At 32.8% G+C, this 72,089-nt stretch overlaps 5 protein-coding genes across 13 annotated transcripts in view; 2 read left to right on the forward strand and 3 right to left on the reverse strand.

The window, feature by feature from the left end:
- Window positions 1–2,081: 2,081 nt before the first annotated feature.
- LOC114185939 (uncharacterized) lies at window positions 2,082–4,732 on the reverse strand. Of its 2 annotated transcripts, XR_014995138.1 has the most exons (4): window positions 4,125–4,730; window positions 2,984–3,765; window positions 2,389–2,897; window positions 2,082–2,305 (listed from the first exon to the last, which is right to left on the reverse strand). XR_014995138.1 is itself a non-coding variant. In XM_028073906.2 (3 exons), exons 2-3 carry the CDS (start codon window positions 3,752–3,754, stop codon window positions 2,448–2,450), a joined length of 1,221 nt encoding a protein of 406 aa, XP_027929707.1. In that variant the 5' UTR covers window positions 3,755–3,765; window positions 4,125–4,732; the 3' UTR covers window positions 2,082–2,447. The 2 variants fall into 2 exon arrangements, 1 of the variants encoding a protein (XP_027929707.1); XM_028073906.2 differs by having other exon boundaries at window positions 2,082–2,897; window positions 4,125–4,732.
- A 12,472-nt stretch (window positions 4,733–17,204) lies between these two features.
- LOC114184960 (serine/threonine-protein kinase EDR1-like) lies at window positions 17,205–41,903 on the forward strand. 8 transcript variants are annotated; one of them, XM_028072389.2, is made up of 17 exons: window positions 17,205–17,587; window positions 19,648–20,044; window positions 21,106–21,309; window positions 21,796–21,984; window positions 22,245–22,489; window positions 25,472–25,579; window positions 25,798–25,887; window positions 27,444–27,596; window positions 28,332–28,433; window positions 36,845–36,953; window positions 38,371–38,602; window positions 39,910–40,033; window positions 40,134–40,153; window positions 40,430–40,586; window positions 41,027–41,315; window positions 41,418–41,490; window positions 41,584–41,903. In XM_028072389.2, the coding sequence occupies exons 2-17, from the start codon at window positions 19,796–19,798 to the stop codon at window positions 41,664–41,666; spliced, it is 2,427 nt and encodes an 808-aa protein (XP_027928190.1). In that variant the 5' UTR covers window positions 17,205–17,587; window positions 19,648–19,795; the 3' UTR covers window positions 41,667–41,903. The 8 variants fall into 8 exon arrangements, with proteins under 8 accessions (XP_027928190.1, XP_027928192.1, XP_027928189.1 ...); XM_028072388.2 differs by having other exon boundaries at window positions 17,207–17,587; window positions 38,323–38,602; XM_028072392.2 differs by having other exon boundaries at window positions 17,207–17,587; window positions 27,444–27,539.
- A 4,000-nt stretch (window positions 41,904–45,903) lies between these two features.
- Window positions 45,904–46,973, reverse strand: LOC114184705 (putative ubiquitin-like-specific protease 1B). The gene is made up of 5 exons (XM_028072016.2): window positions 46,694–46,973; window positions 46,459–46,587; window positions 46,278–46,381; window positions 46,102–46,192; window positions 45,904–46,014 (listed from the first exon to the last, which is right to left on the reverse strand). Exons 1-5 carry the CDS (start codon window positions 46,820–46,822, stop codon window positions 45,904–45,906), a joined length of 564 nt encoding a protein of 187 aa, XP_027927817.2. The 5' UTR covers window positions 46,823–46,973.
- A 7,119-nt stretch (window positions 46,974–54,092) lies between these two features.
- Window positions 54,093–57,815, forward strand: LOC114183582 (sequence-specific DNA binding transcription factor). Its single transcript, XM_028070655.2, has 2 exons — window positions 54,093–55,111; window positions 57,537–57,815. Exons 1-2 carry the CDS (start codon window positions 54,223–54,225, stop codon window positions 57,548–57,550), a joined length of 903 nt encoding a protein of 300 aa, XP_027926456.1. The 5' UTR covers window positions 54,093–54,222; the 3' UTR covers window positions 57,551–57,815.
- Window positions 57,816–71,404: 13,589 nt separating this feature from the next.
- The window catches only part of LOC114183865 (protein LIGHT-DEPENDENT SHORT HYPOCOTYLS 10-like), a 3,395-nt gene continuing 2,710 nt past the window's right edge, over window positions 71,405–72,089 (reverse strand). The window contains exon 2 of the mRNA XM_028071025.2: window positions 71,405–71,679. The gene's annotated coding sequence lies outside the window, so the exon portion shown is untranslated. The remainder of the gene's footprint in view (window positions 71,680–72,089) is intronic.

Below are 72,089 nucleotides of genomic sequence, written 5' to 3' on the forward strand. Positions count from 1 at the left end.
TGAACTACCTCGGGCTGACAAGGAATGTGCGACATATATATCTACTTTTTCATTCCTATCCTCCGCATACTTAGCCAACGCTAATGCCTTCTTATCGTCACTCAACAATCTTAGATTGTTTAACAACGTCTCTTTTGAGGACCAATTCCATTAGATTTAAAACGTGGATGAATGAATTGAGCAAACGTTAGATGGGGGACTAAAACCAAAAATTACCCATACTTGAGGGACGAAAAATATAATTAACCCTATTTATTTATTCTTTGCTAATAAAAAAATCAAAGTATTACACCTTCGAAAAAGAGGAATTATTAAGAAATGCACTTTTAAGCCTAATTTAATTTATAAAATATATGATTTTCAATTTAATAAATTTTGTTACGGCTAATTCAAATTTTTTATGTAATATTTACATTCAGTTACATACAATCAATCAGTCATATCTAGATGTGTCAATTTGGCCTAGCCCATAGGGCTTGGCCATAGCCCATGTGGGTTAAGGCCAAAAAAGCTCACATCGAAAAAAAGTCCACATCAAAGAAGCCCACAAGGCCAAAAGCCCCACAAAATCCTTGTAAGTCAGGGTCAATCCATGGGCTTTCATCTTCAACATGAAAAATATATTATTATCTGTGGGACAGACCCAACGACTCGGATAAGCACAACGACCCAAAGTTGCCCAACAAGCACGACGACCTAGACGAGCTCGATGACCCAAACGGGTCCGATGACCCAAACGATTCCGACAATCCGAATGGGCCAAACAACCTGAACCTACACGATAGCACGGACAGCCCGACAATCCAGACAGGCCCGACGATTCAGACAGACCAAACAAACCGGACAAGCACAACGACCCGGATGGTCCCCACCAGCCGGACGGGCCCGACAAACTAGACGGCCTAACGACCCGGACAAGTGTGAAGATCGGACGGGCCCGACAAAATGGACGGGGTCCAACAAACCAAACTGACCCGATGACCAAGATGAATCTGACGACCATAACGGGTCCAACGAGTCAGAAGATTCGGACGGGCACAACGAACTTGACAGGCCAAATGACCTGGATGGGCCTGTCTGGTCGAGCTTAATGACATGTACAAGCATAACCACTTGGACGGACCCGACAATCTGAACGGGTCCAATGACCAAGATGAGTCTGACGACCAGAACGGGCCCAATGAGTCGGACGGGTCAAACGATCCGGACGGGCCCAACAAACTTGGCCGGCCAAATGACCTAGACGGAGCCGTCCAAACCATTGGGCCCGTCTGGATAGTCGAGGTCATTCAACTCGTCGGGCTCGTCCGTATTTTTGGACTTGTCGGGTTATGGAGCTTGTTCAGGTCGTTAGACCCGTCTGGATTGAGTAATCGATCCCGTCGGGGTCGTCCGGTCCATCCAGATCATTGTGCTTGTCCGGGTCGTCGGGCTCATACAGATCATCGAGTCGTCAAACCCGTCCGAATCTTCGTGTCCGTCTAGATCATCGGGCCCATTCAAGTCATTGGGTCCGTTCGGGTTTTCAGGCTCATTTGTGTCGTTGGGCCCTTCTGGATAGTTGGGCTCGTCCAAGTCGTTAGGCTCGTTCGGATCGTCAGGCTTGTTTGGGTCATCATGAACGTTAGGTCTTCAGACCCGTCAAGTTTGTTGGATCGGTTTGGGTCTTCGAGCCTGTTCGGGCCTTAGGGCCCGTCTAGGTCGTTGGATTCAAACTTGTCCGTATGATCAGACCTGTTTTGCTCGTCGGGCCTGTCTGGGTCTTCGAACCCATCCAGGTCGCTCAGCTTGATCTTTGACTCTGACTTGTAGTATTATTTATGGAGTCTAACCCACCTTAGCCCTAGTCCTAACCCATTAGAGAGGGATATTTGAGGGCTAGAACTTTTTTTTGACCCTCTCATTTGGAACCTCTCTGAAAGGGACTTTACGAAGAGTAAGCCGAGCCCGCCCATGAGCCAAATTCACATCTCTTCTCTTCAATTATTTTTTATAAATAGGTTCCAGATCTGAATGTATGAACGTTAATTACAGGAACAGATCGCGTTAAAGATTCCTATAAAGGACATGTACAATTTCCATTGAATTTGAACCGACCTATATATTCTTACATTATTTAAAAGATACAAAGGCCAATAGTGATTTACAGAGTCAATTATATACAGCTCATCATGGGTATAGAAGCAAAAGGGAACTTAGAAAACTGATGCAAAAATTACATCACCAAAATTCTTGTATACATGTCAAATTCTCAGAGGCCCTGTGTCCATAAAGTAAAAGCTTCTGATATAGGTGTTCGTATTTCCTGAAAAATCGAGGGATTTTATACTTTGATTTCCTACATAACAGTTACACAAAACATGCACAAACAAAGAGTTATCAGATTACCTCAGGAAGCTGCAGATGACGATGTATGTACATTGTCAGATTCAACAATCGTTTCCCACTTAAGGTACAATGATGTTGTCTGGGGAGTGACACTGTGCATGAAGTTTTGCAATAAAGCTAGACCGTGAAGTCACGTTCTTTTTGGAAATGGTAGGTAAAGTGCGCTTAAGCCAAGACTCTGATGGAGCTTTTAGTGAAGGTAGGACCAAAGGAAGTCCAAAGCAGCTTGCACCAGATGTTTCTTGGTGGCCAGATTTTGTAAAACGTCGATTGATATCCAAAGAACACTCTTTATCACCCCCTCTGCTATTGGTCTGAGAGGTAACCTTATTTACAGAATCTACATACATTGTTTTCTCACGAACATGATTTTCATAATCATGTTGAGTGCTCTCATAGGATACTATTTTTCTGCAAACTCTTTGATGTGGATGAGTGCCATGTCTAGATTTTACAAGAACATCCAAAATCTCTTTTTCTTCTGTAAAGCCACAGGTAGTTCTAACTTGCTGCAGAATAAGAAAATAATAACAATTAACCGCACCTAAAGTGAAACAATGGCAAAAGAAAAAAGTAGATAGAGTCAAATTAATACCCCTTTTGTAGATCCAATGTGAGAAGCACCTGATTTATCATGCATTCGATGAGCTGCATTTCTTTGATCCTTATCCATTCTTAATCCAGGCATTGGATTCAAAATGCAGAACCGAGGAAACAGCCCACAACTAGTAGTGTTGGATTTTTCGTATTCATTGCATTCATCACTTTCTACGTTCACTTCTCTCTTTTTCTGTTTTTGCTGTTCTTGTCCAACGAGTTCCTTCTTGGACACATAACCAATCATGAAATCACGAGCTTGTAGATGATCACTTGAGAAACTCCCATACGATTGAGCCTCTTGTTCCTCCCAACCACTCAAACCAGAGAAACTACAGCTCGTGAAGAATGACTCACTCCTGGAAAGAGTGTCAAAAGCATCTTTATAGGATTCATCTCCATCATCTGAATAAGAACTTTCCTTCTCCATATTTCCATCTTTTGAATATTTTGGTACTCTTTTATCCAGAGATGCAACCCTCTGAGAGTTGGAAGAAAAGGAGCTTCCGGTTCTCGACTCAGTAACTGATTGTGTCTGTAACTTGGTTTCATCTTTGGGTTTTCCTGGGACTTTCTCCCATACAAAAGGAACAGTTCCAGCATTCCTCACTGGAACCGACTTTAACTCTGATTGGTAATGAGTTAATGAGTCATCAGTTTTGCTTCTGCGGTCTGCTTCATTGGCCACTGTTGATGAGAAACGCCTCACTGATAAAAGTGGCTGGTTAAAATTCAACTGCTTTTCTTCCATTAGGTCTTTCAGTATCATGGAATTAGCTTCTGCGATAAAAATGATAAAACTAAAGAATCGTAGATTAAAGAGAAAAATATGTTCCAGTTTTATTGCGATCCTTGATATGACAGAAAATTTGTCACAGTTGTAATTTTGTCATGGTTCTTGATATTGCAAGAAATCGCAGACAAATATAGCTGAGCATTCATCAAAAGCAGTCACGTCATTCAAGAACTAGGACCAAGAAAGCTTTGATGCTTCTTGCATTAGAGTATAACAAAGAAACACATTTTTATTTTCTAAACAACATTCACTGTGTCATTCATCATAATGTACAGAAACCAAGAAACGCCAACAAATACACATACACACACGAACACGGAGAGAAAGAGTTCAGGAAAAGAACCTTGGAAAGAAAAAATGAGTCGGCCCAGGAATCAACCTACTTTCTTCGTTTGGAAAGCTAGTGAATAAAACCTGCAAAGCAATTTCGTGTCTTGCACAAGGACATGAGATAAAGAAGACAAAGAAAGAAAGGAATTGCTTTCAGAATAACACATAAACTATGTTGTACGCTTGTGTTCGTTGCTTTGCAGCAGAGGCGAGTAAATCCTTCTCTAATCTCTATCTAGTGTAGCATTTTACTTTGTATGAAAAAGAAAAGATAAAATGTAAATTTTATATTAGGGAAAACATGTGTGGGATCATGTGACAGAGAAGCCAGAGCAGGGATAACCATGAGTCTGGTGCATATCAATCAGTACACAAAAAATGATACTGTGCATGAAAAGAGTTGAAAATCACAAAAAGGCTTCGATTGTTGAGGGAAGAATAATGTTTGGTACAAACCTTGGTGAGAGTAACACAGATAGAAGATAGAGCAATATTAATGAGTGATGTGATTCAATACGATGAGAGAAGAAAATATATGAAACGTGTCAATTAACTGTTTTCTTCTTCTTCCTTCTGTTTTATTTTCTTGCTAAATGAAATTAGGAATATGCTAAATCCAAATCTGCGGGATAAGTTTTTGTTATGCCAATGATGATAAGAAAAGAAGAGAAACCCACGCACAAAGTAAATAACATATGCTAAAAATATGATTCTTTCATCCGCGTATTATATTTAAATTTTCCTTAATTAAACTAACCAACTAATAATTTATGTAGACAATACAGAAAATTTGGCGTTATAGCTATTGTTGTTTTAAAAACCGAACATAGATTTTCATCATGAATTGTTGAATTATAGATATGCCTCTTCATCCGGTTCCTGAAACTATTGAACGGTAGATTCCTTCTATATACTAAGAAAATAAATATACAGTTAGAAAATTAATTTCATTAGAAAACAATATGTGAGTAAAGAAATATAATATTTACTTCATGAATTTGCTAGAGCTCGCATGTGTAGCTGCAAAATGATGTCACTTGTTACAGGTGTCAACACGATAGAGCACGTTTCCTCACTTGGAACTTTAGAACTATAAATAATCATACTTTCTAATTATTTAAAAAATTATTTACAAATGACTGGCCCAGTAAAAGGATTTGGGTTTGTTACTTTTTGCACCTGTTACTTGGGCTGTTTCTTACCAAATAGAGAAATAGTTCAAATGTTATCTTAGAAGTTAAAAGTTATTATTTTATCGTTTGACAAAATTATTAATCAATATAGTGATAAATACAAAGTTATAAGGAGTTTAATATTATTATGTCGATAGCATATATTTCCGATAATTGTAATATTAGCTTTCTAATTGATTTAAACTCTTGCCATTTTTTATTACAGTTTTTTGTTTTAATCTTTGAAATTGCATTCTTATTAATCATGATTTATGTTTTAAAATATTGTTAATCAAATTTGAAATAAAATAAATCAACACACTTTTAAGTAGATGCTATTGAGAAATTAATTTTAAGATATTTTTTATGAAGTTTTTGACTTTACACAACATTTATTGCACCTAACATTTATTCTAGTTGAATTTTGTATATTTGGATTTAATTGAGCTTTAACTGATGTCAGTTAATTCTAAAAGTTGGATGTGGTTTGATATAGTACATTAAAAACTCAATTTGAAATTTGAAGAGCAAAATTTAGCAATTACAAAGTGTAATTAAATATTGTATTTATAAAAATATTGTTTTACACATTTTTCTAACTTCATTTTCGTTAAATTTTCTTTAAAATTAAAAGATAACTAAGGAATTATATATTGAGAGAATACAAGTTTAAGGAGTGGCCAATGAAAATTAAGTCAAACAACCTATTATTTGGTAACCCTATTAAATGGATCGTTTTAGTGTATGCTAATATAAAAATTATTGGTGTTCAACTTTGAGAGAACTAATTAGAATTTGTTAATTATTCGGTTAATTAAAATTTAATTCTCAGTCATACCTATAAAAAAGTTGCCAGCTCGGAATGCTCTTCCAAAAGAAAGAAAGTAAAACTCTACTCCTAAGATATTATGTTGAATACTTAAATATTCTCTCTCTACATGTATTGATTCACTTATCATTGATCAAATTGCAAACTTGTGTAAGAAATTTCCAACCTACCTTAATACTTTAAAATTTACTTTCTCATCATTTCACATTTGACATTTGTTCAACAACCAATGTATGAACACCGACAAACTTAGTCTAAAAGTTTATCATCGTAGTAATAAGCTTGGAAAAGCAAAATAAAAATGTTTTCATCGCGCGACATGCGTTTGAATGGAATATTTTTTTGCCTCGTTTTGCATTTTATTAGATCGGTTTCATATTGATTCTCACTATTTTAATAGTTAAAATCTGATATATTCACTTTAAAAAATAAATAATTATATTCATTTGGTGTTGGTGTAAGCAAAGTACAATTAACGTAGAAAATGAAATATGAATTATTCAAGTTTCTGCTTGAGTTGGTTTGCTAATTTGACTTGATAACCAAGCCATAAAATTTAATTAATTTAGAATTACTTTGTCAAAATCAGAAGGGACTACCAATTAATTGATTAATTAATTAATTAATTAATATATGACTTATATCACACTTTTGGCATAATTAGAAGTGACAACCGACGTTGGTTGAACATGGTTTGAACTACGATTTTAACTCACCCAAAACATGTTCACATTTAACAACTAATTATCTTTAAATAAAATTATCATTAATAAAAAATATTCATGTATAAAAAGTAAACGAAGTACCCAACTTTCTTTTTCAAAAGAGTGATTGTGATATTTTTGCAACACACATCTTATTTTTTCAATTTTTCCCGTTATTTGTGTATTGGAATTGAAAACTTATGAGAGACAAGGTTCTATATTGTCGTGTTTTTAATTTTAATAATTTTTCAAAATCAGAACCCAGAAAATAACCTAAATGCCTCCTTCAACCTAGAAATGAAAATACATAGATGTTAACAACGATTTTTCTGACACGCTTTTAAACATACTGTCGAACAATTATTCTTAAAATCTATTGAAAACTACAAAAACATAAGAAAAAAATGTGACCCCAAAATATATATATTTTTCAATAATTTTTATTCCGGCAGTAAATAATGTACACAGAGTGTATCAAGGATATATAAAAGAGAATGTATTTAAACGTTTTTCTTACAAAATAAATTAATAAATTTTTTGAAATTTGAGAAAATGTGTTTTAAATATAAAGGAACGTTGATAAAAGTTTAATGATAAAATATTATCGCTGTAACATTGATTCACTTTCATCTAATTATAAATTATCATTAATTAGTATTAGGTAGGTTTAACATACGGAAGGTTTCCGTTACAAAATCTCAACTGAGTCCTCAATTTCTAAGTTATTCCAATTGGGTTTTATTTTTTAAAAATTATTTTAATTTGGTCATTTTTGTTAGGGTATCATTGACGACGTTAACTGTGTGTCATGTGTCACTGATTTTTTTATTTTATTTTTTTTTACTTTTTTTCTTGAGAAAATAGCTTACATGTGTCAAATTAGGATTTTGTCACGTGTCAGCTTGTGATTTTTTAAAATTTTTAAATTTAAAATTTTTTTAATTTTTAAATTTAAAAAAAAACTGTCTTGTGTCAAAATATGTTTCTGTCACGTGTCAATCATTTATGTGAAAAATTTCAATTTGATCACTGTATTTGTCATTTTGTCTTAATTTAGTCCTAATTTCTTTTTAAAGTTGAGTGAGTAATTTCATTCCTTCCAAACTGAGACCAAGTTTATCTTTTATATTAATATTATAGTTATATTTTTATTATAATAGATATTTTTTAACTAAATTAAGTTTATTTAAATTTAAATTTTACATTGAATTTTGTAACTTATATAAAACTATTTTAAAATTTTACATTTGAATTTATAAAGTTGTTTAAAAATTATTAAAACAATTTTTTTAAATAAAGTTAAATGCAAAATTTAAATTTAAATAAAATTAATTTGGTTAAAAATATCTATTATAATAAAAATATCATTATAATATTGATATAAAAGTTAAATTTGATCTCAATTTGAAATAGATGAAATTACTTTAGTTTACAAAGAGATTATGACTAAATTGAGACAAAATAACAAATACATGGAACAAATCTAGATTTTTCACATAAATAATTGACATATGACATAATCATATTTTGACACGTGACAGTCTTTTTTTATTCAAAAATTAAAAAAATTAAAAAAATCACAAGCTGACACGTGACAAAACCCTAATTTGACACGTGTCAACTGTTTTTTCACGAAAAAAAAGTAGACAAATAATAAAATATTTTAAAAATATTAAAAATATTTTAAAATAATTTATGAGTTGGCACATGACACACAATTAATGTCGTTAATGATGCCCTAATGGAAAGGACCAAATTGGAACAAATTTTTAAAAAATAGGACCCAATTGGGATAACTTACAAGTTAAGGACCCAATTGAAATTTTGTAACCAAAACGGGGACCTTCCGTGTGATTAAACCTTAGTATTACAAATTTTTAAGATAATTATTGTAAACTTTAAATATACTTATTATATGGAATAATAGTATAAATTATGTATTGTGTAAGGATCCTAAATAAATTTACTAACTACTAGCTTAAATCGATACTAAAATAATAATCAGAAGTACATAAGTGTAAATTTATATACTAAGTATTTAAAATCCTTCAAAATTACGAGTATACTTTTTTTAAAAAATTATAAAATTTTATGGCTGTGAAAGGAATTGTCAAATACATGAGTATAAAATGTATTCAAACGTTCATTCCTATTCAGTAACTCACAATTTCATTGTTGATCTTAATACTACTTGTGTGATTCTCTACCCTGATATAATATACGATTATTGTAGGTAGAAATCACATCCAAAAAAATAAAAGGGTAAGCTAATAAAATTATAACCATCACTAGCATAATTCAAACTATAATTTATACAAACATATCTTACAGAAACATTCATAATGCATGTTTTCCCACTCAACAATTCAAAACATATCATCACCAAAAAACCCTCACATCTCAACCATCATGCATAGCCTCCATGGCTCAATCAATAATAATAACAAAAATCAAATGTCTATCATACAAGCATATCTTACACGACCATTCTCATTCATCATTCATAATAGGGTTAAATATGTTTTTGGTCGCTCAAGTTTCAGTGAATTTTGAAATTAGTCCATCTTCGAAACTTTATACCAATTTAGTCTTCATCTTTAGAAATACGTGGATTTAGTCTTTCTTACCAAATTTTGTTAGCTTTATTTGACATTTTAAACGTATTTTATGATAATATTTTGGTTAACATTGAAGCGAAAATATGTCAAACGGTGTAAACAATTTAAATGCTATCATAAAATGTGCTTGAAATGTCAGATAAACTTAACAAAATTTAGTTAAAAGGACTAAATTCACGCATTTTAAAGATGAAAGACTAAATTGGTCAAAAATGTTGAAGAGAGACTAATTCCAAATTTTACTAAAACTTGAGGAACAAAAACATATTTAACCCTTCATAATATAACAACACGCATATTGTACATTCAATATCACTCTCATTCATCATGCACGGTATATCCACATACCCCTATCTTACATTTCATGTCACTCTCCTCCATCGTTCACAAATTATAATTATATACTATTTTAATCAAAAGACAAAGCAAAACCACAATTAACCCATCTTTGAATAGAAACCGAGCCTAATAATAAATAGATTACGATCATCATAATAAGTGATTATAAAATGTTATTTATGCACTACTAATCACTTTTTAGAGTTCAAAAGAATACAAAATAAATTTTAATATTTTATAACGTAAAATATGAAGAAAATGTAAAATGATATTGATATGTTAATTTAACATATTAAATGAGATTATGTAAGATTTTGAAATTAACACTTTTATCATTTATTTGTGGATTCACAAATGTTAGTTGTCAATGTTTTATTACTAGGGATAATGATATTTTAACCCATTTTTCTTTGACTCACTTTTAAATCACCATTCTCGTCACTCTTATATCATTTATTTTGGTTTTTTCTAGTGATGTGATGATTTAAGAATGATTAAAGTAGTGAGTTAAAAATTGGTCAAAAAAAATAAATTAAAATATCATTATCCTATTACTAACTTTATTTTTTTCAAATTGTTAGCAAGAGATCGAACATACCTTTATCTCATTTTCCTTCTATTTAACCATTAAATTACCTTATCACTGTTCACCCAAATTAATCGTCAGTTTCACTATTATTAATTATCATGCACAACTTTTCTTTTATAGTATAGTCATATAATGTTTTTAGTTTATTGCTATTACTCAATTAAAAGCAAGTTATATATATATATATATATATATATATATATATATATATTGTCTTACTAACATGATTATGCATAACTTTTTGGCTATAATATTTTTTTTTTTGAACAAAATTTTACATATAGTGAAACTGGTTTATTTGGTTCGAATAAATTTTTTTTTTTAACATTGCTTTAGCTAAAGTTATAAAAAAATAGTTACAAATTCTTAATCAATAAAACCTTATTGATCTTAAACCTATCAGTAAACACTCAAACTTCCACATTTTTTTTCTTTATCACTTGTTACAATATATACATGCATATAAAGAGAACCAAAAACCTTGATGAAACTAGAATTCAAATAAGCATTACTCTGTTTAGGTACACCCAGAAGAAACACTGTATTTGGGTAGTTTTTTTAGTATTGCTGCTTCAACTTTTCCAAAAAGGAGAAGTGTGGAAGAACTTTTATTCACATCGAACTTTCCATGTGTAAAATGGCTTTGAGAATCACACCCCACAAATGGATATACTTATTATTTGCGGCAGTTTGTTGCCCAAAGCATTAGCACAACAAAACAATTTCCATTGCCACCTATGCTTAGGACTCCAATTATTACGTCCTAAAGTGCTTCCATGACCCTTTGTATCAATCAATATGAGTCCCAAGTCAATGCTACATATTCAAAATTTAAAAGGGCAAAAAGAAAAAAAAAATAATCAAAAGTTAATAGTATGTGTCCTCAGCAAAGATGATCATTCTTTTCCACACACATGCTTTGGAATTTATTCCCTTTCAAAAGTTACGACTAGACAACGGTAAAGCTAAAAAAGCAAAATTTCCACACAAAAGTATAATAATGGGTTTTGGAAAAGAAAAAAATTGACTGGACAAAACCTCTCCCCATGCATGTTTTAGTTTCATTCGATTCAATTCAACAATCCGTTTAGAACAAGTTGACAGGTTATATTCAACTATAATTAGTCCTAATCAAACACTTTTTCTGTTCCTGTTCGACCAGAAGTGTATCTCTTGAGAAAAGCATAAGTATGTATTTATTTAGTTTAATGTTATTTTTCATTTAATTTTATAATTTTAACATATTTTTGGTTTTTTTTTTAATTTTTTTAAATGACTAGTTTATTGTGTTATTATTTATTCTCTTTTCTGCTCATTTGATACTATACCTTATTTAACTGGATTTTTTATGTTTTATTTTTATATTTAAGACAATGATTGTTACTTGTAAATTTTGTGTGGACGGGCTCGAGTTTTGTATCCGCTGCTGTCTGTTACCCAAAATCGGTTTTTTAAATACGAACAACACTAATAGTATAATTTTCGTGGAGATATTCAATAAATAATAATAATAATAATTATTATTATTATTATTATTACTAGTGTAAACACAGGCGCTATCGCGCCTGTGTGTACGCATTTTTTGAATTATATTAATAATTGATGATATTGTAATGTTATTAATTTAATAAACAAAATAACAAAATAAAAGTATATTTATAAAAAATAAAATAAAATGTACGGAGAAAATAAGAGAAAAATAACTGTTGATGAATAGTAAGAGAAAAAAAGAAAAAGGAGATAAGTAAATAATTTTATAAAAACTTGTAAAAGTAACCGTTAATTTTTAAAAATTTAATATATAATTAAATTATAAAGGGTAAAGTTGGAATTATGAAATGTGGACACAAAAGAGGGAATCCCCTTTATATATAGTTATAGATTATTATTATTATTATTATGCAGTACATAATTTATATTAAATCTCAACTCACAATAAATATATTATGTTTTTTTTTTTAAATGTTGGTGAGAAATAAAATTGTTAATTTGGTTTAGCCTAATGTTTGGTTCTGAAATGCATGGGTCATAGGTAAAAAAGTCTATAGCATAAAAAAAACTCACTTAAAAAAACAGATAAGACTAAAATAGTAATAAAAGTTCAATTGGACATCGTCAACCCATGAATCAATCAATGCATGTCGGTCTTAGGGTTGGATAGGCAAAGGTGGGTTGGGATCAAATCAAGTAAGTTCTTTAGGTAAGACTGTGTATAGGTCAAACAAAGATTGATAAAGTTCAAGTCGAGTCAAATACACCTCATGCTAAGTTGAGTCGACCTCGATTAAAGGTCGAGACAAGTCCATCCAAGTTGAAGAATAGAGACAAGTCGACCTGGTTGAAGGTTGATCTACGTTGACTCAGGCCAAAGATCAAGTTGAGTTGATCTGTCGAAGATCGAGCCTAGCAAGCCTAAGTCGAGGAATCGAGTTGAGCTAACACGAGTTGAACAATTGAGTTGAGTTGACTAATTGGGTTGAGCTAACATCGATCAAAGGTCAAACCGCACTTGCCTAGGTGCCTTGGTCGAAGGTCGAGGCAAGCAAAGCCAACTTGGGCCTAAGGTCCAGCCGAGTCAGCCTAGACTAAAGGTTGAGTCAACCCGGCCCAGGTCAAAGGTTTAGCTAAGTCGACTAGATAGAAGAATCTTGTTAAATCAATCCGATTAAACGACCCACATCGAAACTAGAGTCATGTCAGCTCAACTCGAAGCTCGAGATGAAGTGACTTGGGTTAAAGGTCAAGGTGGCTTGCCTTTAATCGAAGGTTAAGTCAAATCAGTATGAGCAAATGTTAAAGGGAGACATGGTTGCTCAGGTTAAAATTTGACCCATTGTTGGAATCTTTCCTTACCTTTAGGAAGTGTACTAAGCAATTGTAATACCACACACATGTCATATACTTATGCAAAACGTCAAGTAACTTAAATTTGTTATGACTTGTTATGAAACAATATTGAAGTTTTTGTTGTAATTGATTTAAACAAAGCAATACAAGATTGAAAATAACTAAAATGTGAATGTGTATTGAGATTGAGTTTCACCTATCTTCTCCAATTATACTTTTACTAATTTAATATATAACAATGCAATCAATCCAGTGTCATTGAAAGTCCATATTTAGATTTAAATAAATTACTTGAGTTTATAACCTAAGGATCTCAAGCACAACGTTGATTCCTCAATCACTAAATAATGATTCATTGCTCTAAGTGCAAGACTTTTAACTCAACTAAAACATTTAAATTTATTCATAGCATTCAAATGCATTAGATGACTTGGTTGGACCTTAGATTCAATATTAATTTCTCAACTCAATTCAAAAAGTTACGTAAGATGAGTTATTAGTTCATCCCAACATTAAAGAACAAAACCAAATTATTAACATATGAATAACAATAATAATATATATAAAACAATAGTAGTACAAATAATTACAGTAAATTATATCAAACCTCAATACAAGAAAGTTTAACTACTCATGTTGATGATTCTTACCACGAGCATATGGAGTTGTTCACCCTCTCTAATAGTCTTTTAAAATGATACAACGAGTAAAAAGAGAAATCATAAGAAAATGGTCTAAGAGAAAAGCTTCCTAAAATAGAGTAGCACTTTGTTTTTAGAAAAATTAAGATTGACGCTCAACTCTATTCTTCTATACTCAACAACATAGGTTTCCTTCTGTGCAAAGTTTTGTTGTGGCTCAAACTTTTGCTTTGGTGATCCAACCTTGAGGTTTCCTTCCTAAAAAGGTTTCCTTTAGGCTTAACTTTGGGATGCTTAAGCTCTCCATATTCAACCACTTTAGGTTTCTTTCACTAAAAAGTTTCCTTCTTGGTTTAACGTTTTGCTTTGATGCTAAGTTGTGCAAGCCATATTTGAATTTTCTCTCAATAGTCTTTCAGAGCTCAGCCTCAATCTTGGAGCTCAACAACACAACTCTTGTATTCTTGCAAAAAGTGTTGCATTTCAATAAAAAAAACACATTAATTTCATACTAAATTGATTTCCCATACAACATTCTATATTTTAAGTTGAAGAGGCTGATTTAGTCAAAGACATATCAAATTCATGCAACTTTAGTGTAGAAAACATGTATAAGATTAAGTACTATTTTAAACACTTATCGCCCACATTGGCTAAGACCGAAAGTCGAACTGAGTCTACCCGTGTTGAGTTTAGTCAACATGGGCGAAAGGCCGATCCTAATTGACCATGTTGAAAAATTGAGTCGAGTTGACTCAAACTAAAAAATCGGTTAGGTTGAAGGTCGAGGCGAGTCGCCCTGAGTTGAAGGACTCAGACGATGGTCCAGTCAAGTTGATTAGGCTAAAGGTGAAGGAGAGTTGGTTCGACCGAAGGTAGATCTGAGTAATCCTTGATTAGGGGTGGCAATGCAGGCGGGCCCGACTCGTTTAGGCCCGACCCGCATAAGGCCTGCACAACGCGGGCTGGCCCGCCCTGCCCCGCATACTTTATGCGGGCCGAAAACACTGGCCCGCCCCGCATACCACTTGGCCCGCGGACCCTCGGGTCGACCCGTTTTTTTTAATTATTATTTTTTTAAAATTTTTATGATAAAACTTTCAATGTTTAAAAATTGGGAAACTTTAAGAAGTTCACAAAATTAAGTAAATACTTTGGGGAATTAAATGATTAATTGATAATTCAACATTTTCATCATATTCATACTATGACATACACAATGTATTCTTTAAATTATAGCACATTAAAAATTACACAATACTTGTCTTCTCTAGTTATACAAGAACTTGAAACGTTAATGCAATAGTCCATATAAGAAGTAATTAATATACACAAGTGCAAGTTTTTTTTTTTAATTTTATGCGGGCTAGCGGGCCGGCCCGCGCGGGCCGCTGAGCTATGCGGGCCTACAGGCTCACTGCCCTGGCCTGCCCCATGTTTTTTCTGCGGGCCTAGGGGCCAGCCTGACGGGCCAGACCCTAATTGCCACCCCTATCCTTGATTAAAGACTTATCCCTTGACTCAAGTTGACTTGGCTCACCTTTGATTTGAGTTGATTCGTCTTGACCTAGGCCAATGTAATTTGACCTTTGACATGAGTTGACTTAGCTCGACTTTCGATAGGATGAACATGTATTTAAGAGTTAATTAAAGTTTTATTGTGAAACCAAATCCATTTAACCTACATTCTACCTCATTTAAGAAAATACTTTGGAAGTTGAAACTTTTTAGAATCTCTCATTTAATAAAACAATAAAATAGAAATTTTTTTAGAAGTGAATAAAACCGACCTATGATAAGTCAAATTAATACCTTTAATAAAAATGAGAAAAAATAACCAATATTCTACTTCATTAATTTTTTTGAAAGACACGTGTTTTATTTGTCATTGTTTACCAATGTTAAATTACATATCTTCTATCGTAACTTATTCAATGTTCACTCAAAATTTTAAGTTCAAAATAATAGCATAAAGAATGAAAAATAAGAGATAAACATTGTAAAAACCTGTAACTAAGAAAACTAAATTAAGAAGAAGATGTGACAAGAGAAAAAAAATCAAACATGAATAATATTTTTAATATTTTAATAACTAGTTGGCAAATTTGCATTAAAAATATCATTGATACAGTTCCATCATAAATCTTAATAAATTTTATTTAACTAAAATATCAAGACATCAATTAATAAAAAAAGTCAGATATGATAACCAATAACTTGATATGTTAAGTCCCCACGTGTGTGGCAGCTTGATCAAGGTTTGAATTGGTTGGAGTCCATTGACCTTAGGGTCCACCAAGATTTCACCTACTAGTAGTACCAAAAGACTATTCTCATACGTATTCCAAGTCTTTGGTAGTTTGTTTAGTTATTTATTCATTTTTTAGACAAAAGAAACAAAGCCACATCACCCATAAATTATTTACTTTTTATAGCAAGAATGTTTCTATTTTTTAATATCAAAATTAAACACTTTCAATAGGTTCAAGTCAAGTATTCTAACTGCTTCTATACTAGGGCAACCATTATTTTAGTGTTAATATCATAATTTACCGTTTAGGATATTTTCATTAATAGTTGTTTTAAATTCTACAGAAATTAAATTCTATAAATAATTATAAACGAGAATATGATGGAGTGGCAATTGTCTTTTATACCAAGGTATCACATGTTTCTTGTGACTCAATTCTACTTTAATTGGTTAGGAATATTACGAGTAACAAATATTTAAAACTCAAATTTTGAAATTATTAATCTAATTAAAAAAAAAATTGTGCAAATTGACTTGGACTGTTGATGTAGAAGTAACTCTCTTGAACATAAACTCTATATTATTAGTTTATATATATATATATATATATATATATATATATATATATATATTAGAAAGTTAAAATTTATGAAAAAAACATAAATTTCAAGAGGTGTGATTCTCATTTATTGACCTCGTTATTTGATTTAATAATAATAATAATAATAATATTATTATTATTATTAATATGTATGATTAATATTAATGTAAATTTTATAATAGTAATTTGTTTTGTAATTAACATGAATATTTATTAATTTTTCTTATGCGTAACCATTGTTAAAGAGATTAAGTGAACTTATCAATTTGAAAGAAAATTGAGTGAAGTTATGAATAATGGAATAATTAATTATTTAGTATGTATATTTATTAATGTAAATATAAAATAGATAATAAAAATGAAGAAGGGTGAAGGAAGGTGATGATTGTTGTTGAATAGCAATAAACCAAGAATAATGAATACTGAATGAGAAAAGATTTGATTGAGGAGGGAAAAGCTATAGCTAGAGTAGAGGGCTAGAGGGGAATAGCATAATAGCTTTGACGCGTAAGAAGTTGTGGATGTTGGTGAGCCAACCCTTTTGCTAGCTGGCTGTCGGGGAGAGGTCCCCAGATCCCTCTCGCACTGCACGTGACTAACCCCCTCCCTCTCCCTTCCCTTCTCCTCTCTCTCTCTCTGTCTCACTCTCTCCTTGGCAGCTCTGAAACAAAAAGCACATCATCGCTTCTTCTTCCATCAATCCAAAACTCAAATCTCTCTCTCTCTCTCTGTCTCTCATTTCTTGGTCTCTCTCACTTTCTTCTCTCTCTCTCTGCTTTTTGGTTTGTATCGTTAAGACGATTCCGCGCTATTAACGGCTGAATCAGATTCAAATGCTATTGGATGCCAATCCAGATTCAGACTGAATGCTCGGATCTGCTGCCGGTGAATTCGCCTTTCCTTTTATCTCGCTCATAACTTTCTTCCTGCTTTATTCGCGTTCTTGCAACGGAATTCAATCCGTTTGTGTTTGATTCATGTTTCCGATGGCGTTGCATTCTCAGTTCAGGCATTAGGCATTGTTTTGGCTCTGGCATTGGTGGTTTCGTACGGATTTGTTTAAGGAGTTTACTTATTTCATTTTTGTGATTTACTGTGAATGGAGTTGAGTCTGTGCGTGATGTAAGTAGGTTCTCTGTGTGATCTAATGTGCATTGGTATCGCGAAACTATTTGTTTTTGAAAATTTGAATTGGAATCGATGATTTGGCTGAACTGTTTTGCACTGTTAGGGTTGAAATTTGAATTGAACTGTGCTCGCATTCCTTTAGCGAGGTTATAGTGTTTTTTTTTTCATCCAGACTATTAGTGCTGTTGTGATTTTTCTTGGGGATTTATGAGAGCAATACTCTGTATTAGGAAGTTTCTGGCTGTCTTTTTGTTTTCTGCCTTTGCGGCATACTGTATTTTATTGACTTATTGTTATGTTTTTTTCTCTGTAGTACTTGTCAAAATTTGGAAATACATAAATAAACTAATACATGGAAATGATTTAAAACAAGACAAAATATTCCTGACCTCTCCCTTTGTTTGTTTAAAACAAATGTAGAAACCATAGAAAGGGACAAGAATAAATGGAAAAGTGAAAACAAAGTTTACTACGGAAGGAGAATAGACCTGTCATCGAGTTGAGATGATCAGTTTAGCTGGAACCTAATAGTACAGTTTGAAATAAACAATCTTGAAAGAAGCAAGAATCGGAGAGATTCTTTAGTATGCAAAATAGGGTAATTAGAAATACTTTTGCGATTTTATTTGGTTTTGTGCTTGGAGTTTTCCTTTGGATGTGCAATGAATGGTTACGGCAACCGATTGTGAAAGTGGCAATGGTATTAATGGCATGTCTTATGTATATGTCCTGATCTTTATTGACGAAGTGAAAGATTCTTTCTTGCTTCAGTGGGTCTGATCTTGATGATTGACCTTTATCATTCCGTATAAAGACGATTTTTAGTTAAATATAAGGTGATCGAGTTGCTATTTGCCTTGGCACTCTATAGGATTTTAGTATGAGCCAGTGAACAACAACACAACATCAAAAAGCTTCACCACGCTAGCTGAGGATATTATGAATTAGTAAACAGTAAGAATATTTAAAACTAGTTAATATTAGAATTTCAGTGTGGATGCAATAGCGTTTGGAGTTACATTTGTAAGTAATGAATATATGGGAGTGGGCATTTCTGTCGTCAGCACATTATACAGTTGTGAGTGGATGCTATTTGTCTTTCACAAGAATGGTTTGGTTATATGAATATTCTACAGTAGCACAGTATACTTTGTCCACATGTCCAATACTTAAGATTTAAGATATGCTTGCACTTTAATCTAGATATTTGATATTTCTTATGTGTCTTTGTCATTATCTGCTTCAATAATTTAGGGAATGTATAGTGGTGAATACTTTGTATTCATTTTAAATAACGGGAAAGTGCTGAATTGGAAATGGTCAGAAGATCTTAGTAAGTTAACTTCTAGTCTTGCATGATGTATTTTCTGTTTCCTTTGGAGAATGGATATAGGTTACATTATTACAGGTTCAATATATATGATGTTTATGGGTCTCACATCACATGACTGATGATTTGTTGGAATCGTTGTAACTTGCACAAATAGGCTTACTCTTGTATTTTGAATGATTTGGACTTGAGATAATCATTACTTCCTGGTGTCCTTAGCTCACCAGTGATAATATCAGTTCTGAAAGTTTAACTTCTACGGTTAATTTGGGAATCATCTAATTATTGTCATGGGATTCATGAGTGGTGGAGCTTGGTCAATGCTTACAATTTTTCTATATATTTTTTTTTTTGTGCGAAGATTTTTTTTTTTGGCTCATTGTTGTAATGCTTCAGTTTCATGTGTAATGATTTTGAAAATTCGTTTCTTTCTTTTATCAGATATTTTTTTTTAATATGCCATATCCTTGTTATTTGGTTCCTGCAGGTTACATGATCTCCTGCCTGAAGCAGTTGGGTCACTGAAATATTTATATCAATGATTCTATATAATCAGAACTACCTTTAGCCTGGATATCTCTCTTATGGGTTAATAATTGTGGCGAAATGGTTTTTCATTCCAAATATATAAGAACATGGAGGAGACACGAGAAGATGCAGGGCCGACAGAGCAAGGGCCATCTAATGTATCGTGGTGGCCTTCAGATTTTGTTGAAAATTTTGGATCTGTTTCTTTGGATTCTAATGATGAGGCACTAAATAATAAAGAATCTCCTGTACATGTTGTCAAAGATGTTTTGTCTTCTCAGAAAGCATCACAAACTCTCTGGCGCACTGGAATGCTTTCAGAACCCATACCAAATGGTTTTTACTCAGTTGTTCCGGTGAGGATTGATTTCTATGTTACCTTTTCAGGGCTGCAGATGTCTATTTTCTCATGCTAGAGTTGCTTTTTCTTTGTTGCATTGCATACTCCAAAAGCTGCATCCAAATTTTGATTTATTCCCTAAAGAGGGGGTAGCAATATTAGGAATTCTACATTGAGTAGAATAAACTACTTGATGTGGTATTTAAGCATTGAGACTCTCCCATCTAATGGACTAGTATTTTGGGTGGGAGACTCTTCTCGTGTTAAGTTCTAACAATTGCCTGCACTAGCTTCTTTCTGGTTTCTAATATCTTAAAATTTCTGGTCAAGGATCTCTCTTGAAAGCTTAACCTATTAGATGGAGTGCAGGTTTGAATATTGATTTTATATAACAATTTTTTTAATCCAAAACTGAATGAAGGTTTGTGTGTTGAGAGAGAGAGAGGTTTGTGTAGAAATGTGAATTTATTTTTCATACAAGTGCTCAGGCTATATAGATTGTAGGAATAGCATTAACAATCTTCTGCTGCTACTTGTTAAGGATTTTGTGTTGCATTATACAGATGTAGGTGGTGCTTGACGCAGGTTTTGTACTTAGTAGCGGAGCTGAAGTTACAATCTGCATATTATTGTTTAACTGAACATTTACCTGTGGTGCTTACAGAGAATCAATGGTGTCTCTTTAGCTGGTGTAAACTGCATAGTTGTTTTCTTATACTATCATTAATGACGAGCGGAAGTAGTTTGGAGCACCACATATTTAGTTTTGCATGAAAAGGGGAATTCAGTATAATCTGGAAGTTGACATTGGTGACAATAAATATACATTATTTTATTTCCAAGTGTTATTCTTTAAGTCTTCAGAACGTGTACCCAATTAGATGAAATTTCTTGCAGGGAGCTGATCCTGCTTAGCTGTACCAGATAATTTTTACTTAGTGATAGAGCTTTTACAACGTGTTTCAATAACTTCTACTCATTATGGATCATGACATTGTTGTTTGAGTTTGTTGATGGTACCCTGGTTATTGGTGTGTGACTAAAATGATTTTTCTCACTATTTTTGATAACATGCAGGAAACAAGACTAAAGGAACTTTTTGATAATATTCCTTCCTTGGACGAGCTTCATGCTTTGAGTGGAGAGGGTTTTAAGGCTGATGTCATTCTCGTGGATTCAGAGAAAGATAAAAAGTTATCCATGTTAAAGCAATTAATTGTGGCATTAGTTAAAGGATTAAACTCAAATCCGGCTGCCATAATTAAGAAGATAGCTGGATTGGTATGTATTTTGCCACATCTTGTCGCGTTACCCTTTTATTGTGCATAATAATATCCTAGCATGTTATTGTTGCTTTAATGTCATTATTGTAACTTGGGATTGATTTTTTTCCTTCTACATAAATGTGCTTTACAATTTTGATTCATATTGTTTCAAATAATGCATATGATTATATCCCCAAACAATTTAGAAAATAGAAATTTCCGCATCACATGGTATTAACTTTTCAAGAAACATATTTATTTTAAACTCAATTTGGCTGGGCTGTGTTAATTTTTTTCGGATATTAGTCATGACCGTTACAACTTTGTTTGGAAGAAATAATTTCACTAGAATTGTTATTTACAAGGCTGTTAATGGGTATTATAGGGATTAGATCAATTATGTGTGGAAGGCTTTTTTTTTTTTCTTTACTGTTATTTAGTTTATTTTTCTAAGCACCGTTAAAGATTTTTTATGCTTATTTTGACCTCTATTTCTAAGCAGGTTTCTGATTTTTATAAGCGTCCCAATATTGAAAGTCCAGCAAAAACTGTGCTAGATGAAACCACTCACATGTTAGAGAATCGAGGAGTCCAGATGCTGGGGCAAATAAAGCATGGTTCTTGCCGTCCTCGAGCTATCTTATTTAAAGTATTAGCTGATACTGTCGGTCTTGAAAGTAGGCTCGTAGTGGTAAGTTCTGTTGGTGGGCTCAATGGCTCTTATGTACACTGTCTGCACTTGATTGCCAGTTTACTCATGTCAAATATACACAAAATTTTACAATGCATTTAGTAGAAAAATTAATGATGGAAACTCAATGTTATATATTAGTTTTGCTACTCTGTTCTTGCCTAGTGGGATGAGGGTTTGGTTTGTTTTTGTTTTCATTTCGTTCTTTATTATATCCCATTTTATAAAGATATATCTTGTACTACCATTTTCTTTATCAGGGCTTGCCAAATGATGGAGTTACTGAATGTCAAGACTCGTACAAGCATATATCTCTGATAGTTGTATTAAATTCTGTGGAAATGCTGGTTGATCTTATGCGTTTTCCAGGCCAATTGTTACCACGATCAACCAAGGCAGTTTTTATGACTCACATTTCTGGTGCAGGAGAGAGTGATTCAGCAGAAAATGATTCTTGTGATTCACCATTAGAACCGAACAGCCCTTTATTTGGGGTTTCAGAGAGGTTAGGTCCTAACAAGCTTAAGAACTGTTATTATTGCTTGGGCTTGATTGCACTTTTGTCCTTTTAAATATGATTATGTTCCCCCTAATTTTAGTTGCAACAATATTACGCCGTAGTTATTAAAAATTGCTGCAATATTGTTGCAACACTTTTCCCCTTATGTAGTATTATCGCATTGTCATCTCGAAGTCAGTTAATTCGATAACTAAAAGGAGTATTCTCTTACTTGAATTTAGAGATGAGTAAAATCAATGGGTGTATGAAAATATGAGAAGACTAAAGCACAAGGAATAGCTACAGCCTATGACACTTGATCCTTAAATTAGGTACACCAAAAAAGCAGCTGTATAAAAGCTGTAGAACAAAATAATGATTAGCTATTTTAACACTTCCTCTCAAGTTAGAACATATAAATTGTATATACCAAACCTAGATCATATAAACTGAATTCTTGGCCCAACTTGGTTAGAATGTCTGCAAGCTGATAACTATAGCTAATAAATGTAGTACTAACCATCGATGTCTATGTGTTTGGTTTTCCGTTCGGGGTAACTTAATTTCTTGGAAGAGCAAGAAACAAAGTGTTGTGGCAAGATCTAATGCAGAAACAAAATATAGAGCTATGACCTCAAACCACTTGTGAACTTGTTTGACATAAATAATTACTTAAAGAGATGCAATTTGGAGATGTCACACAAATGACACTTTTATAAAGGAAAATTGGACTGCCCTTCATATTAGCTCTAATATTTTTTTTTTTCATGAAATGACCAAACACATTGAGATCGACTGTCATTTTATTCGAGAAAAGATTGTATTTGGAGACATTAAGACTGGGTTTGTTAAATCAAGTGGTCAATTAGCAGATATTTTTACTAAGTCTTTACATTGACCTAGAATTGATTATATTTGTAACAAGCTTGGTACATACGATTTAGATGCACCAGTTTGAAGGGGAGTGTTAGATATTGTTAAAATATCGTTAGTTACAATATCTTATGTTAATTACAATATTATGTGTATTTGGGCTTAACCCAAATTATCTTTTATTATTTTTCATTATAAATATATTACCTTGTGTGTATTTTCTACACTAGGGCTATTTATACCTAGGTTTCACTTTTTTTCACAGTTTCAATGAGATGTTTATTCTTCATCACTTCCATGCTATTTTGTTGTGATGTATAGGGACATGTGAGTTGTTGTAGAATACCCTATGAGGATAAAATAGAACGAAAGCTAATAGAGAAATATTCTTTAGCATTTTCATTTTAGAAGATTTTAATTATTTTTCCAATTTGGTTCTTAATCTCATTAAATATTCTTGGTACTCTTCATTAGAAAATTTGGTTTCTTCATTTAAACACATGGACTTTGTTTTGTTGAAAATTGTGCAAGAAATAACAACTTTCTTGGGCATTATGTGCATTGAGTGAGTGCGTCCACTCTGGCTACCACATCATTCTTGGTTGCTATGACCTCCTCTTGCATGGGGTGCTACCTTTGTTGGAGTTTCAATAACTTTAGTTGAATTTTCATCATTAACCAAATTATATATTTGAAGAAGTCTAGTGATTAAGTTGTCCATTGAAGGGGTCTTAGAACAACCAGAATTTGATCACTTGCATGATCAAAATCTGAATTTGAACTTCTCGAAATCAAGGCTATATATAATAAAGTATTTTGTTGATATCCTTTAAAGATTAGTTACAAGGAACCTCTTTAGTTCTTCTACTGCTGCCAAAACATTTGTTGTATGTGAGATCATATCATGGTTGGTCTCTTTGAGGGAGACTATTCCGAGTTGCTTCAAAGAGTCATTAGCAAAATGTCTTGGACCTTCTTCCAAAAAAACATGTCTTGAAGGATCTAAGTGTATCTAAGATGTCTTGTTCAACTGACTATCATATAACAACACATGGTAGGAACTCAAGCTTTTGCTGCATTTTCAACGGGAATAGCACAACCTTCCTTCTTTGAATGGTTATGGTATTCTTGACCAAGGAACCACAACTCCACTAAAGCGGACTGTGCAAGTACTTATTCTAGTTGAATTTGTAGTTGCAATTTAGGAGTACCAAAGAAAGGAAAGAAGGCACTTGTGGTGGCCATTACAAGTGTAGAGACCCGTTGGTATAGGGAGGACCGAGATGAAGATAAAAAAACTGTTGCTTATAAGTGTGATGTGATCCACACTTCAAGTTGGTTGAAACCAAGAACCAACGGCAAAGTTGTTCCAAAAGAAGTGGACAAGTCTAATGGTGTTGGTTTGGCGAGATTTCTGATAGATGACGAGTGGTGTGTGCGCACAATAGGTTGTTGACGCATGAGAGCGAGTGGTTGCGGTTCGGGCCACACAACTTCTTAAGTTGGGTTGCCCTCATTGAGGCGCACCATACACTAAGATTGCTGGTGGACAGCGGTCAAATAGGCAACTAAGAGGTCAAAGCAAGATTTTATTGCTCTGATACCAACCTGAATTTAGGCATGAGTAAAATCAATGAGTTTTTCTCTCAACGGATTTGTTTTGTTATATATGTGAAAAGATGAGAAGAGTACAAAACAAAGAATAGCTAGAGCCTACCAATCTTAATCCCTAGACAAGATGCATCCAAAAAGCAGCTTTATAAAAGCTGTACAACAAAATAATAATTAACCATTTTAACTGTCTTTAAGTTTTATGCCATGTTGGAAAAGGGAGAACTATCAACTAGGATGACATGTTGCAATTCAAAATATAGGGGACCAAATAGGATGACACGTTGCAATTAAAAATTGTCACAGCTGTCAACTTTTACTTTTTCCAAAATTATAAAGTTGATCTTGCGTTTTCAAATACAATTCTCGATATTGGGTCAATAATAAATGAATTGTGAGGTTATAGGCACAAAAACTTTGGAGCTTCATCTTTAATGTTTATATATTTTCTTCCAGTTACAAGGAGTAGCCAATTGATTGGTTTTTCTTTGTCTCCTCTTTCAGTGTTGAGAAGGAGGAAAGCCTCCAATTCCATAGAAAATTTGAACCATCTTCAAATGCATTGGGCCTTTCCTTGAGAAATGTGATGTTAAGATCAAATAGCAGTTTGAGGTAACACGTTCCATTCCTTTTCAACTGTTTTTCATGGTGGCTTTTTCCCATTGTTTTCATTTAGGATGCAGATGGTTCACTTTTTCCTTGCTCTGGATTTTGTTATATTTTAGTTTTTTGGTGTATACCTAGGGAATTTATTTTACTAGAACCTGTAATAATGCACACTACTATATACCAACTGTTTCTTGTTTGAACTGTCTTGTCAATTATCTCAGCTTGTCTCATAGTGAACCCAACGTTGGCACTACATTAGGTCGGCGTAGTCGGAGAAAGATCATTGCTGAACAGAGGACGGCTAGTTCAAGGTTATTCATTATTTGTTTTTGTATCGAAATGATGTGGGTATACATAAGCTTGGTTTAGGTTCAGAACATTAGGTTTAAAACACAAGATCTATATTATTAATGATAATTGTTTTACTTTGTTGATCATGGTGCTTAGAAACTTTTCTCTCTTTGATTAGGTTGATAATGCTGTTAAATTATCTTTGATGGCATTACAAGTGTTTTTTTTTGCTCTGGTTACTCCCTCTTCTCTTGGTCTGTCAGTATGAGAAGGTTTAGAGTCTTGATGGCTAGAGCCTGGAGTGTGATACTACAACGTATGGCTGTTGATATTGTTCTCAAGATAAAAAGGGAATGCGGAACTTATCCTGAACCATATCGGATAGGATAGACTGGTCGCTCTTTCCAAATTGGAATATCATATATATTTTCACAATAGTAATGGATGTGGTCCTTGTGAAATTCATCATTGCTCTATCATAGTTTTCATCTTTACCTTTATTTTGGAATTGACATTGGTTGGATTTTTACACTACACAATGATTTTTCAACGCTGTATAGGTAAATGTAGTTGACATTTAATTACAGATTACCCAGGGCACCCTTTGGCTGGTTTCAGACTGTAAAACTCAGTAGAAGTGTATTATGGTGGATAGGAAGAAGATTAAGAAAAGAATCATATAAGGAGAAATTGGTGATGATAAATTGCACATGGTTATTTGTGGTGAAACATTTTATTGTCATTAGTATTGGCAGTTTAGGGGTAGGGTCTTCATCGAGTATTTTTGACTTACAAAAGCTATGCATTTATGACTAAAGGCATTGATGGTTAAATGGTTTAGGTGTGGCACAGGATTATGTCTTTAATTATATGCATACACTAGCACTGCATGATGATGATTGGAGCAAACATACTCGTCAAAATGAAATTTCAATTTGCTGGTTGTTTTGTGGTGCAAAGTGTTTAAAAATAATGCCATGAAGACCTAAGTTCTGTGGAAAGTGGAAACCAATTTTATTTTCAAATTTAAAACAATCATAGGAGAATATCTTAATTATGTCATGGAGTATTGGATATGCTTTTCTTGCATATCATTTTGCTTTTTGTCTTTTATATTAGGATATTAGGATGCCCTTGTCATATGCCGACTCCTTTTGGTCTTGTATAACATGTCGGAAATAGACTTGTAGGGTTATTGTACTATCATTCAATGTTCAAATATTTGAACTTTGATTTGATTCTTGATTTATTGATGCCTAATTTTTCTAAAATTCAGCTTCTATAATCCACGTAATCTGTCATTTGTGTTAGTATATTATTAAGTTGTTCTTTGTGGTGTTTGTGCACATGCTTCCTTATTTCTCTGTACTTATTTTTTATTTCCTGCGTTCTTTCTTAAGATGCATCTATACATTGAAATTTTTGTGGATTTATCAGTAACTAATTTAAGGTCCGATACACCCTTACCTGGTTACTTTAGGGGAGATTTTTCATTAAAAAGTTTTCTTAGGACTTGTGACATTCTTTTAATGACATATTCTCATCCTTTGCGTTTGAAATATTTCTGGTTTTGCAGTCCAGAACATCCCTCATTTCGAGCACGTGGGCGATCCATGCTTAGTGGTGATAGGACAGCATTTAGAGATTTTACTGATGATCAGGCTACATCAAGGTTCTCATCATTTATATCTGCTTTTTCACTGTTATGTCTATGGCCCCTCTTGTTTTTGTAAGTATATTGTGTCATTAGTTATTACTAACTTTATTTATTTATTTGTTTAGGGTTTTCCTTACTTTAGTATGGTAATTATTTGCCTTTTTACTAGATTCCACATAGTATTGTTATGTTTGCAAAACTTTCAACGGGCATGCATTTTAATCTTTAATATCTTAGCATTCTGTCTGTCATTTAATGTTCCCGAAACCAAAATAAGAAAAAAAAAAGTTAATCACCTTAATTATCTAGTCTAGATGCAGGATTTGACTAGGGACTGTAGAAATGATCTGCCCTTCGCTCAATAATTTGTTGTGGTTTGTTGCTTTTGAAGTACTGTTTTCTAACATATCCATTGTTAGAGATATCTTGGATATCTTATCTTTTATCTTCTATTTATCAGTTATTATTTTTTTTTCCTATCATTGTTTATATTTTGGGCTTACTCCATATGTTCTTTATTATAAATACAGTACGTGTATTTTCTACACAAGGGAGATTCATCCTATACCTACTTTTTACCATGTTCAATACCCATCATAAAAATATATCTTTCCCCTACTTTTAGGTTTGTTGACTTGAATGTGATTAAGTAGGATGAGATTGTGTGGGCCAGCATTTACTTTCTCATTGCATGCAATAGTTATATGTGGAATAATGCAGAATGTTGATTATTTGTCCTTGTTCTTTTTAATCTCATGATTTCTTCTTATAGATATGGTTTATAAGAGAAGTTTGTCCATTTCTCAGATCTAGCTATAGGTCAGATGGCGCATCCTCCTCGTCAGAAGCCCGTAGGATAAGAAGAAGAAGCGTCAGCATTACACCTGAGATTGGAGATGATATCGTAAGGTTGATTGTTGTTCTAAGATGCTTCTGGGTTTATACTTGCTTCATTGTTTTCTTTTATCAGCAAAACACTTGCTTCATTGTGAAGGGTGTTTTTCTTGGCATGTTGTGTTATCTGTTTGAAATGTTTGACTGAAAAGCTGAAATTCCATTTTTTAGTATTTTTTGTTTCTTCTTTGTGATTCATTCCTTTTAGACATATGCATACTCGCATGTATTCTTGGATTTGTTAAAGAGGATAGCTTCCCTGGATCATTCTATTCACGGAACATATTTGTTTTTGTAGGTGTCTAGTTGATACACTTTTTTTATCTTAATTTTTTGTCAAAGGTTTTCCTTTCATTACCTTTTGCATTTGTGTTGGTGTAGAGAGTTTGATTTTTGTTTTTCTCTTTAGTTCTTTGGCTTTTCTGTTGTGCTAACAGACCATTAGTAGAATGTAGAAAATGGTGTTACCATGGCAACCAAACTGATCAAGTAAGGGTCCTTTTTATTTTATTTAAAATCTCATCAAGGATTACAGATGCCCAGTGCAGAGCTGGTAATTTGTATTTATTGAGGTTCACAAAACTAGGTCCAGTTGGGGCAAACATAACATACTTTGGCCTTTGAAGCTGGAAGTGATTTATTTGTGGATCAAAGATAATATCTTTTGCTACTGGATGTTGTTCTCTTGATTTGTGGCTTCGTTAGTTCGTTTTTCTGTACTTGATATTACTCAATTCCAGGTAAATGAAGTGTGTGATTTATCTTTAAAAGGATTAAGCTATATGAGAAAAGATCTTTATTGAATTGAATAACCTGAGACAGCACGTTAGGATATACATGGAGAACTTTATCCCTAAAGTAATGATTGCAAAAGATCTCTATATTTGTGATGGTTCCAGTATCTTGTAATTTGACAAAATATTTTCTCCTAACTCAACACTCCCTCAAGTTGGTGAATGAATATTTATCATTACTGGCTTCCTAGTGAAATCATGAAATCGTTATGTGGGAAACCCTTTGTAAAAGGATTTGTTAACTGATGCCTATACGGGGACATAAGAAGTAGTGAGAAGGCCACTAACTAGTTTTTCTTTAATGAATTGTTGATCCATTTCTACATGTTTGGTCCTACCATGCTAGTTTTATCATCACAACATAGAGAATAGGCACTTAACATTTCACTTTAAGATCATTCAAAATCATTCTCAACCATAACGATTCACACAATGTGCCATAGTTCAAAATTTAGCTTCTACTCTAGACCTTGCAACAACATTTTTATTTTCACTTCTCCAAATAACAAAGTTTTCACCTAAGAACACGCAATATCTTGAGGTGAACCTCCTATATGTAACAAAGCCTACACAATTTGCATCAATATACACTTCCATAATTAATTTTTCATTCTTTTTGCATAGTAATCCCCTTCCTAGTCTTGTCTTTGAATATTGAAGGACTTTCTGTATAGCTTGAAAATGCCACTACCTCGGATCATGCATGAATTGACGGACTATATTCACAACACAAGCTATGTCAAGTCTAGTGTGGGCTAAGTAAATGAGCTTCCCCAAAAGTCTCTGATATCGGTCCTTATTCATCGTAGAACTACCTCCATCACTCTCAATTATATGGTTTTGTTTTATGGGAACTTCAATGGTCTAGCAATTAATCTTAACCTGTTTCTTTGAGAATATCAAGAACATACTTTCTTTGGGAAATAAAATCCATTTCTTCAGATAAGCAACTTTTGTCCAACGAAGTACTTTAATTTTCTTAGATCCTTCATCTTGATCTGAGCAACAAGCTTTTTTTTCAACTTATGTTCATCATCGCCTGCAGAAATCATATCATCCACATGTAGACCAGAAGTAGAATAAGTTTCTGTTCTATGGAATGCTTGATGAACAAGTGATAATATTGTTCACTTGTATAGGGTATTGTAACCTTGACTCTATTGATACCCATGGATATCACAAGCTAAGTGAGTTTACCAAACCAAAGAAATGGTGACGGCATGAGTTCATACAAGGTTTTTCTCAACTTGCACACTTTATTCCTTTTTTAATAGACCTAAAATCATGAGGAATCTTCATGTAGACTTCTTTCTCCCGATGTTCATGCAAGAAAGCAGTTCTGACATCAAATTGTTCCAACTCCCTACCAAAAAGCTACCAATGAGAGAATGATTTTGACAGTATTCATCTTTGTCATAGGAGTGATTGTTTCCTTATAATCGACACCATAAATCTGAGCATACCCTTTAGTTACTAACCTCGCTTTGTAATAATCCAATGTGCCATCATATCCATACTATGTTTGGTTCTTTCCTAATATACTCATCTCTTCACTCATGGCTTGAACCCAATTGTTATCCTTCAATGCCTCTTGAATTGATGTAGGGATTATTGCATCAATTGCAGAGAGGAAACTGTGGTGTTGTCTTGCATAAAAAGGTGTTTAGTGGACACAAAAATGAGAAATAGGATTGGTACTCGACTATGCTCCTTTTTTCAGATCATTATTAGGAAGGTCAACATTGTTAGGTTCATAACAATTATCTAAGGTATTTGCTAAAGGTTCTCGTGTGTTAGAAGAATGAACACATACCCCTTGCTGAGATAATTGGAACTAGTTCATGGATCAATTTGGGTTGCTTCTATCTTTGATATTGTATACGGAAGGAACCATTTGAATGTCTAATTTTGAGAGTTGATCTAGATTTAGGAATGAAGTTACCTTTGTTAGGAGTAGCTTTAGAAGCATCCATGAGAGATGTGCTAGGAGTGTCTAGTAGTATCAAGATGATATGGTTTCTGTAGCAAAGGGACAAAGGATGACTAAAGAGACTGAAAAAACTCAGCTTCTATAGAGTCCTCCCCCTGAATCGGAGACACACATAAAAAGATTCAATTATTGAAAAATGACATTCATTGAGGTAAAAAAAACTTTTGACTTAGAGATGGTAACTAAGATGTCTTTTTATCAAAGGCATAATCAATAAACATACATATAACAACTCTAGGATCTAACTTCCCATGAAGTTGACTGTGAACATGGACAAACACAACACATCCAAAAACATGACTTTGAAGGCTATAGGGTAATTGGTTGATAAGATAAGCAACAATGAGGACAAGCTGATAAGGTTCAACTTATGTTTTAGCTTAAATTAGAACTTGTTTTGGATTTTGATTCGATTTGTATCACAAACAACAATGAATAAAGAAAATCAAGGAAGCTTACCACTAAATACAAATTTAGTCCAAGAGGATTATTTAAGTGTGAACGTTTCAAGAGATAAACAAAGATTGAATCAACAACACAAAACATTATAGAAGACAAATAGCTGGCAAAAATGAATAGAGATATAAACTAGACAACTACACGAAACAAATAAACTAGATAAAGAAAAGAATGGAAACCTATTGGAGTGGAACGAGAGTTCTACTAGAAGATGGAGGAAACTTTATCTTCTTGATAAGCTCCATGAAGTTTCGTCACTTGACTCCTAAGAGTTCAAGGTAAGACTCCAAGTTGATGATCACTCTCGCAAGAGTTTTCTCTCAATTATCAATTCTCATAAATTCCAAAGTAAAGGTTCAATTAGAAGTGATGGCTATTTTTATAGCCAAGCCAACGCAAAATGCCTACTTAAATACAATGCCTAATGCTTAATGAATGAAATGCAAATGTGGCTTCTAAAGCACACATGCGGTGGTTGAAAGTGTCAAATACAAGTAGAATTCAAAATTCAAATTTCAAATTTAAAAAAATAAAATCAAAGAATATCTATAATTGGTTGGATTTGGAGGGTGTGTGAACCATGTCTTGGTCATTATTTTCATGCCTATTGTGCAATTGCTTCTCGTGCTTTTTGTTGATTCCTTGGTTGGTTGAAGTTCACTCAAGACAATTTGCTTCTCGTCATTTTACTTCAAAAAATTTCAAATTCTCCAAATAAATGAATTACTCTATTAAATTGTCTCATCCAAACACAACATTAGGCAATGGATCCAAAGTTACTTTTCAAGAAGTTGGTCGAATTTGTCTTTCTTTGTCATTGAACCTAAAACATGCTTTTTTTGTCCCTAATTAACCTTTTAGTCTAATTTCCTTAAATCAATTTATTAAATCTTTAAATTGTTCTATAACCTTTGGTGCAAATTCTTTTGTTATACAAGAGCACAATAGAGGTCCTTATTGGTGAAGGACATGAATATAAGGGACTCCACTATCTAAGCACCAAACCGTCAATGTCTTGTTTAGCATCCCCATCTCCCAAGCTTTTGCATGTCCGCCTGGGTCATCCACATTTACAAAAACTAAAAAGTATGATTCCTAAATTTAGCAAATTCCAATTGTGTTTTCTCTATAATTCATTTTGATATTTGGGGTTCAAGTCGAGTCTTATCTTTTTGGTTTCATTATTTTTTCACTTTTGTCAGTGAAAAGTATGAAAAGTACTATTGTACGAATTTACTTAGTGAAAGATGGATCCAAACTTTTGAATATATTCGTGTCATTCTTTAATGAAATCAAGAACCAATTTGGCCAAGTGATAAATATTTTAATGAGTGACAATGGAAAATAATACTTTTCTCCTAGTTTTTCCACTCTTTTAAAATACATGGCATTTTACACTAGTCTACATGTCTTCATATACCTTAGCAAAGTGAAAAAATATACACTTAGTTGAAACTGCTTGTTAGAAGTGGGCTTTAAGCCTAACTCAACCCCACAAAACTGGTTTGTAAGGTGAGGTTTGCACCTCACTTATATACTATGAAATTGCCTTATCTCTAGTCGATGTAGGACTTCCAACACTGCTCGTGCCTTGTTGCTTGGTGCCAATGTTGTTGTCCATCAATGGGGTGATGCCATTCTTATTGTATGTTATTTTGTAAATAGAATGCCCTCTTCTTTGGACAATGAAGTTCCTTATTCTATTGTGTCTCCAAATGAACATCGGTTTCACATTTCTCCCCAAGTCTTAGGTTGTGTGTTTTGTACATCATGTGACTCCAGTTTTGGATAGGCTTTCAGCCCAAGCTATCAAATGTGTCTTTTTAGGATATTTCGTCTTGAAAAAGGGTATCTCGATCTTATTCACCTAACACTAAAAGATATATTACATGTTTGCAAGTGTCACCTTTTTTGAAGAAACTCCTTTCTATTTCTTCACACAAGATCTTCTTGTCCAATAGGTCTTGCCTATGTGTTTAGTTGAGCCATTTGTGTATCATACTCCTAACACTATTCCAATGTCCTAATAATTCAAATTCTTCTCACTAGCCCAATTCAATAGGACCATCTCCTCCTCCTCCTCTTATCACCCCACTTGGAAAATGTGTTTTTTTAATTGTGTATGTTGATGACATAGTTATTACAAGAAATGATGCTACTAGAAGCTCACAACTAAAGGAACACTTAATTAATTCTTTTTAGACCAAAAATCTTAAGTCTCAAATGTTTATGGGCATTGAAGTGACTCAATCAAATGAAGGCAATGTACTTTCTCAAAGCAAATATGCTTTAGATCTCTTGGAAGATACATGAATGACTGACTACAGAACAATAAAGATAGCCCTTTGGATCCTAATAAAAAATTAATGGCAAATCAAGGTGAACTTCTCTCCGACGAGAGATATAGAAGATTGTTGGGAAACTTGTTTATCTCACTATTCATACCTAATCCATCTTCTGCAATGGGTGTTGTTAGTCATTTTTTGCAAAATCCTTGTATTAATCATTGGATTGCTATCATCCAAATCTTAAGATACTTAAAAGTGGCTCAAGGTAAGGTTTGTTGTACAAAGATAAAGAGAATATCCAAATTTTTTGAGCAGGATCTCCTATGGATAGACACTCCATCATAAGGTAGTGTGTTCTCATTGGAGGAAGCATTATTTCTTGGAAAATTAACAAACAAAATATGGTTGCCCAATCTAGTGTTGAGGCTGAATGGGCAATGATGCCATCTCTCTCTGGAGAACTTGTATGGGTGAAACAATTTCTTCAAGAATTAAAATTCTGTGAAATCCAACAAATAAAGATGTGTTGCTATAATCAATTTGCTTTCTATATTGCTTCCAATCTAGTGTTTCATGGAAAGACTAAACACATAGAACTTGACTGTTATATTATTTAAGAATATTGTTGTCCAAGGAAATTTGTATGGAGTTTGTCGGATCCAATAATCAACTTGCACATGTCTTACCAAAATACTTAAGGGAACCTTGGATTGAATTTACTTGTTCCAAGCTTGGTTCATACAATTTGTATGCTCTAGCTTGAAGGGGAGTGTTAGAATATTTTTTGTATACAAGGAGTTGTTAGAATAGATATTTAATGTAGGTAGTTAGGAGTTGTATTGGAAAACTACTATATGCCATACCTATGAGCTGTTGGCGTTAATTACCTAGATATTCTTAATGTAATTTTCTTCTATAAATAACAAAGATCAGCTAAGAGATAATCATTCTATTATTTATTTTTCTCATATTTTCAGTCTTAAGTGCAACATCAAAGGAATTTCATCCTTCCAATTTCATCTTTGATCCATCGCCAATCAACGCTTGCAACACAGACTATTACACAATTAACAAGGATTATAGTATCAATGTATTATCTTGAATTTTGAATGCAACAATAGTCGTTTTATCATTCTTACATAGGAGTCTCTAGTCACAAGAGAAGAACATAACATACCCACAATTTCTAGCTTAAATCAAATAGTGGAAAGTGTTCAAAGTTTTTGTGGGAAAGATTAAACCTTTGTATTCTTCATTCTGTGAAGTCACTTACGGAGCTTTAAACTATTCTTTCGTTGGGGTTTTCTTCAATACATTGTTTTGAGGTCTTCATTTTAGAGGAAGATTTAGATGGAATAACCAAAAATGGTTTGTATGTTGTAATCAAATTTTGATTTGTGTAACCTGTTAAGAAGTTGTCTTAAAGGAAAATTGGATGTAGCATATCTGTTTGAGTAAACCAATATAAAATTGCTTTGTTACTTGTTTTCGTTTGTTAGACAATCGAGTCTATCCTCTGTGAGAAAGAGTTAGGACTATATTCAACCCCACTTTCTAGAGCCAATTGTTCCTACACATGACAGTTCTTTTAGTAGAGGCCTCATTTATCATGACCATTTGACAAGTCTCCTCATCCCTGACAATGTAGAAGACTTAAAAAAATTTGTGCCCTAATAAATTCATACTCAGGATTCAATCCCCTTAAGAACTTAAATATTCAATATTGTTCAACAAAATGGGCAAGAATGACATTCTTGCTATTTTCAAGCCTCAAATTTTGATACTAATCCAATTCAATTACATAACCTTTAGTATCTTAGAGTACCACATTTGTAATGATTACACTATCTTCTTGTAACCCAGCAAGATATTTTCTTCTAACTCAACAATTATCACATATTTAAACTTACTCTGTCAGATGTTGAGCCCTGTACGGGTGGACCTTACAACTGTGGCAGTTTCTTTATGCTGGGAGCTTTTTGCCCTTGGGCTGCCCTTTTTTGGTAGTGTTTGGTATTTAAAAGGAGAATCTAGGTAAAAACAAAGTTGTAAAAATAGAGCTTCTAATGAAGCTAATTGGTGAGACTTCTACTTTCAAGGCTGGACCAAACACTAACTCTGTTAGATATGCTCTTTTTGCCGTAGTATGGTGGATTCAACTTGAATGTAATGCAAATATTTTAGTTGCAGATGCCTAGTTCCTCTTATGGAACCAACTTTGTTCTAGTACATTGGAGGTGTGCGGACTCAAACAGGTCACAGGGGAGGGAGATAGCGGAGGTTGAATCTTTGTCATTACATATGAGCAAACCAGTGCTAATTTAGCTAAAAGCTTATCAAAAATGGTTTTCTTAGTGAAAGGGGTGCTGGATTAGCTTTTTGATTTATTTTTCTTAATTTGTTCTTTCCTTATCCCTCCCCTGTTTTAAGAGGGTTCCTTACCCTCTGAGCCATGTATATCTCTGCATTCTTTATAGATGTTGTATGATACCACGTTAGAAGTGGAGTTTAAGCCTAACTCAATCTCACAAAACCGGCTTGTAAGGTGAGGTTTGCACTCTACTTATGTATTATGAAATGGCCTTCTATCTATAGTCGATGTGGGACTTCAAACATAACATGTAAAAGCATTAAATTTGAATTGCTTGATCAATTAATCTTTGCTTTTATTCTAACTTAAAAGTTGATTAATCTGTTTCCTGCTTCAGGCTAAATAACTAAACCAAATAATGCATGATTGTGATATGTACATGTGTTGAGTACAATTCATGATCCTTCTTTCCCAATATCCAAACTTCTTAGTTATTTGATATTTTATATGTTTAATGTTTTGTAAGGGTGTTGGTAAGAAAGTAGTTTGAAATACTGTGATAACCCAGGTTCGATTCAATGTAGGGCTGTACGGGCTATGAATGAAACTCTGAAGCAAAATCGTCTCTTGAGAGAACGAGGAGATGATAACTCTACGAACAATAACAGTAGTGATGCAAATCTTCAGAAAAATGTATGTCTGCATTATTTTGGTAACTGGAATATGCTATTATTTAAACCTTCTGTTCTGTCTCTCTGCCTGTCCATTATTCAGCATCTCATCAAACAACTGTTTGCATCATGCTTCTAAACCTTCTCTAGTCAATTGTTTTCGTAGTCATGATATTTCCATCATTTTGTTGACTGATTTCCATCTATCTTCTGATTTGTTTTCTCAAATCGTGTTATGTTATTCAAATTACTTTAGTGTTGTCTTGTCTGGGAAATCTCATCTTGAGAAATTATCTTCTCTGTGCTAACATTTCTATTTGGTTCTGCCTTATCTTATTTGTTAATTCTAATATTTGTTTGTCAATTTTGATTTATTGATTCTGGTTCGTAGCCAAAAATATTTTACTTGCAAGGCCATTTGTTAGGCAAGATCATGTGAGGTATCCCAAAATGGTGCAGTGTTGCAGTAAAACAGTTTATGTAGTATGTGTAAGACATGAAAATTTACCAGACATTCATGCTATAATAAAACCAGTAAGGTCTTGATGATGGATGAAAAGGGGTCCATGATCTCTAGAATGAGGCTTCTTAAGGGTCAAAACCGTGCCTGCATTTGTGGTTTGGACAGTACTTGCCACTGCCAGATAGATTTGGGTCTGAATTCTGACCGCTTCTATGGGCAAATTTAATGTATTTGTGGACCTGGTTATTATTAATATCTATCGTGAAAATTAAGATCCGGTATAAATAGAATAGAAAAAATATGTGAAACAGTAAGAATTTAAATCCTAGAGTTCGATTACATCACACATCACAAGAGCTAGTTATGCTGTCATAATTAGTATTTCTTTTTGTGAAAAGAATTTATTTCAAATTTACAAATATTTAGATGGCCCTGTAATTTATTCCACAAGATTTATGATAGTCCTTTTTCTATAAGAATTGGAAATCTCTATGTACTTCTACAAAATCTATAAAGGGAAGAGATTAAACTCAATACACCTAAATAACAAAACAAGATCCATATAGAACACTTGACCAGGAAATAGAACCACAACCAAAACTGGACTATGACTAAAAATATGAAGTGAAATCAAAACTTGTGTACATAATTCATAGTGCTGATATTGAGACAATTTCATGTTAAAAATATGCTTTGTGAGTTTGCATATGGTTTCCAACCTCGCATGTTAAAAATTTATGGTTGTATGGAAGTTAGTGTCTCTTGAATTATGTATATACTTTTCTATTCATGGTTTGAGTTTCACCATGTATTGGTTTGGTGCAAAAAAAATTGGATTTGCTTTTTAGGAGAGGGAGACAGGGGTTTGCTTATTCAGTTAAGTTTAACATATGCCATGCTCTACATCTGATTCTTATTCTGCTGACAGGTGTCAAATTTTCATCTTGATGGTCATGATGCACTATATTCTCTTCAGCATGACCATGGAAACTCACAAAAAGCAATGTCATTACCATCTTCACCTCATGATTATAGAGGTCATTCTTCAGAGAGAAGTGGACCGTCGAGACAAGGAGTGAATGATGAAATGGAGTCAACTTGGAATAAAGTACTGGAATCTCCAATGTTCAATAATAAACCTCTGTTACCGTATGAAAAATGGAATATTGACTTCTCTGAATTGACTGTTGGAACTCGGGTAGGGATTGGTAAGTGTTACTTCTCAGTTAATATCACATGATTTGTGATCTGCCGTCTAAATGATTTGAAAACATTCATATGGGCACGTTAAAGAAAGTCGTGATTTAATTGCAAGCATGGTTTTTAGTCAATCTGTCGTGCTAAATCACAGACCAACTTTTTATGGGCTGGATTTCTACATTTCTGTGTTGGGTTTTGGTAGATTTAATCAGACCTGTCCGTTATGTTCTGTGTTGGATTTGTGAAAGATCTGATCCAAATCTCTTACAGCCAATGGTAAAAAAGTTGGTTGCCTTAAAAAAAACTTCAGTACTAAATATTTTTCTCCCACATAAATCAAAGGATGACTTTTTCTTTTCTTCATTTATTAAATTTCAGTTTCATCAATTTCAAAGATTGGGTTTTGTCTTAGGAATAGGATTCCTAGGAAATTTTATTAAATATGTGTGGTTATTATTCAATTTTCCTTGGAATTATATGTATACAAGTCAGTTACCGTGGGAAAGATTAGTAAGCTTATTGTCATTAGCACAGAAGGTTTTATTCCCACTTGTGAAGATGGGAGAAGTTTTGTTTCTCACTTATCCACAAATTAGCATTTTCAAGAATATTTTATACAAAGGAAATATTTTCATTATATTTACTATGTATGGGAAACTTTAATTCCCAACTCACTTTCTTAGGAATTTCTTAACATTCCTGAAACCAAATGTCACCTTAAAGGTTAAATTGTAAAAGGAAAGAAGTAAAGAAGAAGAAAATGAAGTGCTGTTAGGTTTCAATGAAAGTAGTAGTGTCATTAATCTAAACAAGTTTCTCTCCTTAAGCTGTTTTTCTTTTGGCTTCTGCTATTTCTGGATAATACAACTTTGGTGTTTGTTTTCCTTTTGTTTTACATGTTCGGTGTGTTATTTCTTGAGAACTACTAGAAGCGCTTGGATTCCATTTCTGCTGTTGATTTTCCCCTTGTTTCTTTGTGACTGGGAAGTTTACAAAACTAGTGTAACTAGGAGAGTATTGGTTAAGAATGATAGCTTCAGACATTTGATTGTCTTGGGCTACACAACCTTAGCTTGAAACATTTGATTTGAAGTTTGAGTAGGTACAAGAGGGAAATATCTCAAGTTGATTGGCTTTATTAGAAATGAGTTGTTTTGTTTACTTGGAGCATATTCATGTTATGCAATTTTGAGTGGAAGTGTGCTACTCAACTTGAAAAATAAAATTGTCTTTTTGACATGCTAAATTACTATTTCGAGGGAGTTCTTGACTAAAGAAGTAGTTGCTTGAGCATTGCTGTATTGTTCTTTTTCAGGTTTCTTTGGAGAGGTTTTCCGTGGCATATGGAATGGCACAGATGTTGCAATCAAGGTTTTTCTAGAGCAAGATTTAACTGCTGAAAATATGGAAGATTTTTGCAATGAGATATCTATTCTGAGGTATCTTGCCTCTTAGAAACTGTTTTTCAGCATTGTTTTCTGTTATATCTATACATTTTCTGACTCTTTTCTTACTGAATTGGTGTTTATTTTCCTCCAGCCGACTTCGACATCCTAATGGTATTCTCCAACATCCTTACTGTTTACTTTTTTTCTATAGTTGTGACTTTTTGCGTTGTACTTGAACATTTTGTTGTCTTGATACCGTAATCAATGGAATTAAATCTGAACGGTTATCTTTATTATATCAACTGATATTTATAATTATTTTAATTAAATATTCCTTACTCAAAAAGAATGAAAATAATATTGTGCACACTTGGTTATAAGAAATCTCATGTAGCTTTTTTCCCTTGAAATCAGCTGTTATTTATTTAGTAATGAAATTATATGCAGTTATATTGTTTCTCGGTGCATGCACAAAGCCTCCACGGTTGTCAATGGTTACAGAATATATGGAATTGGGATCGTTGTATTACTTGATACATTTAAGTGGTCAAAAGAAAAAGCTTAATTGGCGGAGAAGACTAAGGATGTTACGTGACATATGCAAGTAAGTTTATGGTTATTCTGTTTATACTTTTCAGAATCTTATTTGCTTCATTGGCATTGATGTTATAAACAGGTGTTGCACATTAATTACTACATTGTTGTCTTTGAATACATCATAAAATTTCCCTGCCAATTTACTTTCTTCACCTTGAGAAATAACTGTCATTTTTTTGTTAATTGTGGAGCATAATTAGTTTTTTTGTGGATTTGTCACTATTTAATTATGAATTATTATTATATTTAATTTTATAATTTAATACGTTTAAATAAAAAACTGTTTTCTCCACCTGTTTGATAATGATTTAAAATATGAACTATGAATACCTTGGTTGACTATTCTGTTCAGTCTGGAGTTTTATGAACATTGGTAAAAACGTACCCCATTTCTGGAAAGATTACATCTGGTCTATCAATATTGACGAGAATAACTTGCTTGTGTAGGGGTTTGATGTGCATACATCGAATGAAGATTGTTCACCGTGATCTGAAAAGCGCAAATTGTCTGGTGAATAAGCATTGGACTGTGAAAATATGTGATTTTGGGCTTTCAAGATTAATGGCAGAGTCTCCTATGAGAGATTCTTCCTCGGCTGGAACTCCAGAATGGATGGCTCCTGAGCTCATTCGAAACGAACCATTCACAGAAAAATGTGATATCTTTAGCCTTGGGGTGATCATGTGGGAACTCTGCACCTTGAGCAGACCATGGGAAGGAATACCACCTGAGAGGGTATATAATATTCAACACATTATCTGTTCAAGTTGCGTGATAGTTTCAATTTTTCTGTCACGCGCTTCATTAAAAAAATTCCTATTTTCTCTGCTGGACTAGGTGGTCTACTCCGTTGCACATGAGGCTTCCAGATTGGAAATACCAGAAGGCCCTCTAGGAAGGCTTATTTCAGGTCCCTGCAACTTTTCTTTATTACGTGTTGATGGCAGAATTCAGAATCGTCTGCTTTAACTAATTTTTACGCGTTTTATTTTTTTGTCTGCAGATTGTTGGGCAGAATCCCATGAGCGGCCAAGTTGTGAGGAGATTCTTTCTCGTTTAGTGGACATCGAGTACTCCTTGTGCTGAAGCAATATCTTTTGTACATAGAAAACTTTGGGTAGAGTTTTTACATTGTATTATCGGCTGATGTTGTGGACTATTTGTGAATTTTGTTCGTTTTCGCAGAACGTGCGAAGTATGAATCCATATTTTATCCCTGTGCTGCAACTGCATCTCATTCTGGGCCAATGAGAAAGATGAGATCAATCCATCTCTCCTATTTTATTTGCAATGAAATTCAAAACAACAGTGTCTGGTGAAGAATAGTGATTCCCGATCTCAATTGGATAATAATCTTGCAGTTTTATGAAGTTTATTTAAATATTTAGATTAAGTTGGTTCCATGTAAAATATCATAATAGAAATAAATTGTCTTTTTTAAATTTTAAATTTATATTTATTGTCTATTTTTTTTTTCTGATTTTTAATCTTAAATAAATCAGGGTAATACTATTTTTATTCTTTAAGGTAATCATGTAATATATTTTTAAGTTTTTTTACACGAATGTATATAAAATTAATTTTTTAATAAATATGGTTAAATGAAGACACCTGGTAGTATAAAAAAACAAAAAGAATAAAGAACATTGTAATTACCAAAATTGGGTTAAATAGGTAAATTGAAAAAGCAACTTGTGATAATTTCTTTAGATTTGAATTAAAAATAAAAACTAATATCCCTGAACTCCTTAACTCCCATGATTATTGTGCTGAAGCTTCTTGAGAGTATCAATTTAGTCATGGTTTTGTTGCCTATTTAATAATGAATGGCCTCAGTGTCTCCTGTTGCTGGAGCAGTAGACGAGATCTATTCAGTAATACGTTACTTATATATATATATATTATGAAATGCTCAGTCAGTAGAGTTCCATTTTTATTTTTTATTCAAATTACACTTAAACAGATCTAACTACTCGAAATTACGTATGGAACAGGCATTTCAATACCATACCGAAGCAGCAAAAGATAACAAACAAGGTGTGTATGCTAAACATGCAGGGGAAACTGAAGCTCATGAGTTGAATGTGAAGTACAGTGCAATAGAGTGAAGTTCTGTGTGATTATGGGAGAATGTTACCTACCATTGTCGGGATCTTCACTGGAAGATGCTGAGAACAATACTCCGCGTAGGTGATGATTGATGTTGATGACGACCATGAATGACACTGAACTGAGATAGAGTCACATTCAATATAAAGGAGTTTGATCTCCTACCAAGCCAGTTCTAGAGATGTGAAGATCCCCAGAGTTCAATCACGAGGTTATGAAAACCAACAGTGGGCTAAAATCATGAACCAATTGAAGGAAGGTTTCTTCAAACTTGCCGCAAATGGATTTTGATAAAAAGGTTATGAATGTGTAGGAAGCGCAACAGTGGCCTCAGACAAGCCTAATTCTACCAGCAAACACCTGGAGAGGACCTCGAGTATTGGACGGCACTGCGTGTCCGTACATCGATGGTCCACTTGTTCTAAGGTATTGGAAATTACAATTGTTGCTCCAAAACCAAGACCACTCCATTTTGGAAACGCATTCAACTAGTTTGGGAAATTAGATTTTGGAACTTAAAAGTATTTTTAAATCATTTCTAATATTTAGTATTCAAAATATATTCATTTCATTTTTTTTTCCTTCTCCAACTTCCATTATGTGTTTTCGTTGGATTAGTTTTTCTTCTCTCTTATTTTCTGAAAGGATAATGATAGAATGCCCCGTTTTTTTGATCCCCAAAGTTACCCGCCTACGTGGCAGTTAATATTTTAATATTTTTAAAGCAGACGGTAGCAGAAACGCGTGAGAGAAGGTGGAGTGAATGGTGAGGTTGTGATACACGCGCAAGAGTGGATTAAGTTTGTGTTAGAAAAATAGAAGTTTGCTTTGCGGTTTATACTAAAGGCGAGAGTGCGGCGACAGTGCGGCGACAGTGCGGATTGCTGCCATAGCTTCGTGCGTCGAAGTGGAAGGCCATACAAATTTGAATTCAAAGGCCATACAAATTTCCATGACCATCAATCATCACCATAAAACTTCATTAACTATATGAAATTCAACATTGAATTAAAAATAAACTTTTCTGGTTGGACATTTAAGTGTCCTCTTCTGAGTTCATAAGTGCCTTTTTGCGTTGCAGTTTTTATACACCTAGTACTGCAACTGTTTTTGTAGTATATAATGATAAATTTCGACACAATCCAAAGGCCTTACAAATTTCCATGACCACCAATCATCACCATAAAACTTGATTTTATTTCAAATTCAACATTCAATTAAAAATAAAGTTTTCTTCTTCCAAATTTAAGTGTCCTCTTCTGAGTTCATAAGTGCCTTTTTGCGTTGCAGTTTTTGTACACCTAGTACTGCAACTGTTTTTGTAGTATATAATGATAAATTTTGACACAATCCAAAGGCCTTACAAATTTCCATGACCACCAATCATCACCATAAAACTTTATTAAGTATTTCAAATTCAACATTCAATTAAAAATAAAGTTTTCTTCTTCCAAATTTATGTGTCCTCTTCTGAGTTCATAAGTGCCTTTTTGCGTTGCAGTTTTTGTACACCTAGTACTGCAACTGTTTTTATAGTATATAATGATAAATTTCGACACAATCCAAAGGCCTTACAAATTTCCATGACTACCAATCATCACCATAAAACTTCAGTAAGTATTTCAAATTCAACATTCAATTAAAAATAAAGTTTTCTTCTTCCAAATTTATGTGTCCTCTTCTGACTTCATAAGTGCCTTTTTGCGTTGTAGTTTTTGTACACCTAGTACTGCAACTGTTTTTGTAGTATATAATGATAAATTTCGACACAATCCAAAGGCCTTACAAATTTCCATGACCACCAATCATCACCATAAAACTTGATTAAGTATTTCAAATTCAACATTCAATTAAAAATAAAGTTTTCGTCTTCCAAATTTAAGTGTCCTTTTCTGAGTTCATAAGTGCCTTTTTGCGTTGCAGTTTTTGTACACCTAGTACTGCAACTGTTTTTGTAGTATATAATGATAAATTTCGACACAATCCAAAGGCCTTACAAATTTCCATGACCACCAATCATCACCATAAAACTTCAGTAAGTATTTCAAATTCAACATTCAATTAAAAATAAAGTTTTCTTCTTCCAAATTTAAGTGTCCTCTTCTGAGTTCATAAGTGCCTTTTTGCGTTGCAGTTTTTGTACACCTAGTACTGCAACTGTTTTTGTAGTATATAATGATAAATTTCGACACAATCCAAAGGCCTTACAAATTTCCATGACCACCGATCATCACCATAAAACTTTATTAAGTATTTCAAATTCAACATTCAATTAAAAATAAAGTTTTGTTCTTCCAAATTTAAGTGTCCTCTTCTGAGTTCATAAGTGCCTTTTTGCGTTGCAGTTTTTGTACACCTAGTAATGCAACTATTTTTCTAGTATATAATGATAAATTTTGACATAATCCAAAGGCCTTACAAATTTTCATGACCACCAATCATTACCATAAAACTTGATTAAGTATTTCAAATTCAACATTCAATTAAAAATAAAGTTTTCGTCTTCCAAATTTAAATGTCCTCTTCTGAGTTCATAAGTGCCTTTTTGCGTTGCAGTTTTTGTACACCTAGTACTGCAACTGCTTTTGTAGTATATAATGATAAATTTCGACACAATCCAAAGGCCTTACAAATTTCCATGACCACCAATCATCACCATAAAACTTCAGTAAGTATTTCAAATTCAACATTCAATTAAAAATAAAGTTTTCTTCTTCCAAATTTTTGTGTCCTCTTTTGACTTCATAAGTGCCTTTTTGCGTTGCAATTTTTGTACACCTAGTACTGCAACTGTTTTTGTAGTATATAATGATAAATTTCGACACAATCCAAAGGCCTTACAAATTTCCATGACTATCAATCATCACCATAAAACTTCATTAAGTATTTCAAAATGAACATTCAATTAAAAATAAAGTTTTCTTCTTCGAAATTTAACTGTCCTTTTCCGACTTCATAAGTGCCTTGTTACGTTGGAGTTTTTGTACACCAAGCACTGCAACTGTTTTACTAAACCAATCCAAAATAGCATGTGATCATTAGTGTATCTGTCAATCTACAAACTACATATTAACTCCAACAAATGATTAAACAATATATTCAATTGTGCCAACATAACTGACTTTATCTACCTGAATCTAACATCCCTATTATCCCTATGTAAAATTGTCTCAAAAATCCTCTGATGGCATTCTAACTTCTATATTCACAGTAGCTATTTCTTCAACAGCAGATCGTAGTGCTTAATTACTTCATCGCGAAGGACATTATCTTCATGTAAAACCCAATCACAAACGAATTTCTGCCTAATTAATTGCAGCTCCTCCTAAAAACAACATCAACACAATGTTACCAACTGTAATCTTCAAAGATACACAATAAACAATAAAACATATTATAACAGTCAACTTACATTAGTGTAGTTAGGCAGGGCTTTGCCATTAAATTGACTTACACCATCCCACATCTCTATGAATTTCAATACTAGGACCCCACAGTCATGACTGCCAAATGAAATACAACACAATATTCAGACATCATTAAGCAGTGCTAAATTACACTCATTGAACACAAAATGTTACAACTTACCCATTAGGTTGAATTGGAGTGTCCACACACAGCACTTCAAAAGATGGCTTCTTCTCCGATTCACAATTCAATAACATACACAAAAACAATTCCATGTTACGCGCCTGCCATATAAGTTACACATATTATGGGAAAAAATTAAAAAAAATTAGTGTAATAAACATATACAATTTATACTTACAATGTAGTTGTCTATCCTTGTGCGGTTGTTTCTACTATGTCCTAGGGAATCAAACACAAAAAATTTCATCGTCTTAAGGTTCACACAGTAGCACCACCAATGATCACCATGGACAATTGGAGCAAACAACTACAAAAATCATACAAGACTTAATTATTTATCATACCTAAATAACAAAAGGCGTCAACTTCCATGGCAAGAAATAATAAATCTTCAACAGTAATAAAATGTATACAAATTCAGCGCTAAGGATGTCCTCCATGCCAACCAGCAAGCTACAAAAAAAGGTATTATAGTCACTTAATTTCCAAACACGTCTGTTTGCAATTCTTTTATTGCTGTCATGTAAAAGCCAATCCTGCATTCCACAACGCACTATGTCAATTTCATATAATTGTTATCAATAGATTATTCATGCGAACAATATATTTTGTGTCGACAAAATTAATTAATCGTACCTTTCAATGAAAATAAAATACACATTGCATTATTAACTATTCATATAACAATTTCAAATTTAGCATGAAAAACATCATTTCAAAACACTTACTCGTTCCTGTTCTAAAACTTTATCTTTTCTACTCTTTCCAGCCATGATTCATCAACAACCTATCAAAATTTATTAATAATACAATAAGGAATCACAACAAAAGAAATTCAACAAAAAATACACTTCACAAATCAAGGAATCATAAATTACTTCACAAATACAACAACCTTCTATGACAGGAATGAAAAATAAACTTCAGATGTCCAATTCGAGAAATTACTTCATATGGCTAATTACTTCATATGACGGGAATCAACAATCCAACAAACGCATCATCAACAAATTGTCATATTACAAAACAATATAACACCAAATAAACTAATTTAAATTTTGAACTTCCGAACACATACTTGGATAACCTCATAGACGAAATTAACAAAGTGCATTATAGGGTATTTCCACTTCAAAACACATTCATGTGTGCGAGGGACATATGGATCATCCCAACCCTGACAAAACCATCAATATTAACAATGGACGACAAGATAAACCAAAACAACCCTATACGCACATTTTGGGGTTTCACTACATTTATCAATTGTAATGGCAAAATGGCAGAACATGCTAAACCCCGTTCAACCCAACATCAATAATGTACCAGCAGCCAAGTTAAAAAAACCACATTAAATCTTCGAATAGGGGTTTTCCACGATAACCTACCGGAGAAATCTTCGTTCCGTGAATGGCCTTAATCAACCAACAACTACGCCAACGAGAGACCGCCCAAGCAATGAATCCAACGGTAACCACCACTTTCCGCGGAACCCGCCGCCTCCAACAACCCAAACCACTCTCCGCAACTCCGCTATCCGCTTCCACTGTGACCCACAACACCAACCTTTATGGAACGATAATTTTTTTGGGAAGACAAAGCCTTGCGATTGAAATGCCTTTCTGCGTCTCTGCTCGAAGAAGAAAGTTGAGGAGAAGAAGAAAGTTGACGGGAAAAAGAAAGTTGAGGGGAAGAAACGAGGGAAAATAGAATGCCCAATGTGTTTTTTTAAAAAGTTTGTCCAATCAAAGCGCGTGCACTTTACGCTACTTTCCCAAACCGCTGCCTCCATTTCCCGTCTGCTTTAAAAATATTAAAATATTAACTGCCACGTAGGCGGGTAACTTTGGGGGTCAAAAAAACAGGGCATTGTATCATTATCCTTTGTGAAAACTAATTTTGTTTTGCACTCTTTCAAAATCGAAAATATATATTTATATATAAACTAATTTTTATTGCAATACTGAAAATTTAACTAAAAGTAAATATATTTCTTTTTTTATAGAAACTAATACAATGAAAATTTATTCGATTCAAAAATTACTTTATTAAATGTATAATAAAGATAAAGAGTTTGAAAAAAATGATAAAAGTAAAACAATTTTAAGGAATAACAGATCCTTTAATGGATGTAACTAATTTAAAGCTATTTCGTTCTGCACTTCAACAGGCTCTATATGTATTCTCACATGATAGTGAAAAGACAACAATACCCTTAATATATATAAGGGTTTGACATATAATTTTGTGGAGAGGTAACGTCGAGATACAAACAATTTTCGCCTTTATGTTAATGAGATGACGACCACCTTAGATGTGTTGGCGTTGTTTTTCATATCCATATTGTGTGACAATTCTCCACATATGTTATGTTAAATTTCATTACAGCTACAATAATTTTGGGTAACTTGCTAAGTGTGGACATGGGTGATGCCATGACAAATATGAGGCAGTGTTGTATTTCACACATAGGCTAAGTTGGCTCCGTGAGTTATAAGAGGAGTGTTCTGCCAATTAGAGATGAGATTGTTGTTCCATGGAATTATTTATCGTATCTTGTGAGATGCACAATAAATAAATAAATAAATAAATATATATATATATATATATATATATATATATATATATATATATATATATATATATATATATATATATATATATATATATTTGTTCGTATGGTAGAAGAAGAGCATCAAAGTGTAGTACCATATCATCGTTGTCATGATGATGGTCACATAAATTCAGGGATGTCAAGAAAATTCGTATTCATGGATATCTGTGGATAAAATCTGTAATAGGTAGAAAATAAATATTGAAAATGGGATAATGAGTACATGTATTTTTTTTATAACCGCATGTTAACGGGATACGGGTATCATAATATCTGTATCCGTGAATACTAGTACGCGTTATACTTTAATTTAAATTAAAAAAATAAAAAAATGATTAAAACATTAATACATTAATTTTTAATGGGTTATTTTTTATCAATTTGTTTTAAAAAAATCTCCATTTATTTGTAAAATTCATTCAACATTATTTAAATGGATTATTTGCACTTTATTTGAAATTTATAAATGTTATGCATTGTATTTTTATTTGAAATTATGATTAGAAGTTGTTGTTAAATATTAATTTTTTTTTATAAATACCCGCGTGTACCCGTGAATATTCATGAATATTAAAAAAATATGTGGGTACTCACATAACAGGTACTCAAACGGATATTGGTATGAATACGGGACAAATTTTGGTCCGACAAATAGGATATGGAAGTGCTACTACCCATACTTTATCCATTCCATTAACATCCCTACATGGCCAATTAGCTAATTTGTTGACCTACATTTTTCGTGTACTAATTGTATGAAAATTGTTAGTGAACTTAAATTCGATTTAATGGCGAATTTTTTGGTTTGATGTGACTACCATGTTAAGTTCTTACTTCATGCAACTTATCATTGTTTGTCAGAATGATTTTTTATTTCATAGAAATGCATCAAATATAGTATGTCACAAATAACAACATGTTTCTAATGAAAATTTGTTCAAGTAAATAAATTAACACAATCCAAAGAATATACAATATATAAGTTAACCATCTAAAAAAACTAATATAACGATGTGTAACTCCTAATAGTTAGACAAATACTTGCATCTAACTAACATGGAATGATGATCATAACTTCACTCTAGTAACAATAGGTAGACTACAAATTGTCTACAATTAGTACGGGACAACCATCCAACAATTTCAAAGGAATGAAAAACCTGAGAGGAGAAAGGTGCAAGATCTATTGAGACCCACCATTCCTTTAGCCCCGATGGCCAAACCGTTCAAGAGAATGTTGGGTGTGCAAGTTAAAAGAAGCTGGTGAGAGGGTTCAATGAGATCCTTCACAAGCTCTCCTTCGCCACTAGTGCAAAAATGGAATATTAGATCGGTTCTGGAGCGTGTATTAAATTGGTTCCTAAACCGATCTAATATAAGGCGATGTAGTATGTCTATAAGTTATTAGATCGGTTGAAAAAAATCGATGTAATATATCAATATTAGATCAGTTTCTGTCATCCGATATTAGATCTTATTGTTTTTTAACAAGTGCTCAACATGTTAGATCAGGTAAGACCATAACCGATCTAATACTTGCTATTTTTTTTAAAAGTGCGTTTTGTAATTGCAACTAACCAAAACCTGTTGCATTCAAAACCAAATAAATACAGACAATGCAGTTCCAGCAGTTTATAGAGTACATAATTAAACAACAATTCAAATCCAACAATGGATTTGACCAAAATATTTCCTAAGTGAAAGAAAACTAATGCAACAAAGGAAAATTTTTACATATAAACATTTTTAAGCTACAAGAAGTATTTGGCCCATTCAGTCCTTACTTCATCAATCTTCTCAGATCGTAATAGTTCAACATTGTTAAAAACCTGTAGTTCAAAGCAATGAATGCATATTAATTAAGTATTTCATAAAAACATGCTTCAAAGAGGAGTCTTTTGATCCTTACCTCATCCTAAGAATCTTTCAGAGCAGCACGAACTATGGTCCACATCTAGTACATGACATAGTATCCACACTCAAAACTTTCTTTTTGGATATTACACTAAGAAGATCAAATTTATAGTAATTAATATATGAAAAAAAGTACAAATCATACAATATAAAAGATGGAAACTTATACCTTAGGAGAAATCACTTTGAAATTTTGTGAAGATGAAGTTGATTTACCACCGAACACATTGTACACATTCAAAGCACTAAAAGTCACTAGTCAATTACAACATATTTCATGACATAAATAACACATTATAAAGGGACTACAACATACCTCTGTAGTATATTTCTCATGGCTGAGGGGATGGATTTGTGCAATGAGCATAACCAAACTACAATATTCTCCATTGGACAAATAATCACCAATTGCCAATGAGACCTAAAAAGGAAATATAATTAGTGATTTGAATTAGTTAATTAATAGCTAAAGTGACTAAGATGAACTTATGCATGAATATAAGGTGCCATGTAAATTCTTTTCTTTGATTTCCCCATCCAATTTTGAATGTACGTCTGACATTCCATATGTTTATTTCCAGACTTTTGTATATGCCAAGGCTCAAGGAAACCATAGACATCAACATTCCCTGTTTTGGAAACATATTCGTTTAAATACCTGCATTCAAACCATTAAGTTTAGAGACAATTATCGATTTCACAATATAACATAAAATGTACTCACAGTATCCATAGTTGAATAATAACTATAATGTTCAGCATCTGATGCCCCTGGATGATTTCGTACACATCGTTCATATGGATATATAATGGTATATCACTATTGTCAACACCGAAGACTGTTTTATCTCAAGGAATGGCAAATGGTTTTTGAAAAAGATCTTCCATTTGCATGCCATATAAGGTTTTTAACATCATCAACATTAGCAAATAAACGCTTAAATCGAGGTATGATTGGAAGATACCATAACGCTTTTGCAGGAGGACCCTTCTTCATGTTATCTTCATCATCATCATCATCATCATCATCATTATCATCCTTAACTTTGTATCGCGATACTCCACATCTTGGACACTTAGTTAATGTTTTGAAATTTTTTCTATAAAGAATACCATTGGGACAAGCATGAATTTTCTAGTACTTCATACCCATCGGACATAGTATCTTTTTTGCCTCATAATGATGGGTTGGCAATGTATTACCTTTCGGGAGCATTAGATGCAATAATTCTAGTAACTCACTAAAACTTTTATCAGTCCACCCATTTTTGGCTTTAATGTTAAATAATCTTAGTGTCGATGACAAATGAGTGAAACTCGTACAACTAGGATATAAAGTCTTTTCCGAATCATATTTCAATGAATCATACACGTGTGCTGTACGAAAATTTTATTTTCCAATATCTTCAATCATATCTTCCATGATCCTCACAATATGGATTAAACTCTTGACTTTGAGATAAGGTTGGAAGTTGTAAAACTTCGCCATGCCAGGTCCACGTTGTATAACTCTTCAGGATACCATCACATAAAAGATGTTCTCGTATCAACTTAACTTCTTGTCGTCTCCCATTCAAACAATTAACACAGGGACAAAAATATTTTCCATTCAAGGCAGTCCCATGTCGTTCAACAAATTTTAGAAACTCTTCAACGTCATTCTCATAGACATCACTGATTCAAATTGTATTCATCCAACTTCGATCCATTACTACACGACATGAGAAGTTGGTTTAAATAAATATTATTGATGTGATAAAGACTTAACTGCTTCTGCAAATAGGTGCTCTCATTAGTGACTCTAATTACGATATACTTTTATTATATTTAGTGACTCAACCGGTACTCTTAACTGCTTTTGCAAATAGATAAATGAATGAACTTGATAAAAGATCAAGTTCATAAAACCAGCCACAAACATAAAATCCACTCTTATGCTTTGAATTTCAAAGTAAATTGTTTGGAGGAACTGACCAATTTTATGTGCACTAAAATTCCAAGAACTAATTTAACACATTCACCAAAATTCAAATCCCAAAAAGGCAGCCAACAATTTCAATGTAATGAATGAAGTTTGGAGGAACTGACCTTTATCAATGCAAGTGATGGTAATCTTCCAATGAAGGTAGGAGTGAAGACGAAAAACAAAACAAACAAAGAAGCGGTGACAATAGCTCAAGCACCTTCAAAATGAAGGTAGGACGTCAAGCAACAACGACAGTAGCTCAAGCATCTTCAACGGAGGTGCGGCAACTGCAACGTCAAGGTGCAATAGCTTCCACGTGAGACAGGGATTTCTGTCGAGGTCCTTCGTGGTCTTTCAGAATGTTGTCGAGGTGATTCGTGGTGCGGCGACAACGGAGGCTCGTGGTGTGGCGAAAACGACAGTTCGTGGCGTGGAGGTGGTGGTTCGTGGCATGGAGGCTAGTAGAGCAAAACGAAGAGGGATTCATGGTTTGCAAACGGAGAAGAAAGCAAATGTGCAGAAAAACAGAGAAGAAGATGAACAGTGGAAAGCGGATGCACAGTGAGGCACGAGAGAGGGGAAAGGGTTTCGTGGGTTTGTGCAAAAAAACATTACATCAATTATAATTCTAACCGATCTAATATTTAAAAGCATCACCTTTTTTTAATTTAAAAAAATAACGTTAGATCGGTTCCCCCTAAACTGATCTAATGTATACATGTTAGATCAGTTCCCCACACAACCGATCTAATGTAAATGAAGTTATTTTCAAAATTACCATCGCGTGAATTGTTAGACCGGTTCCTATACAACCGATCTAATGTGCCTGATCTAATATCCCATTTTTACACCAGTGCGCCAACCCCTTTTACCATGGTAGATTTTTAGGTTCAAAAACATCCAACCCGAAAGGTATTTCTGCATAAATACATTTAAGAATACTCAATCGGCATAAAATTTTTTCGAAACATCCAATTCAAAATATATTTTTTTATACTTTTCGGATTGAGTGTTTCATAATATATTTTCAAATTCAAAAATATCTTCTAGAACATCTAATAAAAGAATATAAAAAATAAAGAGTTGTAGGAATTTTTATTAAAATTTTAAAGAAGGATAATTTGGAAACTACCACTTTTATGGGGTGCATGAAGAAAAAAGTGGATGCAGAAAGCAATAGCTTGAAGAAATGACCCTAATATGGACCATCTCAGACCCAACCGGAACCCGGGGCCTATAACATTTCGAAAATGATCTGGGCCCACAAACATTCCCTAACCTACAAAACAAAATAAAAAAAAAACATAAAAAAACAGTGCTTCCCACACGTTAATCGCCAAACGTCGTAGCACATAGGCAAAGGTTCCTCAGACGAACCGAACTCACCGTAACACCAAATACCACCGTTAATCTAAAGCCACCGAGCCCCAGCCACCGCCACGCGCATCATGGACTCCATCGCCGGAGCTCCGCCTCACACAGCAACCCCTCCGTCGTCTCGGCCGTCGCCGTTTCCCGGCCGGGAAGACTGCTGGTCGGAGGAAGCCACGTTCACGCTCATCGAGGCATGGGGCGAGCGCCACCTCGAACTCAACCGCGGGAACCTCCGCCAGAGGCACTGGCAGGAGGTCGCCGACACCGTCAACGCACGTCACGGCCACGCCGGCGCCAGGGCCCGCCGCACCGACGTGCAGTGCAAGAACCGCATCGACACGCTCAAGAAGAAGTACAAGATCGAGAAGGCTAGGGTTTCCGATTCCGGCGATTCCGCCACCGCCTGGCCGTTCTTCCGCCGCCTCGAGTTCCTCATCGGCGACAATTTCCCGGCGAAGAAGCCCTCCCCGCCGGAGTCAGGCTCCGCCGATCGACGGAGCACTCCTCCGGCGAAGTCCCCGGCGTGGGCCCTCATTCCGGTGGGTCCTCGATCCCGCTCCCAGAAGCGGCCGACGCCGGCGGCGCCAGCGGCAGAGAGCGTTGCCGACTCATACTTCCGGCGGAATTTCTCGGTTTTTGCGGCGGCGGCGGCGGCCGCCGCGGAGGCTGATAGCGATAATTCGAACGGTTCCAAATGGAGCAGTGGGAGTGAGAAGAGAGAGAAGAAGAAAAGAGGAAGGGATTGGGAATTTGGTTACAGAGAGGTTGCAGAAGCGTTGGAGAGGTTTGGGGAGATTTATGAGAGAGTTGAAGAAGCTAAACAGAGGCAAATGGTTGAGTTGGAGAAACAGAGAATGCAGTTTGCTAAGGATTTGGAAACCCAGAGAATGAAACTCTTCATGGAAACTCAGCTTCACTTGCAAAAAATGAATCGCTCCAACTCCAAGCGTTCTTCTGCAACTGGTTAGTTACCCTCTTTTCTTTCATGCCAATCACTGCATAAGAGACAAAATTCACAGATAACAAAAACCAATTATCATCAACCACTGTTTGATTGGTTACCTTCTTACTTTCTTCTTTTATGAATACTATAACTTTATTTAATGTGATTATGCATTTTTAGTTATTGTGCTGTTGTTATTTATGTGCTATTTTGATTGATTGTAATTAATCTCTTTAGTTATAGGTAACAGTATTTTCGTGGCGTTGTTGTTTTAAAGCCAGATATTGGCTCTGAATCATTTGTTTAATGATTCTCATAACGGGTATCTCGTATAGCATGATACACCTTTCTTTTGAACCTTACATGTTAAAGTGTTTTCTTCAACATTTTCTTTTGTTCATTCTGAGTTCTACCCAGGCTTTTGTTGGCATCTGATTTTTGAAGATGAGGATTTGTGCTATCTCATGATATTTTTAATTACAAATGCATGTAAGATTCAAATGGTTGAAATCCATGTAAACCTAATCACAAATATGTGCCTCGAAACTCTTTGAAAATCAGCCATACCAGTAATGTGTTTCTGTCATCAAACTTCACATCTATTGGTCATATTTTTTAAATAAAAGGCGAATCAGAAAATTTTGCTTTAAGAAAAGAGTTTTCTATTATCACTACAGAGGTCAAACTCTGTCTCTTGCATTAGAACATCTGCTTCAGAACTTCAGCTGCAAGCCTATTTTCGTTTGCTTTTTCTTATTTTCTTTGTTTTGAGAGACACTACTGTGTTCCCATGGTAGAAGAAAATGAATGATGGATGCAGTTTAGTACTTAAGATTATGATTGATTCACAAGTAACAACTGCTGTGTGCAGCACTGAAATGATTAAATTTACAAAAGAAAAAGCATAGCACACTTAGTTGTAAATTAAAGGCCAGTAGTCATTCATCGAATTCCATTGTCATAAATTTAACATGAAAAGTAGCGAATGGTGTTTTTTATTCAGCAATTTTTTATGCTTATTATCTTATGATGATATGGGACAATAATGGAACATTTTGATTTTTGTTAAGAATCTGGGTTAGCAGTGAACTGCTTGAGCCATAGTACTATTTGTTGTTCTAAATACAGTGATGGGCATATAATAATTAGAAATCTTGCAGTATCAGAAAATAGTGAGGTAAAGTGAAAACCCATACATTTGAAATAATTATTAAGGATTTAAAAATGATATAATCTAATAGGTAGGAATGATATTAAAAAACATTAAAATAATATAGAATGGTGTTAAAAATAATGCAATGATTATCTTTTTAAAAAATTATTTAGTAATTTTGGAATAAAGTCAAATTGTTCAATAGCTTATTTTATTAAATAAATAATTAGTTTTATTTATTAAAGAATAAAAGTGTTCTGTGAAACATAGGTTATATATATAAATGAAAATAAATATTTTTAATATTTTTATTATGTCATCAAGATCAGAACAAAATAAAATATTTTTTAAAAAACAAAGAATAAAAATACTTCAAAGAAACTTAAAAGTTAGGAAGATTAATTTCTGTTAGTTGGATCATTTAAAATCAGATTAAATAAAAAATGTACTATATTTTACTCATCAAGACCTCCTCCACTTTTCTTTTACTAATTCGGAATTATTGATGTGGCATGGATCGGCAACCTTATTCTATATTTTAATAATGATATTATCTTTTTTTAAATATATTTATGAAAAATTTGTTTGACTCTTACTTTAAACTTCTACAGTTTTTTGTTTGTTTAAGTGATATCATAGTTGTAGCAGTATTTTTAGTACTATTTTTTTTCTTAATAACATGTTTACAGTGATAGTCTTTTAATAATGCTGTTTGCTTTGTATATCAAAATACTATTATTTTAATAGACTACTTTGATAATAGTATATTAATATTTCTAATGTATTTAAGTCATTTAATATTGTTTCTATCGAAAATATTTTCATTCTTTGTTTTATTCTTCCATAATACTTAAATTCATGAATGTTATAATATTTTAGAATTATTTTAACAAACTTACACTATAGCAGTGGAAGGCATTTTTTATAAGGAACCGTGAGAGGCATTATTATATTATTTGAAGTTACATTATATATATATATATATATATATATATATATATATATATATATATATATATATATTTTAAGTAAGATAAATGTACTAGGCCAACCAAGCACACACACTCATTAGCTTGAATCATATTTCTTGGTTTTTTTTTCTTTGTTAGAGACCATATCTGGTATTTGTATTACATGGTTAAATCTTTCTCATATAGCTTTAGTTGTCGGATGTGACACTGATTTATTATGTTTTTATTTTTTTCACTGATTTATTATGCTTTTTTTTTTCTTTCCCATGTTGGAGGTAGTGGAATGAATCTAATGGGTTATATTTCTCTGTTCCCTTGCAGACAGTGTCTCATAGCAAACGGTGATGGAGACTCTGATCCAGAACAACAGAAACACATTACCATTGGACATGGAAGCATCTTTAGCCTTTTTATTTTTTTAATGAAAAAGGAATTTAGGAAAGGTATTTTTACAGTAAGGTTTTAATTTGGTCGTGTTCTAGAATCTTAGTAGTCCAAAACTATCTTTATGTGCAGTAAATTTACTTTATCTGTCTTCTTCCAGCATTTCAACAAAAATGAACAAAGGGGCTGTGAATATTCAATTGGAACTTTAGTTAACCAGTGTGTTTCTCCAAAAAATCTCATATTCGGTTTTTTTTTTAAAGGTGAAAATTGGTTGTTAATATTCCATGTTATACTTTTCATTTTGCTATACTACATTACATTTCTTTATTTAAGAAAACCTCTTAAATATTGTTCGGATAATTTTTTAAAAAATATTTATAAAAAATGTAAAATATAGCAAGTTTTTTTTAAAACTAAAGTAAATTTATTTTTCTGTCTTTTCTAAAAGTATTATAGAAGATGATTTTGGTTTGAGATAAGCATAATTTATTTATTTTATTTTTTAACTAGTATGAATGGAAAAAAAAATTATCTAAATAAAGTCTCAATCATGTTATTTCACGTCTTTCTATATTTTATTTTATTTACATTCATATTTGAAGATAGTTTCGTCTTTTGATGTTGATGCATGACATTGTTGATTATTTAACTATTGCTTTTGAGAGTCATTCAATTGAGGGTTTCAGAATTTAAACTCTCAATTTCTTTTAAATTTTTATGTTTGAAATATCATTTAATTATTAAAACTCGCCTTGCTACCAAAACTACACAACTAAAATTATACATTCCAAAAATCTTATTCTTTAAAACAATGTCTTTAAATTTATTTACATTAACTTCGTAAAAATAATTTAAAAGTAAAAGAAAAAATTGCTTTAAAATTTGATATTGAGTAATTTTTGAAAAATAATTGTAAAGGCTTCTACTATTTTATTTTAAAGTACAATTTCCTATGATTTAAATTTCTTAAGTTATATAGTAATCGAATTATTTGTTAAATCAAATGTTAATGTTTTCAATTGCATTCGTGACCTAATTGCTCTGAGAATTTTTTTTTTAGAAATTTAATTGCATGGGTGTGATTTATAAATTTATATAAATTTTAATTAGTTGATATTTCATCAATTTCATTTAATTTAATATATGATATAGTTTGCTCATAGAACAAAAATAGTCATAAGATTATACAATTATAAATATTTTATTATCTAAGTTTTGACAAGAATTAACTAGTTTATTCCAACTATTTATTTTAACTCGTCTTTACTAACTCTATCATTACTTATACCTTTTGAACAATTGGTGATTTCATGTACGTGGAATTAGAAGACCAATGATGAGTGAAGTAAGAGTTCTGTTCTTTTAGATAACAGATTGTTGGAGAATCACTTCCTGCACCTCAACATTGGAGATGCTGTTAAATAGGACCACTACATTGTCCTATGGCTAAACATAAGACAAAACAAAAGCCCATAACTAAGACCAAGTTCCTCATTTCACCCTTAAAACTCTACAATTAACAATAATGAAAATATTCTTACATTTATATATTACATTAATCTTGAAGTAATGATGCAAAAGTATATAATACTAACTAAAGATTAAAATCTAATTAAAATTAAATTATGTATCTTTTATTGTCTTTTCTTTCCGTGTCACAGTTGTATATTTTCTCATCTTACTTTTATGTTTTAAGAATAAAATAAAATCAATAATTTAAATTTTATATTTATTAATAATTATATTTTCCTATTTTTATTTATTTTCTTCACATTCGTATTCAATTTTTAACATAAGCAACTCGTCGTTGGACCAACATAGTTCATCTTGAACTATATTTTTGCAATAGACGCCAACCACCATTGAAACTAACATTTTCGTGTTCTCTTTTGGTGTGCTATAATAGGTTCTAAATATTTTGCATTTTGTTTACTCTCATGATTTTTTGTAATTTTGCTTGTGATGTTTCTATATTGGTATTTTACTATCTGATGTGACCACGCTTATTAAAAATTGGTTGAAAACTGAAAAATTAACGAAATATTAAAAGCCAAAAGACTACCCGAAAGCTGAAAAACTAGACTAAAATTATTTAGTAAAAGTAGTTAATTATCTGTTAGTATGTTTTAGCTTTGGAAAACACAGTTGGATTAGTCTGAGATCATTTTCTAAACAATACTTTGAAGGAAAGGTTGTGATCACAAACATGGGAGATTACATCTCTCTTTCACAACTTATCTACATACCATTTACAGCAATGCACCATGTCCCATCTAATTAAGAAAAAAAATATTGGGGTGTATGTTTTCTTTTATAATTATATTTGAGAACCTAACAAATTGAATGAAAAAAACGAAGTTGAACTAATACATATGAGGAGGGATAACTAAGAAATTTATAGGAATTTTCTTCCTTTTAAGATCAGAATAGACATATTTTATAAAGTTTCTTGTGTTGTCCTTTTTATTGAGTCTCAAAATAGGTATATTAAAATTTGTGTCTATCAATATGTTTTGAAAATTCGAGACAATACAAATAAAATCAATAAAAAAATTCAAATTTCTATTATATTTGGTGTTGTGTTATGTTGTATACATGGTGTAAATATTCAATTTCGTTCGGAGTAATAAATTTATTTTCAAAAAATAAATAAATAACTTTTTTAGTTAACAGTAAATAAAAAAATATGAAACAAATTTTTTTTTAAAGATTTTCAAATTTTAATTTTAAAATAGAGAAACGAAAAATGATAAGAAAATAAGAAGGAAAAGACTCAATTTATTTTTAGTTATTACACCATTTCTCATGAGCTCAACAATCCAACCTATTTTCACCTGACTCTTTGCATTTTTTACCGTTTGTTTCTCATAGAGTAAATAGTGATAAGATTCTAATAATTAGAAGCGATATCTGTTCTAATTATTAGAATTAATATTATTGATGATTGATAGTGTACTCTGTAACACATTCCTTCCTTATATTGTTTATTACAATTAAGGCTGAGATTGAGATTATATTAGTATTGTAATGTGTATATATAAATACAGAGCTTGCCATATGAAGAGAGATCGGAAAAGGAAATATTCTCTACACTTCTTTCTTCCTCTCTCATTACCACTCACACATACACACTTCCTATTTACCTCTTTTGGGAGAAAAACAAAAATGTTAGAGAAGGAGGCAGAATAAAAAAAAGATAGGAGAAAAGATAGTTATAATGTAGGAAACGAAAGGCTGAAATTGATAGAGAATAATAGCAATTGAAAAGTTTAGAAGGTTTTTTCTTTTGATTTATGCATTCCCAATTTTTCACTATATTTTGTTTTAATATTGTACATTTTTTATACCTAATTTTGGCCTTCCCTTTATGGTCATTAGTTCTCTTATTCATAATATGTTATACCAAAAATCATAAAAAAAAATATTTTCCTCATTTCTTTTTAGTGTCTGTTTGGCCATTTATGTCACATGATACCAATTTTTAAATTTTTTTCTAGAAAATATAAAAAATATAAAAGAATTAAAAATAAAAAATATTTTTCTTTGTTTACTTTTATTGTATGTTCAGCTACTCACGTCGCGTGACACTTATTTCCATATAATAAAAAATACTCAAAAAAAAACATAAAAAGATTTTCAAAATTAAAAAAAAATAAAATCACATCAATAATTTTTTTAAATGTTCATTAAGAACTACGTGATCATTGATTTTCAATTATGAATGGAAATATGTATAAACGAATACAATCCTTGTCGAGCTCACCAAATAAAAATTAAACCATTTCTTAAATAGAATTTCATTTAAATTTACGTGGTCCTTTAATTCTCATTTTGAATGAAAATACATAGGAACGAAAGACATACTTGTCGCGTCCAAATTAAAAAAAAAAACATTTTTTTTTGTTTCTTTTTTAACACATGTTTTCTTATTTTTGACGAAAATTAAATATTTTGAAAACCACATAATTTTTTCACATTTAATTAAAGGTACCATCTTAGGATGCATTGGCAGAACATGGTTTTATGACTAAGGGGAGCCATGGCTCCCCCAAAAGTCTTCAATTTTATTTTTTGTATGTATTTAATTATATTATATTATATTATATATATATATATATATTATAGATTATTATTATATATATATATATATTAAGTTTTGAAAAATTGTTATCATTTTATTTATATATATTATTTATTTATGTATTTTTATTGTTTAAAAAATAAAATAAAAATCAATTTGATAGATGCTCGTTAATAAAAAGGAATAAGATTTTGTCTTTGTACATAAGGTTCTTTTTCAGTAAGTTATTAATAAACACTACAAGAAAAACGTGATTTATCTACATATATTTACATACGGATTTGAATCCGTAGGTAACGTAGGTATTACATACGGATTTTACCTATAGATGTGTAAAATTGAGTTATATACAAATTTTTTCGTAGGTAATGTAAAAAAGTATTATCTGCTGATGTTCTGTATGTAAAATTCGTATGTACATTTAGCACATTAGAGCGATAACATTTGCGAAGGACAGATCTATAGGTAATGATCCGTATGTAAGTTCAAAAAAAATTAACTACTAATTTTACATACAGATTTAGAAATAATTAAATATTAAAAATAAAAATCAATGTTTATTTTCCACTATAAAAGAAGAAACCCTAGCTAAGAAGCTCACTCACTCAAAAATCACTCTCCGAGAAAAAACTTTCACTAAGAAGCTCACTCGTTCAAAAACACTCGCGAAAAAAAAAACCCTCTCAAAGCTCACTCGAAAGTCACTTGCATAGAAGAAATCCTCTCGAAACCCACTCGAAACTCACTCGAAACCCACTTGAAGCTCATTCAAAACCACCGAATCTCCATTCTTCTCGGACTCAGTCTTCATTCTTCTCGCACTCACTTCCATTCACTCGTCGTTCAACCACATGACATCAAAACCCTAGCCTCCACTGCTTGCGCCTCCTTTGCAGTGGCCCACCCCTAGAACCATCTACACTTGAGCTCATTGCAGGTTGCTCGACTTTTGGAGCTTGCACCCTTGCGTTGCATCACGGAGCTCTCATCCCACGACCACCACTACGTCTTCTCACCTCCAGCGAAGCATCCCAAGGTTAGGGTAAACAACCCATCCGAATCCTAAACTCGATTGGGTTGCAAGTGGATAGAAAATCCATTTTTTCTCTGCGTATATTTTGGATTTTGATTGAATTCAAGAGATATAAATTTGGTCTGCTATGCTTTGTTGTTTTGAGTGGGTGGGTTGTTCTTTTGTTTCTTGTTTTTGCATTGTATAAAATGTTAAAGTAGTGATATATACATATATTTTTGCTACATAACTTATTGAATATTTTCGTTTTGGACTGTGGTTATGGCCCTTGGGGATGCTTCTTCAATTGATCTTTGTAAGCAAAATAACTAGTCCTATAGTCAAATATGGTTCCTAATTGTGTAATACAGGGTTGTAACTACTTACTAGGTTAATGTGCTTTGTCTTGCACATCTTGATGATTTGAACTTAAAGAAAAGGAATTGCTTGCATTATAAATTTTACTTTAATGGTCCAAAAATGTTCTTCATAGAAAATTTAAAATACCAAGACAAATGTGTTAGTGTAGTCGTCAAGTGATGAAGGCATGCAGGTTTCTACCGATGATTATTACCCTATTTGTTTCATAATAGAATTGAGATGGCACCTCAAATATTTCTAATATTTGTAGTAGTCTTAACCTCTTTAAAGAATGGTGCCCCTCTACTATAATAAAATCAGATAGCAGGTACTAGTTTGAGAGTTAGTAAGGAAGCCAAGGAGAAGCTTAATCATTGGTCAACAACAGGATATTGTAAAAGGAAAGATAAAAAAATAATCGGGGGAAGATATTGAAGAACAAATAGACTGAGGAATGTATTATCACAATACATCTTATAAATCAATATTAGTATTCCATTATGATTTATGTATCTTTAATTTATGATTCTTTTATTCCTATTACAATATTTTTTCCAGCTTAAGTTTTCTCCAAATTAGTATGAACCCTAATCAAGATTTATGTATAAAAAGTTTATTTATTTAATTAAAAAAATAATAATTTATGTATACAAAATTTTAATTTGGCACTCCTAAAATTTTTATCCAAGTTCCACCATTTTTAGGATGGGCATTGTAGGGTACCGACACATGGACCCCAAATCTGGTTTTTGCAAACCTTGTCTTATCTTTTCAGTTTTGCCATAGTTTTCAAGAATAAACTATGGTGTCAACTCCAAACTCTGTGTTTTCCATTTTTTTGTGTTCGACATCCCATCACGAGTTTGGTTGCGACACATAGGTTTGAGTAATGATGAGGTTCTAATGTAATAACTAATTCAAGTAAGTGCATTGGTGCGTAGTAGTATCAACAATTGTCGTATGCTCATTGATTTGTTAATATTATCCAATATTTATCTCTAGATTCAACAAAACAATGTTTGTAAATGAGTTATTGTTTATCATAAAGAGTAATCAAAGTTCAAGTTTGGAAAATTAGAATAATAGATGCATGGTGAGATTAGATTTCATTTCCCTTTATTATATTATACTATCTATGATCTTTTATACTTATTATGTCTTTTGCTTAATATTTTGAAAGTACTCTAAGGTAGATCTAGGCCCATTTCTGTAGCCTGAAAGCTAAGGATTTCAGACCCTGTGTGATTCCTCCACTCCTGATTGAATGAATCCTTATTTTATTGTGCAGGACTTTTGGATCCAGCACACCTTCTAATCATATGGAAACCTCTAGCTAGAGTTGTCAAAACGGGTAAACCGACCTGACCCAACTTGACCCACCACGAGTTGATCATTTAGTGAGCCAACCCAACGCGGTTCACTTATTAGCGAGCCAAACAAATTCGAACCCGACCCAGCCCACCACGAGTTGGTGGGTTAAACGGGTTGGCTCACGGGTTCACTTAATTAATGAAATACAATTTTTTTCCAGTCAAAACTAAATTATAATTCTAATTAAAATCTAAATAAACTTTAATACAATCCAAATACGAACCAAAATCACAAAAGTACAAATTATCTATGTGTTGGGTAAAAAAAACAACATAACATGACCCAAATGCTAAGCCTAACTTAACAAAAAACACTTGTGTGACCCTTTATTTGTGGGTTGGTGAGCCATCCTGGCTCACCACGGGTTCAACCCGGGTGAGCCGTGATAACGTTGTTTTTTACCTTTTATTGATGTTAAGTTTTGTGAATAAAATCAACTCCTACCTAACTTTTATCTTCTTTAATCCTCTAGTTTATGTTATTTTTGCATTGTTTCGTATTTTAGTTGTTTTATGTTTTTTTACTTCTAATCTCTATTATGAGTTTGTGAAATAAAACAATAGGAAGCAATTCTGGTGGAGGAAAACAAGTTAAAACTCAAGGAAGCATGATTGGACATGAAAGATTGACTTTTACACAAATACCCATGTCGAGGGGCACCAAGATCAAGTCCAGCACTGCAAACATTGAGAAAGGACTCACCTATATGTATATACTGCCTTTGACCAACCTTGGAAGGCCAAAAAATGACCATTGGGCATCAGGGTCACTCGCTGGGCGAGCTGGTAGCTCGCTGGGCGAAAATGACAGACCAGAAGTGCAGTAATTGAGTCGCTGGGCGAGGTTGCATGTCCAAGAACGTCGATTTTATGCCTCGCTGGGCGAGTGTGAAGCCGCTGGGCGAGAATATCGACCCCAATACACGAATATGGTTATTTAATCATGTTTCTACGAGAGTATTAGGGGATTCCTAATTTTTTACGAATAGAAACACCTTGGGTGCTTGGGAGAGACTCTTGGAGGCTATTAGGGGTGTTGGGAAACTCTCCCTTCTCCTTCTTGAGTCTCCTTCCTCATCCATGGAGGTTTTACACCTTTTGGATTGGAGAGGATGATGGGCTATGAAATTGAAGGCGGAGATGCGAATGGGAGGCGCAATTGAACCATGAGCAGTATTCAAGAACCTTGGAAGAGGGATTGTTTCTACTTTATGGTTCCAATTTCTTCCCTATTCTTCAATTTTGTAAAACCCTAGGTTCTCCACCATGGAGAGCAATTTCTATTTGTTGAGATTAGATGTAAAACATTGAATTCTTGTGTTGTTAATTTATATGTTTTTCCAATTCATGTTAGTATTTGATTTCCATGCTTAATGCTTGTTGTGGTTTAATCACCCATGCTTGATTTGTGATTCTTGAGGTGTTGGGAAACATCTTTAGAATCTAGATTTGAAATTAAATACCTAATGGATGCTTGTATCTAGGAATAGAACTTGGTTCATTAGTAATTTTAGATTCTTGAAACTAATGCATGATTTCACTTGTTGAGGATTCAAGGGATTGAAACTTGATGAGTAATCATAGGCTCAAAGGCTCTAGGAATAGGATTTGAGTATTCTTGTGAATTGATTTTAACAATAATATGGAATTGGGATAATTTAGAATGCATGAGAATGAAATGGTTGAAGTCTAATATTGACAAATTGTAAATACACTATGTTAATTTCTTGTTGCACACCAACTGTTTCATAAAATACAAAAAGAGTTTCCATTGTGTTTGTGTGAACTTTGTATCTAATTGAGTCGTGAATTGCGAAAGTTGTCATGCGTTGCACAAGTCCCTTGGGAGATAACGATAAAATACTTATTACTTGCTATGTGTGACTGATGCACTTGCCATGTTGGTTTTTCACTAACAAGCCGGGTTCTAGGTGAGTCGAGTCAAAAATCAACCCGTATTGAAATTTGTAAAAAAATTTTAACCCAACACGGCCTGAACCCGTGGTGAGCCGGGTTGGCTCGCGGGTTCCAATCCATTTTGACAGGTCTACCTCTAGCAAGAGTTTGAGTGCACCATCGTTTGAGATTAGTCTTCCAACCTAATCCAAACCAGTGGAATAAATGAGTTATCAATTCAAAACCAAAAACTATTGAAACAAAATACAAATAAAAATTAAAAGAGTACTACTGCAGAAAATCAAGGTTAATTACATCCAACTTCCCACAAGAGAGTTTAGTCATTCATGATATTATACTTATTACAAAGAGAAAGTGTCTAAAGCTATGAAAATTGCATGATGAAAACAGAGGTAGGGCCTTGTTTTAGAGTTTATTGGCAATGCTCAACCTTGTCTTTAGCGCTCAGCCACAAAGGGTTTCCTCATAGGTGGGTGTTCTTCTCATAACAACCATTTGTCCTAGTGCTCAACACTCTTGAGTTGTACTTCCTATAGGAAAGTTTTCTTGGTTGTTCAACCTCATGTATTGGTGCTCCAACTTCCCTTGCAAAAAGGGTTTCCCCGTGTGGCTCAACTCCTATTTTTTGTGCTCAGCCAAAAACTCGAAATATGTTGTTGTGTCTTCTCTACTTTCATGGTTCAATGCGAGTAATGGTGGCTCAACTACATACTTAATATTTCTCTCATATTCACTGCAAAACAGAAAAATATCACTAAAATTTAGAAAACTTCAATTCTTTATGTACCTCATTTTGTATCTTAAGTAAAAAAGGAATGTTTTTCCTATTGAAATAATCATCTGACCATGTCTAAATTGATATGAAATTTAAGATATCTCCTAGATAGTTATCAAGTAACATTAGTATTCCTTGTACAATTTTATTCTTTTGCAAATATATATATAAAAAAAAGGGTAAGAAAAAAGTGAGAGGAAAGGAATTAATGTACATTAGAAGAATTTTAGAATTAGTGGGTGTGATGAAAGAATAGGAAGCAGAATTAAAGCAGTGGTAGGTTGTTTCAATATTGTCTTCTCCATGCATGTGAGGGATCAACCTACACCAACACACACAACAAAGAACACCGTCTTAAAAAGGTGAGCTGCTCATTTATAAGATGAAAATATAGCACCTCATGTGACCCTTAATTTTTCCTTAGTCTATTTATCATACTAAGATATATCCTCACCTAAAACATTTATTAACAATATTTTCAAATATAAAAATTATATTTTATTTGTCTGGGTGATCACCAAAATAAATAATTATCTTTTATATATTTATTTCAAAAACAAAAATCCTCATTGAACTTATTAGAATCATACCTAAATTTTCTAAAATTTAATATAAATGGAATAGAATGTGTTATAGGAACTTAGAAGAGTCTATTTTTATAATTATAATTTATATTTAAAGTAATTGTATTTTTTTATAATGTTATTTTTATATATAAATTAAATTTTAGGTAATACTTGTGTTAAAATTTATTCCGCATTATAATTTAAAAAATATAGTGTTTCTCAAAAAAAATATATCGTACTAATGCATAAATTCGTACAAGTTATTTTTTATAAAGGTTGGAACACCTTTAAGTGTTCTTTTTTTTTATTTAATTTTATTTTTTATTGATAAAAAAAAACATCGTATTAAAACCAAAAAATAAATAAAACAAAAACTAAGAAAGTGTATCACTTAAATTGATAACTCAAAATGATACAGCATTAAAATGATAATCCAAATATCATAATCACAAATAGTATTTAAACACCACTAGTGCAATTTTGGCCTTTTAACTCGCGTTATAGGCCTCGGTTGTCGCGCAACCGAAGCATAAAATGGCGCGGTGAGAATTTTGTAATTTTTTTCAACTTTTATGCCTCGGTTCATTAGAAAACCGGTGCCAAAAGGTCTAATATGCCTCGGTTTTGAAGACTCGAAGCCTAAAAGTTGGCTAATATTTCAAAAATGTCATTATAGTAGTGACATTTGGCCTCGGTTGGAATTGAACCGCTGCCAAAAACTGTTTTTTACCTCGGTTAAAATTGAACCGAGGCCAAAAACCAGTTTTCTGCCTCAGGTGGAACTGAATCGCTGCCAAAAACCAGTTTTCTGCCTCGGTTAAAAATTGAACCGAGGCCAAAAGGTTCATTAGGGTTCAAAAATCGCGAATCACTTTTTTCCTCTTCTTCCTCGCGTGCGCGTTCTCTCTCTCAGCCACCCACCTTCATTGCTACTGTTGCACTCCGACCACTCACAACTACTAGACGTTTGGCTCATTCGTGTTCTGGCTTGGCGAAGTGCGATTTGGGGCTCGCGAAGTGGACATCAGTTCGTTGTGTTACAGGTGCGTGGTAGATTGGTGTTGTGCGTGGATGGAGATCTGTGATTTGCTGCAGATGGTTGATTTTGGTTTGCATTTATGCAAGTGTGATGTTCACATTTTTGTGTATGAAGAACATGGTGGTTGCACGATTCAAAAATTGCTCTTACGATGAAGGAGAAGACTATAGTGGCTACAGATCTTTCGTTTTGTGTTTCAGATCTGGCGGTGGTTGACGAAGTTGTGGTGTAACCATGGTGACTACCTAGGGTTTCTGGTGGAGAAGATGGGCAGAGAAGCACATATGGCCTCGGTTCTCAGCAGAACCGAGGCAGAATATGGAGCTTCTGCTTCGGTTGAGACCCGAGGCAAAAAGTTAACCTTTTTGGCCTCGTCCTAATATGCCTCGGTTCTAGAACCGGGGCAAAATGACAAAAATAACCGCTGCCAAAAGCCCTTTCTGCACTAGTGCACTAAGGTTTTCTGAATTTTACCAATTTGAAACCCAGTCCATGAAAATAACATTATTTAAGTTAATTATGGCAATTGAAATATTATCCCTAATCTAAGTCTAAAAGGAATAACGATTTCAATTTTTTCAAAGAATCGCAACACTTTATTTTTAAACAGTGTTTTAAAGTGTTGAAGGACAAAAATATATTTAAATTATTTTTGTTTTGAACTTTTAAACGATATGGAATGTATTAGAAGAAGCTACAAGTTAAGATTTAAGGGAAATTAAGGGAAAAAAAGTTTCAATTCCTTAGAAGAATGATTATTTGTATTTGAAGCCTCGCTTTAATTCTTACATACTCCACCAATATTTCAACTTCATGTCCATTAATATAATATCATTAAGAATGACCACTATATTTGAGATATTATTTTTTGAACGCAAAACTCCACAATTTTATCCTTAAAAACATGTAAAAAAATATTTACTTAAATCATTCTTAGCTTTAACTCTTGAATAATATGAACTATTAGATATACCGAAAGAATAATATGAACTATTAGATATATTGAAATAAACACTTAAGAAACTCTACAAAATTTTAACCAATAGTTTTTTGTTAAACTAAGAAAATAAAGGATTACTTCCTATGCGAATATATTATTTTGGATGGAATAGAATAAATATTGAAAACATAGAACTTATATTATTATGTGTTATTAACTACTGTGATGACTTTGAAAACATACAAATCATGGTCTGTGACTGACCATGCATAATTTGATTTTTGAGGATGTAGTGTGATTATAGGTTATAATAGTTAAGGGGTTTAAACCAACATATTCAATGTTTTTATCATATATTATTTCTTTTGTATGATTCGTTCTGGTACCTTCTAAGTATTTTATATTTTGTCATCCATACTTTGAAATATTATACATTATCTTAAAAGTCATATCACAATAATGTATATAATTAAATAGCAGTGTAAAATAACTTTACACATTATAAGTATATAGTTTAACATATTATAAATCTATATATCTATTAGAAGTTAATTTTTACGCTTAAAACATTTTTTAAACAAAACTAACAGTTTAATTAGAAGTTAATTTGTTGTTCTTAAAACACCTTTAAAAACAATTGAAGTTAATTATTATTCTTAAATCATTTTCTAAACAATCTGGATTCCATGACTTACACTAAATAAAAAACCTCCCACGTTCAATTGTACAACTTTATTTCTTAAAAGTGAATTTGTCTCAAGAAATTGAAAAGGTCAGAGAATATATACATAGATACATGAATTGCAATCATTATTGCAACTTGCTTGTCTCTCCATCTTTTCATATTAAAAATATTGAAGATGAAAAAAAAAACTAATTACTAGTTAAACTTATTTCAACATTGACCAGAAAATAATTATTAACTCTTATTAAATGGAAAAATTACCACAAATATATATTCATCATCCAACCAGTATTTCACTTTCTTTTAAGACAAATTGAAGGTATCGGACAAAAAAAAGACGAAAAAGAGTAAATTAAGTGAATACCTATTTAATGCATATTTTAAATATTTGATTCTTTAATTTTTAAGTAAAAGGCAAATACATTTACAATAAACAAAAAGTATTGACCAACGACATGTTTCAATCACTGACATTTAAGATATTTACCTACATATTGCAAATTATAAACTATAAGTAAAACTCATTAAAATATGGAAGAACCTAATCAAATTTTGGTTTTCAATTTTTAATCAATAATACTATTAAGTAAAACTATATAAAAGTATATGTTACTATTTTTCCAAACCAAAATATCCACATTCACGAAGTACTTACAATTAATTAATGTGTGTGTTCCTTTATCTTTATGTGAAAATTAATATTCTTTTATATGGAAACAAAAAATTATTAAGTAACCAAGTACGATGTCTTACAGGGCAATTTTATTAGGACGTTAAAAAGGAAAAAAAATGTTACATGATCCATGCATCAATTACAAATAAAAATTGATTAGTGAAAATATTAGCATAAATTTCAGACCTTGCATATATACTCCAATTTTACTATTAGAACTAAACAGCTGTCTAGGCAAAAAGATTAATTATGAGAATTTTTCTGTAATCAATCACAAAAGACAAATGCATCAATAACATTAGAAAATGAGTTTGAGAAAGACTTTGTTTCTTACATTGATGACAAGAAAGCAAAGGATATACACTCACCATTTGGAAGAGCATAGAACCCAATTAATGAAAATACCTAACCATTTTTCAATCACCAATTCCAAAAGTACATGACAAAATATAACTATATATGTATATATGCAACTGAATAGTTTGAAGACAAACAAAAGCATAAGTCATATATATTTAATGAGTATGTTGTTCATTACGCTAGGATCTTACAAATTCCCCAGAAAAACAAAACACAACAAATTATCGACCGAAATAGAAACCGAACCTCCAATGCCTTTGAAAAAAGGATCTCCAGATTTCATTGTATGCTACATTATCCTGCAAGGAGATACATAACCATGGCTTAATATATATAAAAGCAGAAAAAAAATGGTGTGACTCATGAGAAGAATAATATGAGAAATGCTGAAATGAGTCTTTCAATTAGAACAATTAATGATGTTTCGTACATTGTGTTAATTATTACTAGTGTTTAATTAACAAAAAACAATAAAATACTGTGAAAGATTAATGCTGCAGGAGATGCTTTATGGGCCATAATAACTGCTTTTGTTTGTTCTGAGGCATATATCATTTCTGAAGTTAAAGATTTCAAAAGAGATATGCATACCCTACACGGGTCCGTAACAAAAAAAAAAACCTAGTAATTCCTCAAATAATTCACACACGATGTACATTACCAGGCAACAATCTGTTTGATGAAGTTCTTACTCTCACCTTAATTGAAT

Source organism: Vigna unguiculata, chromosome 5, assembly GCF_037176805.1.
Source record: "Vigna unguiculata cultivar grain cowpea cultivar isolate G323 ecotype 2 chromosome 5, ASM3717680v1, whole genome shotgun sequence".
Taxonomy (NCBI): Eukaryota; Viridiplantae; Streptophyta; class Magnoliopsida; order Fabales; family Fabaceae; genus Vigna; species Vigna unguiculata.

Bases quoted from the DNA above. Each gene is read 5' to 3' on its own strand.
- LOC114184705 (XM_028072016.2), bottom strand. From the start codon at position 46,822: ATGCAGGATTGGCTTTTACATGACAGCAATAAAAGAATTGCAAACAGA. The intron at 46,588-46,693 runs GTATACATTTTA...TGATTTTTGTAG, and splicing joins ACATCCTTAGCGCTGAATTT to TTGTTTGCTCCAATTGTCCA. The intron at 46,382-46,458 runs GTAAGTATAAAT...CTTATATGGCAG, and splicing joins CAAGGATAGACAACTACATT to GCGCGTAACATGGAATTGTT.
- LOC114184960 (XM_028072388.2), top strand. From the start codon at position 19,796: ATGGAGGAGACACGAGAAGATGCAGGGCCGACAGAGCAAGGGCCATCT. The intron at 25,888-27,443 runs GTTATTCATTAT...CTGGTTTTGCAG, and splicing joins CAGAGGACGGCTAGTTCAAG to TCCAGAACATCCCTCATTTC. The intron at 36,954-38,322 runs GTATGTCTGCAT...TTCTGCTGACAG, and splicing joins ATGCAAATCTTCAGAAAAAT to GTGTCAAATTTTCATCTTGA.
- LOC114185939 (XM_028073906.2), bottom strand. From the start codon at position 3,754: ATGATACTGAAAGACCTAATGGAAGAAAAGCAGTTGAATTTTAACCAG. The intron at 2,898-2,983 runs GTATTAATTTGA...CTTATTCTGCAG, and splicing joins ACATTGGATCTACAAAAGGG to CAAGTTAGAACTACCTGTGG.
- LOC114183582 (XM_028070655.2), top strand. From the start codon at position 54,223: ATGGACTCCATCGCCGGAGCTCCGCCTCACACAGCAACCCCTCCGTCG.